Below are 72,089 nucleotides of genomic sequence, written 5' to 3'. Positions count from 1 at the left end.
CCTTCAGAATTTGAAAGAGAGTATTCCAGTCAACATTGTCAAAAGCTTTCTCTAAGTCTACAAATCCTAGAAACCTAGGTTTGCCTTTCCTTGATCTTTGTTCTGAGATAAGTTGTAGGGTCAGTATTGCCTCACGTGTTCCAATATTTCTATGGAATCCAAACTGATCTTCCCCATGGTCGGCTTCTATCAGTTTTTCCATTCGTCTGCAAAGAATTCGCGTTAGTATTTTGCAGCTGTGACTTATTAAACTGATAGTTCAGTAATTTTCACATCTGTCAACACCTGCTTTCTTTGGGATTCGAATTATTATATTCTTCTTGAAGTCTGAGGGTATTTCGCCTGTCTCATACATTTTGCTCACCAGCTGGTAGAGTTTTGTCAGGATTGGCTCTTCCAAGGGTGTCAGTAGCTCTAATGGAATGTTGTCTACTCCGGGGGCCTTGTTTCGACTCAGGTCTTTCAGTGCTCTGTCAAACTCTTTACGCAGTATCATATCTCCCATTTCATCTTCATCTACATCCTCTTCCATTTTCATAATATTGTCCTCAAGTACGTCGCCCTTGTATAGACTCTCTATATACTCCTTCCACCTTTCTGCTTTCCCTTCTTTGTTTAGAACTGGGTTTCCATCAAAGCTCTTGATATTCATGCAAGTGGTTCTCCTTTCTCCAAAGGTCTCTTTAATTTTCCTGTAAGCAGTATCTATTTTACCCCTAGTAAGATAAGCCTCTACATCCTTACATTTGTCCTCTAGCCATCCCTGCTTAGCCATTTTGCACTTTCTGTCAATCTCATTTTTGAGACGTTTGTATTCCTTTTGCCTGCTTCATTCACTGCATTTTTATATTTTCTCCTTGCAACAATTAAATTCAATATTTTTTCTGTTACCCAAGGGTTTCTACTATCCCTCGTCTTTTTACCTATTTGATCCACTGCTGCCTTCACTATTTCATCCCTCAAAGCTACCCATTCTTCTTCTACTGTATTTCTTTCCCCCATTCCTGTCAATTGTTCCCTTATGCTCTCCCTGAAACTCTGTACAACCTCTGGTTCTTTCAGTTTATCCAGGTCCCATCTCCTTAAATTTTGCCACCTTTTTGCAGTTTCTTCAGTTTTAATCTACAGTTCATAACCAACAGATTGTGGTCAGACTCCACATCTGCCACTGGAAATGTCTTACAATTTAAAACCTGGTTCCTAAATCTCTGTCTTACCATTATATAATCTATCTGATACCTTTTAGTATCTCCGGGGTTCTTCCTTGTATACAACCTTCTTTCATGATTCTTGAACCAAGTGTTAGCTATGATTAAGTTATGCTCTGCGCAAAATTCTACCAGACGGCTTCCTCTTTCATTTCTTAGCCCCAATCCATATTCACCTACTATGTTTCCTTCTCTCCCTTTTCCTACTGACGAATTCCAGTCACCCATGACTATTAAATTTTCGTCTCCCTTCGCTACCTGAATAATTTCTTTTATCTCATCATACATTTCATCAATTTCTTCATCATCTGCAGAGCTAGTTGGCATATAAACTTGTACTACTGTAGTAGGCCTGGGCTTTGTGTCTATCTTGGCCACAATTATGTGTTCACTATGCTGTTTGTAGTAGCTGACCCGTACTGCTATTTTTTTATTAATTATTAAACCTACACCTGCATTATCCCTATTTGATTTTGTAATTATAACCCTGTATTCACCTGACCAAAAGTCTTGTTCCTCCTGCCACCGAACTTCACTAATTCCCACTATATCTAACTTTAACCTATCCATTTCCCTTTTTAAATTTTCTAACCTACCTGCCCGATTAAGTGATCAGACATTCCACGCTCCGATCTGTAGAACGCCAGTTTTCTTTCTCCTGATAACGACGTCCTCTTGAGTAGTCCCCGCCCGGAGATCTGAATGGGGGACTATTTTACCTCCGGAAGATTTTACCCAAGAGGACACCATCATCATTTAATCATACAGTAAAGCTGCATGCCCTCGGGAAAACGTACGGCTGTAGTTTCCCCTTGCTTTCAGCCGTTCGCAGTACCAGAACAGCAAGGCCATTTTGGTTACTGTTACAAGGCCAGATCAGTCAATCATCCAGACTGTTGCCTCTGCAACTACTGAAAAGGCTGCTGCCGCTCTTCAGGAACCACACGTTTGTCTGGCCTCTCAACAGATACCCCTCCGTTGTGGTTGCACCTACGGTATGTCTGTCTGTATCGTTGAGGCTCGCAAGCCTCCCCACCAACGGAAAGGTCCATGGTTATTGAATTATATTACTTAGATGTTAAGCATGATTAGACTTCTGTAAATAAAGTCATCATTGAAATACGTCAAACTTGGTTATATCATGCACGTGTTACAGCAGATAAGAGAGACCATATTCACAGTGTCTGGCAGAAATAGAACAAACATGTCTGACATACATTTAGTAACTATACCATAAAATTATTATTATTATTAATAGATAACATGTGATGTCACCATTGTGTCTGTGTTTGTACTTCTCCTGGTGTGACTTATTTGATAATCTAGTTGTAATATTAGCCTCAGTATGACCTGAAGAGATCAATGCATGTATTATAGTTTCCATTCTCTTGCAGTCACTTCCCTTTACTATGACTTTACATCTTTTGCACATTTTTGTGGTTTGACTTGAGTTATTTTACTGTCTCTTTTCTGTATTAGCCATATTGTAATATGAATGCATTGCTGTACTTCCTAGAACTTTCACAAAATATTATCGATGGCTTATGTCATCACATGAACTAGATCTATATTATACTTTTCTCTGGTTTGATTTAAATTATTTTATTGCTTAGTTGTAATATTAGCAACAGTATGACCTGAAGAGATTGTTGTATTTACTATACCTTCCAATCTTTGGCAGTCACTTCCCTTCCCTGTGACTTTACATCTACTGCACATTCTCCTTGTTTGACTCGAGTTATTTTATTACATGATTTTAGTATCAGCCATAATATAACATGAGTAGATTGTTGTATTTATGAAATTTTTCAATCTGTTACACTCCTTTCCCTCCTTTTGTGAAATTCTAATACCACATTGTTCGCATGTTTCCCTGCCACTCCTCTCCTACCTTTTCCACTAGGGTCTTCCTGGTTTAACTTCAGTTATTTTATCACCTGACTTTAGTATTAGACATAGTATGATATAAATGGTTTGGTGTATTTATTAACCATTATCTTTCTTTTATGAAATTATAAAACTACATTGTTTGACGGTTGCAACAATGCATTCCTATAAGCATGCTTATTATAGCCTTGTATTTCTTCCTTTTTCCGTTTCTTGTTTATTTCTTCCTTTTCCCCTTTCTTGTTTAGTATCTTTTTTTCTATTTTTTTATGCACACACTCATTCCTTTTACATCTTAGTGACATCTTGTATATTCCCACTCAATTTTTTTTTTACATTGCCTATTGTTTCTCTACTCCCTATTCCCCAACCTTTCCTCTTCCACCCTTCCAACCCCTCCCCCTTCTCCCACCTTCTAATACTTTCCTATACCATCTTCCACCACCTCTATCCTCATATCTGTATATTCATTTACGTTACTCTATTTTGCTACATCTCCCTACTGCACCCCTATACATTTTTCCCCTTCTTTTGTCCCCTCCCCCACTCCACTCCCTTAAATTGGCACTCATATCTTATTACTCTCCCTTCCACCACTCCCTCCATCCTCTATACTATCTACCCACCCCTCACCCCCCCCCCCTTTCCTTACACTGCCCCACCCCTCTTCCCCAATCCACCAGTCCAACATTCTTTTCCATTTCTGCACAATATAGTGTTATGTTATGGTATACAATATTTTTAAGGCAAACATTTGTAGGTTCAAATGGCTCTGAGCACTATGGGACTCAACTGCTGAGGTTATTAGTCCCCTAGAACTTAGAACTAGTTAAACCTAACTAACCTAAGGACATCACAAACATCCATGCCCGAGGCAGGATTCGAACCTGCGACCGTAGCGGTCTTGCGGTTCCAGACTGCAGCGCCTTTAACAGCACGGCCACTTCGGCCGGCAAACATTTGTAGGCTCTTTCCTAGTATGGTTGTATATGATCCAGAGGTCTGCTTCATAGCACATTTCAACAGGTGGTTATTTTACATTGCTTTTACAACTGACCTACATTTCACTAATGCATAATTGTACACTCCTGGAAATTGAAATAAGAACACCGTGAATTCATTGTCCCAGGAAGGGGAAACATTATTGACACATTCCTGGGGTCAGATACATCACATGATCACACTGACAGAACCACAGGCACATAGACACAGGCAACTGAGCATGCACAATGTCGGCACTAGTACAGTGTATACCCACCTTTCGCAGCAATGCAGGCTGCTATTCTCCCATGGAGACGATCGTAGAGATGCTGGATGTAGTCCTGTGGAACGGCTTGCCATGCCATTTCCACCTGGCGCCTCAGTTGGACCAGCGTTCGTGCTGGACGTGCAGACCGCGTGAGACGATGCTTCATCCAGTCCCAAACATGCTCAATGGGGGACAGAGCCGGAGATCTTGCTGGCCAGGGTAGTTGACTTACACCTTCTAGAGCACGTTGGGTGGCACGGGATACATGCGGACGTGCATTGTCCTGTTGGAACAGCAAGTTCCCTTGCCGGTCTAGGAATGGTAGAACGATGGGTTCGATGACGGTTTGGATGTACCGTGCACTATTCAGTGTCCCCTCGACGATCACCAGTGGTGTACGGCCAGTGTAGGAGATCGCTCCCCACAGCATGATGCTGGGTGTTGGCCCTGTGTGCCTCGGTCGTATGCAGTCCTGATTGTGGCGCTCACCTGCACGGCGCCAAACACGCATACGACCATCATTGGCACCAAGGCAGAAGCGACTCACATCGCTGAAGACGACACATCTCCATTCATCCCTCCATTCACGCCTGTCGCGACACCACTGGAGGCGGGCTGCACGATGTTGGGGCGTGAGCGGAAGACGGCCTAACGGTGTGCGGGACCGTAGCCCAGCTTCATGGAGACGGTTGCGAATGGTCTTCGCCGATACCCCAGGAGCAACAGTGTCCCTAATTTGCTGGGAAGTGGCGGTGCGGTCCCCTATGGCACTGCGTAGGATCCTACAGTCTTGGCGTGCATCCGTGCGTCGCTGCGGTCCGGTCCCAGGTCGACGGGCACGTGCACCATCCGCCGACCACTGGCGACAACATCGATGTACTGTGGAGACCTCATGCCCCACGTGTTGAGCAATTCGGCGGTACGTCCACCCGGCCTCCCGCATGCCCACTATACGCCCTCGCTCAAAGTCCGTCAACTGCACATACGGTTCACGTCCACGCTGTCGCGGCATGCTACCAGTGTTAAAGACTGCAATGGAGCTCCGTATGCCACGGCAAACTGGCTGACACTGACGGCGGCGGTGCACAAATGCTGCGCAGCTAGCGCCATTCGACGGCCAACACCGCGGTTCCTGGTGTGTCCGCTGTGCCGTGCGTGTGATCATTGCTTGTACAGCCCTCTCGCAGTGTCCGGAGCAAGTATGGTGGGTCTGACACACCAGTGTCAATCTGTTCTTTTTTCCATTTCCAGGAGTGTATTTTATATTCAACATAGTACATGATGTATAATAGTTCTTTCCAACCATTGCTAAATTTCTTTGTATAAGTGCACGTATTTGCATTATGTATTCACAGCTTGGAATGGTCATCCAAAGATATATAAACCTCTTCAGTTTATCAAACATTGAAAAATCCAGGATGGAAAGTAACAATATTAGAAGAGGATAATTGCTGCTCACCATATAGTGGAGATTCTGAGTCACAGATAGGCACAACAAAAAGACTCACAAAATGAGCTTTCTACCAACAAGGCCTTTGTCGAAAATAGACAACACACACACACACACACACACAAAAGTGACTTACACACACATGGCCACAGTCTCTAGCAGCTGAAACCAGCCTGGCTTTTTGTTGTGTCTGTATGCAACTCAGCATCTCCTTTTCAGTTTAAGAAACTCTGATCTGTTGCCTACAACACTTCTCTGGATTTAACCATAAGCACACCACATAAACTGACAGCCTATAATGTTCAACTTTGGCTTGGATTACATTAGTAGATTCAACTGTGGCTTTAGATAATGGTGCCTGTATATGTAATGACTGTTTTTTTTGTGATCATTTTGTGGAACAGTTACTAGATTTATTTCTGACAGACACTTTGTAAATATGTTCTCATTTACATGGTGTGATGCCTGAATTATATAACAAAGTGTAATATATTTCATCAATGACTTTGTTTATAGAAGTCTGATTGTGTTTTAGATGTAAGTAACACAATTTCAATAATTTTTCAATTCCAATTTTTGTAATCCTAATTGTAGTGGCATAACATTACCTACTTTCTGGTCCATTGTATATTTCATGCATTCTAACAGAAACCCTAGATAATCTGAGCCAGTGTCATTATTTCACAACTATCAACCTACAAAGTGGGTACCATCAATTAGAGGTAGCACCTGGAGATCATCCAAAAACAACATTCTCAACCTCCTGTGGCCGTTACCAATATTGTCACATGCCTTTTGAGCTGAAAAATATGCCCACTAGTCTCCAGCGACTGTTAGATGATATATTGAGAGGACTAAAACCAAAGCAATGCATGGGTCATTGAGATGATATAATTTCGTACTCCATGATTACCCAGGAGTATGTAGTATGTTTACATGAAGTTTCAGTAATCTGCTTGCAGCACAGTTAACTTTTAGTCTGGAAAATTGCTATTTCATTTTACAAGCATTCTGTTACTTGGGTCATATCATTGCCAAATGATGTACTTGTCAATTTGCAACTTTTGATAGGATCAAAAATTTTCCAACATACATTACAGTCAGGGCCTTGCAGTCATAGTTTGCAAAGCCAATTTTTATTAAAAATTCATTCCCAAATTTTCTGAAGACCTGTCACACATTTGTTAAAAACAGGAGTAAAGTTTCAATGGCCTCCACATTGTGAACAGTGTTTGTAAAACTAAAGATTTATTTACCTCTAATCCAGTACTCACTTTTCCAGATTACCAAAAGCAATTTATACTGGTGTGCAATGTTAGCAGTTTTGCTGTGTTGCACAGAAAGGTGAGAAGTGGGTTGCTGTGTTGCACAGAAAGATGAGGTGTGGGTTGCATACCATAGTACCAGAAAAATAATTAAATGAGGTGATGAGGTAGGGCCATGATTCATTTCTAGCTGGACGCTATTCACAGATCAACAGAACACCATGTAGTCAAAGTTACTGGAGGATGACACACCAGACAAGACATTGATTGTTACTAGATGACACACCAGTCAAGATGTTTGATTCTTAACGTCAAGATTTGTGTCACATGCACAACGGGCAGAACTCAATTGCCAAAAGAGTATGTTGTAAAGATTACCAGAGGCAGACAAACCATTTCAAATGACTGACATTGATATACTCAGACCATTTGCTCAAATAACAGCAGGAAACTTTTATGTGGTAACAATAATCAAAATTTTTCATGTTTCATTTCCATGACGGCCATGCCTATCCAACAGGTAGTAACAGTGGTGCATGGTTAAGTTTGGAACATTGGAAACAATAATAACAGACCAAGCAACAAATTTTATGTCCAATTTAATAAAGCAGTTACATTTGTTACTGTACATTAGGAGCTGTAGGACCAGTGAATTACACCCACAGAAAAATGGCTAAACGGAGAGAAACCATCAAATGATTACAAAAATTTTAAGTTGCTAAGTTAACTTTCATCACAATAACTGGGACACCCTACTTCAGTGTGCCACAGGAGCATACAATTCACAAGTCGCACAGAGAACATGGTTATACTCTCAAGAGGTTGCTTTTGGCCAAAAGATGCCTTCCCTTTTCTAGCTTTTTAAGTCCTCCACCCAGGAGAGGACATACCATCAGTGAAAAAAAAAATCTCAAAAATATTGAAGACTATTTGGCACTAAGGGAAAAAGATGAACACCATAGCTCTGGAACAGCAGGAAAGGACTCATAATAAGAAAGCAGTATTACCAAAGGATTATGTAGGACAACGAGTTACGTTAACAAACCCTGTGTACCAAAAGGAGAGGAAAAAAAATTGTGCCACGTTATCAGGGACTATTTTGAGTGATTCCATCTTGCACCACAGTGGTTCATATAAGTCCTTGTTTTCAAGGAACTCCAGAGGCACTAGTGCCTGGGAAAAAGAAGGCCAAACTTTGGCAAGAAAAGCAGGACACTTCTATAGTTATTCTGAAACATTGGTACACACTTAGGACCAAGCAGGAGTAATAAACTAACTACAGGATTTCCTCTTAATTTAGGACACCACACAGTTCTACACCCAAACAGTAGGGAGCAGTTCCAGTGCTAGGCAACAGATGCAGGATGAAACAGAAAACCATCTCAAGAAGCCTCGTTGTAAAAAGTCTGCTGTGTTGTTGCAGGTGGCAGAAGCCCTCAAGGTATGTCTTCTATGTCAGACCATCAGTGGACCCCAGTGTATGGGTAGTGGAGAATAAAATTCAGTGGTAATAAGACACTTTTGACAAGTTACAACTCATGATGGAAAACCAGACAAGGTCCAGTGATATACAGGGAGTATATCAATTGCTACAGCCAGCTTTTACATGGTTACAGAGACAGCTATGGCAAACTACAGATTTAGTCCCACTAGTCCAATGTAAAAGGGGTTGACTAGACACCAGTGGTTGAATCTTAAGTCATTTTCAGTATCGCCAACACAGAGAACCAAGGAAAGATAAATAAGGCTTTACAATAAGTACAAGTGGATGGAGAAGACATCCAGGGAACAGTAGACCTATACATGCTGCAGCTCACCAGCCTAGAAAAGAATAGAAGTAAACAATACCAGACAGCTATGCTCCTTGTAAGCAACACCAACATCCCACTTTTGGGCATCGGTAACACAACTAATCATGACTTTGGCACACTTGGGAACCATTTGAATAATGTACATACACAACTAACAATTGCAGAACTACTCTGCACCTTCACTAGTAGTGTGACTGAAACACATACAGAGGACAGCAAACTACAAGAAGCCCTATTACACGCTGTTCATGGTCATTTAACATCAATACTGGTAGAACCAGTTCAATTCCTAGAATGGTTACGTAAGACCACACCATTAGAATTGCTAATAGCAGTAGTGGAAGAACTTTTATCGTTGTACTATCAAATGACCACCATCACATATAAAGACACCATTAACTTGCAGCGAATGCAGATTTGAGTGCTGTGTCATCCATACTTATCCAGTAGCCTGTGACACTTTGCAAAAATTTGTGCATCTGAAAGTGCACAAAATACTATCAGTGATACTACTAGTGACCCTGTGAAAACAGTCCCACACACTGCTGTTCGCACAGGAATTTACTGTGCTGTTGAACCAGGACGATCACCTCCAGCCTTACACTATAAGTACATGCCATATCCAGATTATGAGAGTTCACCTTGCTACACCCCCACAAATCTGTGACAGAATAACTTGAAGAGATAATACAGGAAAAACATAATTCTTCCAAAGAGTAGGTCCGCATCAGTTGTACTCCATGGAAAACTCAGTGGTTAATATTTCTACTAGTTATGAGTGAGGTCCTTACAGTGGCACCCAGTGCATAGAATTGCACAGTCAAAAGATTATTGATCAACAGCACCTGGTGCAATATTTCCAGGCCAACTTTTCAATTAACTGCCACCATCTCTGGAACCACTAACCGAAATATCATCCACATGTTAATTTGCCCACCTGACTGTCTCTAGAGATCCTATCTGCTGAAAACCCAATTTATCTGAATAACAGTTTAGACCCGACTGTGCTAGCCTCCCTGTGCAAAATGATAACATTGCAATGGAGCAACTTTTAGACCACATGAAAAGGTGTCGTACAGAACAGCAGTGCCAACTCATAACTATAGGAACCACAACCTCAACTGCCTGCATGATTTAAACCATAATAGTTACTGCTTACTATCACTACATTGCCCAAATTCCATCTCTGACAACTTCAACCTAAGGTTCAGACGAGTCAGAATAACACCAATGAGAAACAGTCTGACAAAGGACACAATTAATAACGAATGAAACCTCTGTGTGGAGACAACTGCTAGTGTAGTCAGAAAGAAAGTGTACGTGGTGTAAAAGACAAAGTGTCACCTTGAGTCAATTTAAAAATGTGAAGTGTAAATACTTGTAAATAAATTGGTGCCTATATTACAGTAAAACTTCCAATAGAAGTCCAAGGACAATTTCTTTTCTTAGAAGGGAGGAGTTGTAAAAGAATAAGACTATGGCAGAACTTGAAGCAGGGTAAGGGGCCTAGAGCTGTAATCAGGCCACAGCCACTGCCTTCCGGCATTGGTCACTAAACTGCATGATTAACAAAAGCAACTGCCTGTGTCATCACACCTCAGCATGCTGACATTAGGCCAGTCCCCCAGGAAGTCTCTACAGTCCAATATACTGTCAAGTATGACAGCTGGTTATTGCCTCTGTTCCAGAATGTTTGGCAGGACATACAAATGGAGCTGCACCGTGAAGTGAGCTGGCAGCTGTCGCATTTAAAGCCAACTGAAACAGCTTGTTATAGAACAGCTGGAGCAGGTACATTATGCCTAGACTGTGATGGACAGTGTCGTGTCAATGTCACAACTAAATTTACCACTGCCAGCCCACAAACCCCCACCTGTAACTTGGGAGTGCAACACACAGGCTCTGCCATCCATGCACCTGCTAAAGTACTAATGAGGGACTTACATGTCCTGCACAGCTGGATGTGGTGCATTCTGATGTGTTCATGACTTCACGACAGAGAAATTACACCTAGCAATCATGACACGGTCTGGAAAATGCAAATCTTCCCTTACACAGCAGCCACAGTGGAGGCACCTGCTCAGAGCTAAAGGGTGTCCCAAAAGTCTTTCCCTGATTACATAAACTGATAACTCAGGCTAAAAGTAAGATACAAATATGAAACTTGTGTCAAATTTTTACAACTATCAAAGATTTTTTTCTGTTTTATGTACGCAGTAAGTAAGTAGTGGATGAGGTGCAGTGCCCAAGAAGTCATGTTAACCATTCAGGAGAAGGCACAGTGTGTCCTGTAGTACCATGAGACACGATCACCAACCACAGTGCAGAGACACTTCCAGACAACATTTGGAAGGAATCCACCTGATGTCAGAAGAATTAAAAACCTGGTACGAGAGGCTCAAGAACACAGGATTGGTTGCTGACCTTCCGAGGTCTGGTCAACCAAGAACCTCAGCAGTGAGGGTGGAAGCTGTAAGGCAGTCTTTTCTGCGAAGTCCGGAGAAATCGGTGTGCAAGGCCTCACGTGAATTACAGATGCCAAAAAGCTCTCTCCATGACATTTTACACAAACGTTTATTGTTTCATGCATACAAAGTGCAAAATCATTCAGGCCTTGTTGCCCTAGGACAGGACAAGTCGATACGACTTTGTGGTCGAAATGCTATAATGTATTGAGGACGATGATGGTTATCTCAGACGAATTGCCTTTTCCGATGAAGCGACCTTTTCTGTCAGTGGAGTAGTGAATCGCCATAATGTGCGCATTTGGGGTTCACAACCCCCTGGCGAGGTCAAGGAGTGCACCATAGGCAGTCCAAAGGTGAATGTTTGGTGCGCACTATTGCACGATCGAATTATCGGGCCAGTCTCCTTTGCTGAGGCTACCATCACATCTGCAGTGCAGTGTATCTGGACATGTTGCAACTGTATGCTGTTCCTCAGCTGCTTCAGTATCACCCTGATGTCTTGTTTCAGTAAGTCGGTGCACCACCTCATTGGGGTTTGGATGTCCGTGCCTATCTCGATATGACCTTTCCTGGGCGATGGATTGGTCATGATGGGCCAATGGTTTCGCCTCCACGCTCTCCTGACATAACCCCATTAGACTTCTTTTTATGGGGTTATGTCAAGGATGAGGTCTACCGAACACGTATACCAGATCTTGAAACCCTGCGGCAACGGATAACCACAGTCATTGAATTGATTCCTCCAGTGATGTTGGCTAATGAGTGGACGGAAATTGAATATCACCTAGATGTGCTACGTGCTACCAATGGTGCTCATGTGGAAGTTTACTTATGTGTGAAAAAAACTTTGATAGTTTGTAAACAATTAGACACCAGTTTCATATTTGTATCTTACTTCTAGCCTGAGTTATCAGTTTATGTAATCAGGGAAAGACTTTTTGGACACCCTGTATTTCCTTTGCACCTTGCTGGAGGTCAGTGCATTGGGAGACAATACTGAACAATTTATTCAGTTTGCTCACCATCGAGGCCAGCTGTATCGGAGTCTAATGATTATAAACAAACTGCAATAGAGAAGTTCTTGTACCTACTTTCTGTCTTCTCATGCTGCGCTCGCATCCATTTTCAGCAGAGAACTGCTCTCCACACCCAATCATCCAGCCATCTCATTATAATATATACAAACAGGGTAAAAACATCTAAATTAAAAAAGCCAGTGCTCCTCCATTTACACTAATCAGCTGCTGCCTTTACCCAAAAATTAAAGTAAACCATTTATACATCTTCATACAGATCCCTATATACTTGTAAAATCAAAATCTGTTTAATGCAAATCACTTACTAGACAATCTTAAATGGAATTTAAACATCACATCCTTAAATTCTAAACTATCCAAAATGACCTCTGCAATAAGAATTAAATGGAACAACACACGTCCTGAAACAGAGTGATGTATTACGCTCCCATACATTCTCTGTTGAGGTACGGCAACATATTCTGGGAAAATTCCCCTCACAGTGTAACAATTTTCCACTGACAAAGCGAGATTGTGAGGATAATGAAAAATGTAAACAGTCAAAAATCATGTAAACCCATCTTTAAACAATTTAGAAGCCTACCGGCACCCCTACTATGTGTCATGTACATAAAAAAGGCATGCTAAAAAAGGAAAACGTATTTACTTAAAACTGTACATGAATACCATACGAGGTCAAATAGTGACACACACAGATATCATTGTTATACCATGCTGTGCAAGAAAAGCGTATATCACTCAGAATTACAGTTATTTAATAGGCTACAAAGTCATTAAAGGTTATTAGCAAAATATATATCTTTAAAAAATATGTAACTCTATATCTTCTGGAAAACTGTTTTTACTCAGTATCACAGTATCTTGCAAACCACTTTTTGCAAATATATTGCACAGCTGATGCCAAGATGCTCTCTCCTGGGAAATATGTATTACTAGTATTGTAAAAATGAGAGCGCGCATGTGCCAAATTGCATTAAGTGTATTGTATTGTAATATTATTAAGGGTATCCCACTTAACAGAAGAAAATTATGTAAAACGCCCATGTAAAGAATTTTCTCTCTTGTAAAGTATGCCCACAGAAACATAAAAATGACCCTAGCAAATAATATTCGATTTAACAATGTTTAAATTAATGAACTGTTATCCAACAACTAGGTTATGATATATGTACCTCAAATATTTCAGGACATAAACAAATAAAAAGGAGTTGTGCTGGATTTATACCGTGAGTCAAAATACATACTGTCACTATTTTCCATTCTGTGACACAATACTTAACTTCTATGTCATTGTGAGGATCCTATAGCCTCAGACAGAATATTATTTACTAACTTTTGGCAGTTTCTAAGCTTATCCTTTAGTTTGTCTGCACATTGCATGCTAACAGTCACGCAACTACACCTGGTTAAGCTATATCCAGCAGTTTTTAAAAAAAAAAAAAAAACTTTGCCTGCTGACAATAGTTTATGATTTTGTATTGTTTTGTGTTGCATGTGGTGGGCATTATATTTCAATGATCCTCAGTTAGTCGGTAGTGTTCTTGACATGCAGACATGTTTGGGCATGTATTTCACTCTGTGCTCGAGGTCACTAATGTGTGCTTGTGAGGTGGTGCTCAACGCGGCAATAAGCTGACTTGAATCCTGGTGGTGGAAAAAAAAAAAATTTCACTGCCAGTGTTTAGTTAGCAAGGAGGGAGAGGTGGTAGTGTAAAGTTTATTATCACCAGACTTTGTGCCAATGTCCTGATTTAAATATCAAACCTCTCCTGTGTCTCATGGAGTGAGGGCATGTGACATTGTTGATGGTATTCTGTCCTTTGGATGGGGATGTTAAGCTTGGTGGCCCCCTTGGTGCTGCTCGCATGGAGTAGGCTGTGTGGTGGCCCTGGGTTTCACCCTCTTGCTTCATTCATCATCATACAACATGCGACGAAGCAAATTGGGATATTTTTACTTCCCCTCTTGTTTTGCCACCTGCCTCCTTAAAATTCATTTTTTTCATCTCTGTCTAATTGCTATTAACACATGTGAGTGTAATCTGCATTTCCATAAAAGACAAAGGTTGACCCTCAGTTTTAAAGAATGTAACATCAGATATAATTTTGTGCTTAGTTTTACACAAGTAATTGATTTTCTAATTTATTTTGACTACTCCTAGTTAGTATCTTCTGTTATAGGGTGAAATCAGTAATCGTTTTCTAGCTCAAATTCTGTTGTTGACTTATAAACAAATATAAATTGTGTTCTAATTGTAAACAGAGGGGGGGGGGGGGGGCAACTAATAGTAGTCTTAAAGGATCTATTTGGCTCTATTTGAAAACATGCTAGCAAAGGCAGCTCTTAATTAATTCCAAAGTAATTTCCAGTTTTGTCAAAAGAATAGTTTGCATAACTATATTTGTTAATTTCTTGATTTAAACAAATAATATGGCTTAACCCTTGTAGTAGAGAAAACTGTTAAAAGACGCAATTTTTTGATGTATGCAGTTAATTGAAAGAGTTAAGTTTTAACTGTATTTTCTGTAAATTAAACATCAAACAATGTGTAGTTTCAGTGCCTATTATTGTGATGATATGTAACGGCCCAATTTTTGGTCCTGAGGCAGTCAGTCCATGGCTGAGTTTCAGACGAGGAACCTATATTGGTTAGATCAACAACAATCCATCCACTTAACTGTGAAATAAGTGTAATAGGCTATGTGCTAAAACAATGACAGTGTCTGTTCAATAATATCATGTGGCAGGAACTGTGTGGTTAGGTTTTTACTGCTCGTAGATACTCAACAGTAAACTATTGTAGCAGTTTGTTTATGTTTGCTTGCAATCTATTAAAGAGACTTATCGAATGTCAAACAGTAGTGCACTGGCCATATGACTGTGTATTATTGGGGGTGGGGGGTGGGGGAGGGGGGTTGTCAACAGTGAAAGTAAAGAACTGTGAAATGCAAATGTGCACCTCTCAGCAGCATCATTTAAAGTAGTCAGTGTTGAACTTCCACCCCCCATTTTTCAGCCAGTGTAGCAACGCAGTATGTCGACACCGAGAACAATCAAAAAGGAAATAAAGTAGGCGAACATCACAAACACAAACATTACGTTACACTACCTCCCCACCACCTCACAACACACACGCACGTGCAATACATACAATGTAGTATTACAAAAAGTTGTAATGGATCATGTGGCAAATAAATAAACAAACTGCAACCAGGATGAAAATTCGCCTATCTCAAGACTATGTTTAGTTTAATGATTCATGTTCCAGTTGCATTATACCTGAAGTTTCAGCATGAAGAAATTTGTTACAGTTGTGAGGTACAGAACTTATTCAAAACAAAGTGTATCTCAGATTTATTTTTGGAGAAGGAATAATTCCAATAATAAACAATACTTATTGTGGTCTGCCATTAATTGTTGTCAGTTAAACCTTTTATTGTTCAAACCATAATATGCTACCAAAGGTACACATATTAGCCTATTGGAGAAATGGATGTAGAAAGGTGTGATATAGCACTGTCACTAAAATCTATGTGGCAGTGTTATGGCACATAATTAACTGCTGAGATTGGTCAGTGGAAAAAAAAGGGTTATGAGATTTAAAACTGTAAAATACATGAGTTAACTGCTGTTTCAGAAAATGCTGAGCTTGATATACTTCCTCTTTTTCCTGTTATTGATTCAGACAAGAATAATAATTGTTAGTTATAAAATGATTATTTTGACTATAAGCTTGTCATCTTCATGATCAAATGTTGCTGTATAAAGAGCCTTGTGACATCTGAGGTGTATGCATTGTCATATGATGAAGTACTGCAGTTTATAATCAAAACTGATCAATGTATGACTACAATCTGATTGTCATCCCAACAAACAAAATGAAACAAATAGAAGTTCCTTAAGACAGTAAATATTCAATGGTAAAATTTGATATCCCATGCCTTTTTATGTGACTTTCTCATTTATTTCCAAGATGACTCTTTCACTTGAGAAATATTTGTTTTTATTCGAATGCATGTTTCTCTCAAATTTTATACCTAAAAACAAAGATGATGTGACTTACCAAACGAAAGCGCTGGCACGTCGATAGACACACAAACAAACACAAACATACACACAAAATCCAAGCTTTCGCAACAAACTGTTGCCTCATCAGGAAAGAGGGAAGGAGAGGGAAAGACGAAAGGATGTGGGTTTTAAGGGAGAGGGTAAGGAGTCATTCCAATCCCGGGAGCGGAAAGACTTACCTTAGGGGGAAAAAAGGACAGGTATACACTCGCACACACACTCATATCCATCCGCTCATACACAGACACAAGCAGACATTTGTAAAGGCAAAGAGTTTGGGCAGAGATGTCAGTCGAGGTGGAAGTGCAGAGGCAAAGATGTTGTTGAATGACAGGTGAGGTATGAGTGGCGGCAACTTGAAATTAGCGGAGATTGAGGCCTAGTGGATAACGGGAAGAGAGGATACATTGAAGAGCAAGTTCCCATCTCCGGAGTTCGGATAGGTTGGTGTTAGTGGGAAGTATCCAGATACCCCCGGACGGTGTAACACTGTGCCAAGATGTGCTGGCCGTGCACCAAGGCATGTTTAGCCACAGGGTGATCCTCATTACCAACAAACACTGTCTGCCTGTGTCCATTCATGCGAATGGACAGTTTGTTGCTGGTCATTCCCACATAGAATGAGTCACAGTGTAGGCAGGTCAGTTGGTAAATCACGTGGGTGCTTTCACACGTGGCTCTGCCTTTGATCGTGTACACCTTCCGAGTTACAGGACTGGAGTAGGTGGTGTTGGGAGGGTGCATGGGACTGGTTTTACACCGGGGGCGGTTACAAGGGTAGGAGCCAGAGGGTGGGGAAGGTGGTTTGGGGATTTCATAGGGATGAACTACGAGGTTACGAAGGTTAGGTGGACGGCGGAAACACACTCTTGGTGGAGTGGGGAGGATTTCATGAAGGATGGATCTCATTTCAGGGCAGGATTTGAGGAAGTCATGTCCCTGCTGGAGAGCCACATTCAGAGTCTGATCCAGTCCCGGAAAGTATCCTGTCACAAGTGGGGCACTTTTGTGTTTCTTCTGTGGGAGGTTCTGGGTTTGAGAGGATGAGGAAGTGGCTCTGGTTATTTGCTTCTGCACCAGGTCGGGAGGGTAGTTGCGGGATGCGAAAGCTGTTGTCAGGTTGTTGGTGTAATGGTTCAGGGATTCCGGACTGGAGCAGATTCGTTTGCCACGAAGACCTAGGCTGTAGGGAAGGGACCGTTTGATGTGGAATGGGTGGCAGCTTCCATAATGGGGGTACTGTTGCTTGTTGGTGGGTTTGATGTGGACGGATGTGTGAAGCTGGCCATTGGGCAGGTGGAGGTCAACATCAAGGAAAGTGGCATGGGATTTGGAGTAGGACCAGGTGAATCTGATGGAACCAAAGGAGTTGAGGTTGGAGAGGAAAATCTGGAGTTCTTCTTCACTGTGAGTCCAGATCATGAAGATGTCATCAATAAATCTGTACCAAACTTTGGGTTGGCAGGCTTGGGTAACCAAGAAGGCATCCTCTAAGCGACCCATGAATAGGTTGGCGTATGAGGGGGCCATCCTGGTACCCATGGCTGTTCCCTTTAATTGTTGGTATGTCTGGCCTTCAAAAGTGAAGAAGTTGTGGGTCAGGATGAAGCTGGCTAAGGTAATGAGGAAAGAGGTTTTAGATAGGTTGGCAGGTGATCGGCATGAAAGGAAGTGCTCCATCGCAGCGAGGCCCTGGACGTGCGGTATATTTGTGTATAAGGAAGTGGCATCAATGGTTACAAGGATGGTTTCCGGGGGTAACGGATTGGGTAAGGATTCCAGGCGTTCGAGAAAGTGGTTGGTGTCTTTGATGAAGGATGGGAGACTGCATGTAATGGGTTGAAGGGTTGATCTACGTAGGCAGAGATACATTCTGTGGGGTCTTGGTAACCAGCTACAATGGGGCGGCCGGGATGATTGGGTTTGTGAATTTTAGGAAGAAGGTAGGGGTGCGGGGTGTCAGTGGGGTCAGGAGGTTGATGGAGTCAGGTGAAAGGTTTTGTAGGGGGCCTAAGGTTCTGAGGATTCCTTGAAGCTCCGCCTGGACATCAGGAATCGGATTACCTTGGCAAACTTTATATGTGGTGTTGTCTGAAAGCTGACGCAGTCCCTCAGCCACATACTCCCGACGATCAAGTACCACGGTCGTGGAACCCTTGTCTGCTGGAAGGATGACGATGGACTGGTCAGCCTTCAGATCACGGATAGCCTGGGCTTCAGCAGTGGTGATGTTGGGAGTAGGATTAAGGTTTTTTAAGAAGGATTGAGAGGCAAGGCTGGAAGTCAGAAATTCCTGGAAGGTTTGGAGAGAGTGATTTTGAGGAAGAGGAGGTGGGTCCCGCTGTGACGGAGGACGGAACTGTTCTAGGCAAGGTTCAATTTGGATAGTGTCTTGGGGAGTTGGATCATTAGGAGTAGGATTAGGATCATTTTTCTTCGTGGCAAAGTGATACTTCCAGCAGAGAGTACGAGTGTAGGGCAGTAAATCTTTGACGAGGTCTGTTTGGTTGAATCTGGGAGTGGGGCTGAAGGTGAGGCCTTTGGATAGGACAGAGGTTTCGGATTGGGAGAGAGGTTTGGAGGAAAGGTTAACTACTGAATTAAGGTGTTGTGGTTCCAGATTGTGTTGATTGGAATTTTGAGGTTTTGGAGGGAGTGGAGCTGGAAGTGGGAGGTTGAGTAGATGGGAGAGACTGGGTTTGTGTGGAATGAGAGGAGGTTGAGGTTTGCTGGAAAGGTTGTGAAGGGTGAGTGAGTTGCCTTTCCGGAGGTGGGAAACCAGGAGATTGGATAGTTTTTTGAGGTGAAGGGTGGCATGCTATTCTAATTTGCGGTTGGCCTGTAGGAGGATGCTCTGAACAGCCGGTGTGGATGTGGGAGAGGAAAGATTGAGGACTTTTATTAAGGATAGGAGTTGACGGGTGTGTTCATTGGCTGAGTTAATGTGTAGGTGAAAGATTAGGTGGGTGAGGGCAATGGATTGTTCAGTTTGGAACTAGTATAGGGACTGATGGAAGGAAGGGTTGCAGCCAGAGATGGGAACTTTAAGTGTGAGGCCTTTGGGGGTAATGCCAAATGTCAGACAAGCCTGAGAAAATAAAATATGCGAGCGTAATCTGGCTAGGGTGAAGGCATGGTTGCGGAGGGAATGTAAATATAACTTAATGGGGTCGTTGTGGGGGTGTTGTGAGGGTGACATGGTATTAGAAGGTGGAAAGTGTAACATGAGGTTGAAATGGAAATGAAAATAACTGGAGAAAGTAACTGGAGATCTGTTGTGAAAAAAGGCGGAAAAGTGTTGGATAAAGCTGGTCTATGTTGATCCTGTGGTGAACTTGGGTTGGTAGACAACGATGTGCACAAAGGTTAGGTGGTTGTGTTGCCACCAAAACACGTTAAAGGATGGAGAGATTCGGGAAAATTTCGAAAAAATGGCGTGTAAATGTATTAAAAAGTTGCCGCCACTCATACCTCACCTGTCATTCAACAACATCTTTGCCTCTGCACTTCCACCTCGACTGACATCTCTGCCCAAACTCTTTGCCTTTACAAATGTCTGCTTGTGTCTGTGTATGTGCGGATGGATATGAGTGTGTGTGCGAGTGTATACCTGTCCTTTTTTCCCCCTAAGGTAAGTCTTTCCGCTCCCGGGATTGGAATGACTCCTTACCCTCTGCCTTAAAACCCACATCCTTTCGTCTTTCCCTCTCCTTCCCTCTTTCCTGATGAGGCAACAGTTTGTTGCGAAAGCTTGGATTTTGTGTGTATGTTTGTGTTTGTTTGTGTGTCTATCGATGTGCCAGCGCTTTCGTTTGGTAAGTCACATCATCTTTGTTTTTAGGTATATTTTTCCCATGTGGAATGTTTCCCTCTATTAATTTCTCTTAAATTTTATTATATATATATTTGTAAATGATATTTTGAAAGGTCTAGACAATTACAAAATCAAAATATTACGATTTCATGAAGGCCTACATAAGTAGTATGCAATTCCCAGTGAGAATATGTGGTGCGTACAAATATGCTTCTACTTATGTAAAAACTTTATTTTTTAAAAACATATCAGCAACATATCTAGTCTTTATACAACTGATGATACATCAAATAAAAGTAATTGTAAAAGTAACCTCCACTGGAAATATATATAACAGTGATACTGCACATTCTGTATACATATTATCTTTCTATATACATTAAACATTTTCTTATTCTTTGAAGAACTTAGTCTTTCTTAGTGTTTGAACAATAACTTCATAAGAAGAAACTCAGTTGTTATATCTAAAACCAGTACACACTTCTAGTACACACTAGTAAAAAAATTGCACATACTTCCATTATTTTCAGATTATTTTGCACATACAAAAACTGTAAAGTTAAAAAAACTGCACTATCTTAAGACAGCATATATCAGCAATATATTTCTTTTCTTCTCTACAGAACATAGGTGAGGAATAGTAGAAACAGCTCTTGTGGTAAGATGACTGAGTGTGTCTCTGTTTATTAACACCTGCACATATGGTTGACTGGTAATTATGCCAAAGTATCAGAAAGTGAGAACTGGCTGAGATGGCACATAACCAACCCTTAAATACAGAGTCATGCTGCTGGTTTCTTTGCTTTAAAAACTTCAACTTTCAGAGGATGGCAAATGCTGTCAGGTATTTCTCTGCCAACTGGGATCGATACATCTCCTAGAAGCAAAATTATTATGAAGCTTAGTACATAATGTGATATGTTTTGTACACATTCTAATTTACTTCATTCCACTTTGTTACTCACCATGTGGACATGCACTTAATGCTACAAGAAGATCCATATCTGCTATAAATTCAATGTAGTCACCTTTCTTCGCTGGGCTGGCCTTGGCAAAGTACTGATGTGTATCCTAAAAAAAGATCAGATACTTAATATTACAATTTGCTTTAGTTCAGCACTCCCACTGCATCTAGCATTTTGTAAATAATTCTAAAGAGCAATAAGTTAAAAGCATGGCTATTACCTATGATGGAACTTAATGTACATGAAATGTAATTCCCCACTGACATTTTGATTCGCCACTGACCCCCCCCCCCCCCCCCCCCCCCCCGCTCCCCGTACCTGATTGCATAAGCTAGTCCACATGTCACAGAATGCCAAGTGCATAAAACATCCAATAGGACTACACCTCTTAAATTGTTTCTAATTGATCACCAACCTTTCAATTGGTGATGGTTTTCATTTAGTAAGCAGCTGCCACAGATGATACAAATTCTGACTTATTGGATGAATTTTATTTCTTCATAGACTCTAAGTATAGTATATAGCAGCTTCATATTTAAAGAGTTTATCTGAGGTACACAATAAGCTTATGAATATAAAAAATGGAATACAGACTGCAATAGAGGCAAATAATGGCTTATACTCAACACACACCGAAACAATTGTAATCAGGGTGGAATTAAGAGTTATGAATCATGAAAAAGTTCTAAGGATTTTCCTTCTGAGAGCAATGTGAAGAATTTTTGATCTGACAGCAAATGATTATTTCTAGGTTAAAAAGTACATTTACATTTCAAGGCAGGGTTCTTTTTGGTCAATGCACATACCCCAACAATGTTTAAGTGATTTTATTCCATCAATGAAGTGCTTTTATGGAAAATCTGCAATATTTCCGTCTATGGCTGCCATTGGACTCAAAATGTTTTCCACCCATGAATTGCCTTTGATGTACAAAGACATAGAGGGTGTCAAATCTGGCGAAAATGGTGGATATTCCAACAACTTGTACCTCAAATCTCAGAGTTTTATGACTGTCAGCTCATTTTGATGGTCAAATGCACTTTGTCCTATGCTCTGTTTCTTTTGCCCTCCCCCCTTTCATTTCGTTTATGGTTTAAAATAAAATGGTTTTCTCCCATGTTTCTGACACACCCATTATGGAGAGATTGATGACCACAGTTTGGCCTCTTAAAACACCAAATCCATCCATCCACACATAGCTCTTTAGTTGCATATACTCCTTTTCTGTAATTAACATGGCACGCAATATCAGGTATAGCATCACTAGGATCCAAACTTATTGGTGACTTGTACATTATGTCTTTCCCATCAACATTCCTTCACATACTTTTCATCTTGTACTTTTTGTTCCGTGTGACATCATGCATTGCCTTCAAGTCAATACAATAATTCTCGTGCCCATTATGGTGTTTTTTCCAGTTTTCTCTTATCACCGACTAAATACAAAAACTAGTAATTCTAGTATCAATTCAAATTCTATTTTTTTTAAATTCCTGAATTTGAAGTTGTTAGTAATACACAAACTAAATACGTATATTACCTTAGTGAATCCTGTGCACATAAATATATTCCATACATCATGTACATCATCTTCCGTCAGGCCCTCTTTCTTTACAGCTTCTGTTAAGTACGCATGACACGAGTCATTTGTTTCTTTCCCAGTAATCAGCTTTGTTGTATACTGATCACACCTAGTTCCTGTGGTCACAAAAGACAAAAATATACCCTCACATACAATTTACCAACAAAATCAGAAAAAAAGTACTTCATAATTTTTTTTTCCATCTGAGACAGAATTATTTCTCAATTTCAAAACACAGGGCAGGTTTCACAAGTAAAATATCTAAAGCTAAATGCATGGATATTTACTTTTTTATACTACATGTATGTGTATAAATAACTTTAGATTTAGTTTTGAGACTTAATTAGACTTCACAAAATTCTTGTAAACAGCACATAAGTTATTTAATATTTGCATAATTTAACTGATCCAATTTTGTTTCCCACAGTTCATTTTTATGCCACTAAAAACACAAATGAAATCAAACACTGGGAAATCCAGGATGGAATAATGACAATATTATGAAAAGGGGGCTGGCCTGAGCAGCTAGGGACTGTGATCACATGTGTGCAAGTTGCATTTGCATGTGTGTGTCCATGTGTGTGTGTATGTGTGTGTGTGTGTGTGTGATTTATTTATTGAACTAATGATTGGTTTATTCATAGAGAGAGTAATATAAACATTACATGAGGCAGGGAACACCAAGACAAGATCATAACCCACAGAAAGCTCAAACAGATGTAAGAGAGAAACAACGATGACGAAGCATTCATGAATGATTGTGTTTGTGCTAACTTCTATAAATTTGAAGAGACATTTCTACATATATGTTTCACATTTTAAAATCTTGATTTCAAGCTGAAATTTTCCTTTTGATTCCATTGCTCACTAAACACGAGTATCCAACCATGAAACTTTAAATTCACACCAACTAACACATGAACAAAATTTAATTTGAACAAGTCATACATATAGTCCTTTACATTTAGCAAAAACTGTCAAGGGTCTGAAACTGTACTGATCAAAAATTTAATAAACTCAGAAATGGATAGTTCCTACATAGAAGGCAGGGAAGTACAAAAACTTTCACTACAAACAAAATGGTTAATGTGTGATGGTTCAACACTGCACTGAAAAGGGAGAACTAAGAACTATTCCATAACGTTAGCAGCAGTTCATCTGTGTGCTGCCTTCTTCACCCATAGCTAATTTCCTGCCACTCTCGATGTACACTGTAACCGAGACTGTTAAAAGCAAATATTACTTGAATCTAGGACTGCAAATCAATGAATATGTATTCCATAAATGTCAGTGTCAAACAGTCAAAGTGAAAGACTAATATCATTATGACTGTCACTGTAATGGTAGCTGGGCAGACATTGTGCTACAACTTCTTTTTCTTTTTTTTTTTTTTCAATGACCAGAACTTAAGAAAATGCTGATTTAGCTGAACTGAGAACTATGTTCACGTCAGTGACTAACTCTTTTATGGAAGATTTTAAGGAGTGGGCACAGACCTGAAACCCCTCTGCTTCTGGAGATATGTGGACAATACCATTATATTAAGGCCCTCAGATTTCACTTTCTCCTGCAACTTACTTGTTCTACATTTAATTTATTTTTACTTAGTGATTGTGATTCAGCCACTTTCAAGAACTTTCCAGACAACGATGACTGTGTACTAGCTGATCTCATAGGTCTAGAATTACTGGAGCAAGTGCAACAAGAACATTCTGTCAAGTAACTGCACTGTTTTAGAATGACAGTGGATGGAGCTCCTAAACAGAGTTGTACTGAAGTGCTCAGGGTCTCATGTGGAAGTGTGTTATGTTTGGTGGAACCATATTACATCACATAGTAAATTTTTACACTTGGGCTCCCCATTCTGAAAGACTTGACTTCTGTTAATCAGAGAGACTGAATGAGTAGTCAAAGTGAGATTTTTGATGCCAAAAATATAACTGTATAAAATCAAGCAGTAAAATAAAGCAGCTCAGCATTATTTTTCAGCAAGTTTTGCATCATTCCACTAGGCAAAACACAGAGTACTGGCTTCTCTTCACACAAATATTTATCTCACTAGACAGGTGAATAATATATGTCTTCATTTCCAAATTGTGCTAGTCAAGAGAACACATGATAGCTGATTGGAGAACAGCATCTATAAGAAACTGACATTCGACAATTTGTGTTTCAACACATGTCAACATGAATCTAAGCAGATGGGAGTTTTTGCACCTTGGTACAGAGTTCAAGTACAATTCTGAAGCAACATCATCTATCTTTGGAGATGGACTATCTTAAGGACATATCTTGTCTATTCAGGGTGGTCAGAAACAGTCTGAAAAGCTTATAAGAGTGCTGGAGGAGAGGTTATACTCAGAAATAACTGTTAAGAAAAAACTGATACACTGCACCATTTCAGAGTTATTTAGCACTGAAGTTAGCTAATCAGGTTGCTGTGTGCACAATTCAAGCAACTGAATGTGGTAAAATGCAGTAATGTACCGGGATATGTGAGTTACCACCTTCTGTGAATCAAACTTTTGTTTTGTTTGTAAATGTACCACATGCTGGTATGAAAACAGCACATCTAAGAGACAGGGCAGTGGGAAATGATATGATCACTGCAGCACTTGCTGCTACATGTGATTCTTCTGTGCCATGTAAATCCCACCTAGGAGATATGCTCCTACCCATTGAACCCTGAGGGAGTAGAAAACTTGCTTGTTGACATCTAACAAAGATAAGTCAGTCACTGGTTGACAGCCAGGACATACAAGAGACATTGTACCAGGCTAATGTTGTGCAACTTTGAGTGCAACCAACTGTGAAAAAACAATGTAGTCACATCAACAGATAATTAATACATGTATTTTGAAGAAGAAGAGTCTGAAATCATTCAGCAATAGCTGGCATCTTAAGCAACTTTCCAAGCTGACACAGGTATCACAACAGAGGTAAAGGAGTCTGGAGCCAAGATATCTGGGCCACGGTACTTCTGCAACTACCTCCAAGTTCAGGTAGGCAAAGTTTATAACATACGGCAACCATAAAATACACACAAACGGACCATTACACGTGCATGATACATTGCACACACAGAGAGGGTGTGTGTGTGTGTGTGTGTTAATATAGCAAATGGTCACTTTTAGTAGTTTTCTTACAATTTACTGATCTACACAATATTATATTCATCAATATTACCTATAACATCATGTACACCTGCGCCATCCTCATCTATACCATACTTAATGGAGTCAGCAACAACAGTTGCCATTGGACGTAGGTACGGTAAATTGCTCCACAATCTGTCATAAACAGTCAGATGTGCAGAATGTAGCTGACGTGTTTTTCCTGCAAAACAAAGTTTGTTTTGTTTTTCTCTGGATGCATCACTTCCAATAAGTACAGTTAACAAACCAAAAGAGTAACACACTGTCTTTAAGATTTTTGTATGTCAAAATAAACATTAAAAAAAATTTTTAAAGTCCTTCCGTTACTTCATATTTACTTACCAGAATAAAATCGTTCCTTTGTATTGTGAAGATTCCAGAAGTTTAAATCACCAACCTGAAAAAATCATGTATACATCAAATGAAAACTATAGAAAATGTACTAATGAAGTCATTCCAAACCTTATATTAATATTTTTACAAAACAGTTTTAAAATTACATCTCAGCATCTTAAAAACACAAAAAAAATTGTAATTTTGTAAAGAAGGAAACAATATAGGTATTTATCAGATAGTTTGTTAATACTTATAATTAGCTACCTGTGTAAGTCTTCCGCCACAAATGTCATAACAATAATCACTAAAAAATGTTTTATTAGTATTTTTTTAAACTTCTCGTATAATTCTAAATGACTTCCATTAGTAAAGTTTGATAAATAGTCTGAAAATAGGTGAATGAAACTATTATGCGCATATTTCCCTTACAGCATTTGTTTAGACAGTTATAAGGTATATCAATGAGTATCTACTTCTATTTTTTTTAATGAAGTTTTCATTTCTTTGTAGCAGATTATGACACAGGCTACCTCAGACTGATGATGTATTGTCTCTAACAAGAAACATTTTTTAGAAAACATATGGGCACTATGCTAAAAACTGTCAGACTGCAGGAGAGTCCTGCAATCCTGGCCTCCATTTAGTGTACCATATTACACCTTTCAATGAAATGAGGATTTTTGTTCTGTAATGATCTCCAGAGTTATAACATACCATCACCATCTGCATTGCACTGGTATTGCTGGCAGTTTATTACAGAATGGGGTACTGACAATTTCTTTGGACTAGGTATTATTTATCTCCAGTAAGTGGTGAATGTGTTTTCAGAATATCATCTATACATCATCATATTTCAGCACTTCTGCATGCTCATTTCACAACTAATTTCCTATCAGTTCAATGTTTCAGGTGCCAAATGGCGTGACAAAGAATTTCCCAGAACAAGTTTTTAGTAATATGTGGCACTCACAAATCTGTCTCAATATAACACACAGTATCCCTTTGAATCCACACTCAGTTACATTAGAATATGTTCTTGGGCACAATATTTGTTGCTGTTAATGTGCGGTTCAGGCAAAGAAAGTAATTCTAAGAGATGTCTTCTTCTCTTTAGTGCTTCTATTAGTCCCATTCCATTTATTCCAATTATACCAAGTGTTAAGTAGGTGCTCTGTACCTACATTAGAGTTTAGTATGTATACCACACTGTATAAACTGGTGAAACAGAGCTCAAATAATGATGTATCTTCTACTTTGAAAAATAAATCTTAAATGTTAGGCAGCATATTAAAAAAGTTAATATTAATGGATCGGAACAGATTTCTCAATAACCATTTTGTACACTAATCTTTAAATTGCAGAGACTACCAGGATGTGACTACAGTATTTATATGGAGTCTGATGTCAAGAGGAACCATACATTCCCTTTTGGATTCAGTGCTTTAATAGTCTGTAATTCAGACATAGCAAGTTCACACTGTCATGATCAGTCCAAATGCTCTACGTGTTCTGGCCAGCATTTATTCAGTCTGTGATCATCTTGTCAATCGACAGAAAATTCCCCAAACAACAATGTCTTGCTGCATTCAGGTGAGAGCGTGTTTATAAGGGTGTTGCTCCCCAGCCGTCTTGTGCATCAGACAAATCCTACACTCGCATGGTATAGACATCACCAACTGAAGGAACTGCACTACAGAATCCTCCGAGATGAGCATATCTTGTTGACACCAATCAAAGGGAGGGTCAGAAGAGCCACACCATTGACAAACACCAAATAATTAGTGTGCCATGGCCAAATGTGTACTAAAATTGAACATACACATGACAATGCAGTTTTCCTAACTTGCAACAATATCTTTGTGGCTATCAAGACCCAAGGCAACTGCTTTGTTCCAATGAACACAACTCCCACTTCTGTGCTTACTGTCAAGCTCCCAGCATAGATAGTAATACAAAGGACAATTCATATTCATCAGTAACATCATGCCTATAAGCCATATCTAGTATACCAGAAGGAACTGACATCTCAAGTAACAAAAATCCATCAAATCAAGAGCCTAGTTCAATTAATGAGAAATTTCTCAATATCATTAAAGGTTAACTGTCTAACAAAGGAAAGCAGGAGCACCAATCGACCTTTCAGGTAACTGGCATATTTTAAGAAACATAATGAATATTGTTGTTTATTGGAGTCATTCACAAATCACTTGAATGGTCATTCAAAATAGAGAAAATCTGAAAATAATGAATCATAGCTAGTACTTCTGTAAACATCTACAAGACTAATATTGTTCTCCAGCGGAATGCTCTGTTCTCTTGTAACTAATTGGAAAGCTATTCAGAGGGGACTCTCCCAGAACAGTTATTTTGCAGTTTCTTTGAGTGAAATGTGGCAAAACATAATGTCAGCATCTACTTCTGAGGTTACGACCTAGTACAACAGGAAGGTAAACATGGCATTGGTCTTTTAACAAGCTTTGCGATTTCTTTCCAGAAAGTCCCGACCTTCATTGGACTCCCAGGCAATACTGGTTAAGGTCAAGACTCCTACTACTGAATTCTGTGTTGCTTCAGTGTACAAGCTTCTCCATTATAGACTCTAAAGCAGTGCTTGGGGAGACTTATTTAAATAGCCTCCATCTCCATATACAGTCTATCAGGATTTTAATGTTCACCATCAAGCTTAGAGATGTATTGCCATGAATGTGAGCAATATAGATTTGTTGGAGGCCATAGATGACAAAAGCCTATTATTCTAAATTACAGATCTCCTACAATGATCTCAGCACCACATAAAAGCAGATCAGCTGTTGATATAAGACATTGTTCTGGTGACTTCAGTTTTTCCGACAAATGGTGCATCAAAATGGAGTCAATAGAGTCCAATTAATTCCAAATTGAGGTAAGAATCACAAGTAATCTAAAATGCACTTGCATACTTTGTCCCTCCACCACATGGACAGCCATTCTGGACACTTTATGCATTAATATTAGAAGAACCAGTCCAGCAGTTCAGCTGCTCATTACACACATACAGCCTACCTGATGCTCCTTGATACCACTAACAATGCAGAACATGCTTCCATTCATTAGAAGAAAGACTTTATCGTTGGCAGGAACTGTCAGGAACCCTTCTCCTGTTTGGGTATGCCTGTTCTCAGACAGTGGCACGACACTGTCTTGCATTAAGTGCTTATCACATTATAATGAACTTTCTGAACAACAAGAGAATAAACAAACAGTTAAGAAAGTCCTTAAGCATGAAAAGAAGCTAAGTTGGACAAACTTTTGCTCTGCATTAACTAAGGAAAGTAGTACTACAGAATTATGGCACAGAATCAATAAATTTAGGAACAAGTGATCCTGATTGAATCTCTCCTCTTTTGGTATGTCCTCAACCACTCACAGGTTCAATACGCCATGTCCACAGTGATGACTACCTTGTTTCTCCATTTATGTTAATAGAACTGAAGAAACCAAGACTGGAGAACACACACAATTGTCAGTCAACTTTGTACTGACCCACTGCACTTTGTTCTTGTATTGGATAAACACTGGAACATTTAGTTGCACAATGACTGTAGTGGTGTCTGGTATCGAACAACCTCTTGGCTTCTTCCTTGTTTGGATTTAAAAGGGGAAACGGCACAATCAACAATATCACTCACTTCTTAACGATATCTTGGCAGTCTTTTCAAAGAACAAAATATCACAGTTTTTTTCCCTTGATGTCAAGAGAGCATATGACAATGTAAAAGTAGATCACTTGCTCCACAAACTGAGGGTTCTAGGTGTCCTAGAAAGAAATGTTTACATACTAGAATGTATGATTTCAGAAAGAAAGGTTTTTATAAAGTTCAGGGTAAAATGATAGTTCCCCAGATAGTCTCAAATGTCCTCCCACAAAGGGCAGTTCTCAATCCTTTGCTACATGCTGTGTACATAATGGATCTTAAAACAGCTTTTCCCACACTGATCAAAGTACTTCATTATGCTGCTGATATTTGCTTGTATATTCATGCCATATCTTTTGTGGAATGTGAAGCTGCACTTTCCTCTGTTATGGTCCATGTGAAAAAACTGCATCTGAGCACACAGCTTGAAAACTTCGTCCGATTAGTGACCCCTCGTTGTATTTTTCAAGTGTTCCTATCGATGAATTTGTGACAGAATCATCCTACATTTTGATTGCTACACAGTCTCATCACAGACTTGATTCTTGGGCATTGTTCTTGATTCCTAGTTCTCAAAGGTCCCTCACACTAACCTTGTAATACGTGACTGTGAAAAAGCTTATGTAATATCAAATCAGTCTCCCAAATTTGGTGGGGCTCTCATCCCACACATTTATTGATGTTACAGAAAGCCCTATCTGATGAAGACTTGACTAAGCTCGTGTTGCGTCCATTACCAGGCAATGACATTTGGAGAAAAGTGTCAGTTTACATATGTTCAACAGTGCTAAGGTGCTATCGGCTTTACCACTAAGAATGCCTCCTTAATAGAAGCCCATGAAAAGCCATTGCGTGTCAGAAAGCAGCTGCTGGTGGACAAATCTGTACTTAATAGGGTGTGCTTTTCAAATCGTCCTTTCCATTCCAAACTGGAGGCCACTGACTTCATTTTTGAATGCTCTTCATAGCACCTCTGCACATGTACTGATAATTAGCCATAGAACATGGGCTCATCTCTCAACAATATCCTCAGTTTAAGTTTGCTCTATCTATGTGCATAATTACTGGATCCTCTCTCACAAAAGTGTGAACATTTAACTGGCACATCACTAACAGACAAGCCACTCATGTATCAGAATACAATGTGCCTAGTATACCAGAAATGGTCAGACCTCTTGTATTTCCATACCAATGGTACTCAATTAAGAGAGGGAGAAAATGTGGGATGTGCCTTTCTCTGTCAACAAATACAAGTATCATAAACGTTTCAACTGCTGAAGTAAACTTCATTTTCTTCTGCAGAAGCCGTAGTTATACTAATGAGTTAAAATATGTCAGTTCCTTCATGTTTCCAAGTCTGGTATTAGGCACTACAGAGGCTGAATGCCTGCTTGAGGAGATGGACCTTGATAACTGATATAGGGCACCACGGCCACGTTGCGCTCACATGGCAAGTGTGCCACCATTTTGCCACATGAGTGTGTCGGCCAATACCGTTACACATAGCCAGTATTCATGCAGCTGCACGGCACACAGCCAGTCAGATCAGTGCTCACCTAATCTTGAATTGGACAAAGATTAAAACATAATTTCATCATACTGTTTTCAAAGGAATCATTCAGGCATTCAGCTTAATCAATTTAATAAAACCATAGTAAACCTGAATCTGGATGGTCAGATGGGAATTTGAACACTGTTTCTGACTTTTGTCCAGTGAGTACTGCACAGGTTCAATTGGTTTCAGATTTAATACAGGGTATTTTAAGGAAGAATCTTACCTGTGAACCTTCACAGACAGTTATCCGACACAGTTCCCCTTGCATCACTTTCCACGTGCGAGCAGACTTCTTTGGCACAATGAGTTCAAGAACCCTGTCACCTGTGAGTGCCTCATAACGACGGTCATCATAGTATGAACGATTAACAGCAGCAGCAGCAGGCGAATCATAGCACACTTGCACAGGCCTGCGTGTAAACTTCCTTGGGCCCTCACCACGACCACACCATCCCACTACACAGCCATCTGTCATCCTATACACAAAGAATATACTGCAATCATTCAATATGTAGGAATAGAGGGCTGTTGCATGCTATGACATTACAGTCTAAGAAAAAAACATAATTCATATATATAGTCATTTACATATTTACAAGTCTAGTTTGACAATAATCAGATTGGTAGCCAGATACGGCTACCTGAAGGAACTTCGGAACCAACAAGAAACAAATCAGGTTGGCCAGAAAGAATGAAAGGCAAGAAACTACAGCTGAATTAGTCCCTCTCTTAACAATAAAATGTCATTAATCCATCAAAGAAAAACTATAACCACTGTCTGGAATAAAACATACGTCATTTCCATCTACGAGAGGGAAAGCAGAAGTCACAATCTTATAGTCCAATATTGTTGCATTTATATGTTGAAGAATAATAGAACATATTCTGAGCACAAACATAATGTTGCATTTCCAACACAATAACATCTCCTCTGTGCCATCTAGCAAGGATTCCAAAATAACTGGTCAAGTGAAATCCAACTCATGTTTTTGCATATGACATCCTGAAAGTTCGTTAGTTAGTTTCATGTTCCATGGATTATTTTGCATTTTGCATTTTACATTCACATCACAAATTAATTTTTACATAAAATAAAGATACACAGATGTGAGTTAGTTGGCCTACTAACAATCTTTTACACATTACAATAAAAGAAATTATTCTACAGGATAGAAGGAGATGTCAAGGAGAAACTGTCTCAACTTGTTTTCAAATTTTACTTTGCTGTCTGTCAGACATTTTATATCACTGGGCAAGTGATCAAAAATTTTTGCTGCAGCATTGTGCACACCTTTTTGTGCTAAAGATAACGTTAATGTGGAGTAATGAATGTCATTTTTCTTTCTGGTATTGTAATTATGTATATCATTGTTCCTTTTAAACAGTAGTGGATTGTTTACTACAAACTTCATGAGGCAATAAATATACTGTGAAGTAGCAGTCAGAATGCCCAACTTCTTAAACAGATGCCTACAAGATAGTTGTGGATAAGTACCACATATTCTTACAGCTCAACAGAGCAATGAAGAATTTCTTAAAGATGAGTTACCCCAGAACATTATTCCATATGGCATTATTGAGTGAAAATGTGCAAATTAGGCCAGCTATGGATCAAGACAATCTGGGTGAAGCAGTATTTCTTGATTTCCACAAAGCATTTGACTCAGTACCATATAAACACTTCTTAACAAAAGTACAATCCTATATGGGACATCAAATGAAATATGGAACAGGATTCACAATTTCTATGTAGGGAGTATTTCTTTGGATGGAGAAGTAACTTCAGAGTGCCCCAGGGAAGAGTTTTTGGAACCTTACTGTCTCACATGAATACTAATGAGATGGCAGATGATATTAACAGTGACCTTAGACTTCCTGCAGATGGCACAGTAATCTGTAATGAAGCGCTAGCTGAAGGCAACTGCACAAATATCCAGTCAGATCTTGATACAATTTAGAAGAAGCGCAAAGACTGCCAACTTGCCTGAAATATTCAGAAATGTAACATTATACATCTCATAAAACAAAAATGTTATGGTATCTAATCAGTGAGTCATAATAGCCACAACTGAAATAAAACTCACCGTAATCCCTGGATGTAATAATTTTTGGGGGATATAAAATGGAATGATCACATAGGCTTAAATGCTGGTATAGTAAGTAACTGTTGGTTCACTGCCAGAACATGGGAAGAACACAGTCCGTCACAAAGGAGGTTGGTTACAAAACACTCATGTGATCAATCTTAGGGTATCGCTCCAATATGTAGGGCCCATTTCAAATAGGACTAACGCAGGATATTGAAGATACACAAAGAAGAACAGCACAAATGGTCACAAGTTTAATAAAGTCTTCTTGGGCTTCCAGCCACATCAGGTGGTTAAAATCTCTTGAGCATTCAACTAAGCTCTCCTCAGCCATTGTCACGTATAAATGTCTGCTGTGTCACTGCGGCTTCGCCGTTACATAGTCACACTGCTGGCTGCGACATGACTGGTGCTATCTTCCTTGTCAACTGCGGCAGTTTTTTCGTCCTATATCTGCCGCGTCTGCTTCAACCTCGTGATGGCTGGGTACCAGTCTGTGTTGAGCTGCAAACCACCATCATTATTGATGGTGTTTTCAGATATTTTCATTTCTGCTGCTTCTTTTATGGTGCCATCCCAAAATCCCTTTGTCGTTGTAATGACAGACGTTTCTTCGAACGAAACTCGGTGTCAATTTTCTAAAGCACATTCTGCCATGGCTGATTTTTCAGGATAGCATAAACATAAGCACCTCTCATGTTCCATCTGGAATCGTTCCATAGTGCATACTGTTTGGCCAACACAGCAACCACACTGACAAGTATTTTGCACACTCCAGGTGTTCCAAGCCTAGGTCGTCCTTCACAGGCCTTATGAGATGTCATATTTTTGATGGAGGTCTGAACACTGATTAGATGTGATATCTCTTCAATTTTTCCTGATAGTGTGCCACAGAAAGTCAGAAATGCAAGTTTCTTGTTCTCTTCTTCAGAATTAGCCTGTGATATTTAGTGATGACTGTAGCTGTTTTCTTGGAAGACTTTTTGGAAGTTTCTTAGATCTAGTGGCAGATTTTCAGCATCTGAGACCATTTTAACTTGGTGAATGAGAGTGTTCGGAATGCCGTTATTTTTGTGCTGGACGGTGGTGGCTAAGAGCGTGCATATACTGAGCCACACATGTAGGTTTCCAGTATTCACTGTGGCTGAGGTGTCCAATGGTTTTCCGGTGAACAATGACATCAAGGAAGGGCAATGCACTATCTATCTCCACTTCCATCATAAACCTAATGTGGTTGTGAATGCCATCCAGGTGTTCTAAAAATTCTCATAGTTTTTCATCTCCGTGGGGCCAGATGACAAAAGTGTTATTGACATAACAATAAAAGCAACTTGGCCTATCTGGAGCCATGTCCAAAGCAACATCTTCAAATTTCTCATAAAAAGGTTGGCTATGGTTAGAGCTAATGGACTTCCAGTCGCTATGCCATCCAACTGGTTCCAATACGATGATGTTAACTTATGCCTAAGCACTCCCACAATCATACTATTGAGTAACTGGGAGAGAAGATCTATGCAGTCTTTGTCAGGAACATGTGTAAACAGGTAGACCACATCAAAACTGTCCGTTATATCACCTTCCTCAAGATGCAGATGTTTAGTTTGGTTCTTGATGTGTTGCACACAGACACCCACAAGTGGTGTAACAAGGCTGGCAGGATGTTTCGGCATTCTGTTATTCGGTGAACCACAGCGTTCACAATGGGGCAAAGAGGAGAACCTATTTTGTAGATCATTGGCAGCCTATAAAGCGTAGGTGGTCTCAGTTTCTGAGAGAGGAGAATCTTAATAACGGCTTCTTTCAATGATCACTGTTTTAGGAGTTCTGATGTCTTCCTCAGTGGCAGTTTCCAGTAGTATCCTCCTTGAGAATCAGCTGAATTTTAAGTGTCGTAGTCATCTTTATTCAGAATGATGGATGCATTGCTCGTCACCTGGTAGAACCACGATGAGGGGGTCACTGCAAAGTGTGTGAACCACCTGAATATCAATCATATAGTAATTACTTTAATCACAGAGACATTTAAACAGTCACTCTTCCCACACACCATATGTGAATGGAACAGGAAGAAATTTAATATATGGTGGCATAGTGCCCTCTTCGATGCACTTTACAGTGAATTTCAGGGTACAGATGAAGATGTAGTACTTAACAGCCTGTTAAACTTGTAGGTGTGGGAAGTAACTGTTGGTGTGGAAATGAGCTTTATCCAACATTCCACAAGAGTGAGGAAGCACTCCATAACTTTAAAAAGTCAAATACAGTATATAAAACAACAGATTTTATGTAAAGTGTGCCCAATATTTTATGCTTAGATTCTCTAGCCCCCTTGGATAACTAGAGGCAAACAAAGATATCTGCAGCTGCAAACCTTAGAACCAATGACATCTCTGCAGATGAGCAGCCTCAACACTATTGCTCAAATTTCTGTTTCTACACTCAGACTGTTGCTGAATTTGATATTTTTTATGAACCCATATATACTATAATCCACACTTGTCCTCAAAATTAAAGCAACTAACTGCTATTTGTCCGTTCTGTGCCTAATTCATGAAACAATCATACAAACTGTCAAAAAGTGTCTGTATGATTGTGTTCTGCATGAAAGATGGCATTCCAGTCAACAGACAACCATGCCGATGATGACGTCAGCGCACCTACCAATGGGGCAGTGTTTGCCTGTTAGTCCCACATCCACAATTTCTGAGTATAAATTCACAGACAGTGCAGTATGGTGCAGACAAGATGCCTACCAGACTCTTTGCAGTGGGGGGCCATAGGAAGAATGGAAGCTGGACAGTTGCAAACTGATGGCCTGAACTCTTAATAAGAATTGTTCCATTGTTTCTCAGATGTGGTGACAGTTTATAGAGACCAAAACAGTATCCCAAAGACCAGGGCAGGGCCAAACACATGTTACATCAGGAAGAGAAGATCGTTATTTGGCTGTAAGGGCATGACATTACCGCCTTATTACTGTATGGCAACTGGCATCGGACGTCTCAACATCTATTGGACATGTTGTATCAAGGCAAATGGTGTACAGAAGGCTTTGGCAGAGTCGCCTTTATTGTCAGAGATCTGGTGTATGCATACTTGTGTTGTGTCTTCATAGAAGGGAACGGATAAAGTGGAGTCGCCAACATGGCACCTGGATGGTCGAAGAGTTGGCCAATGTCCTTTTCATGAATGAGTACCGATTTAGTCTGGTGAGTGTTTCTCAATGGATCTGCATCTGGAGGAAACATGGTACATGATCTCCGAACCCAAACATTGTCGAAATGGACCGATATTGAGGGGTATCCCTAATGGTGTGGCCAGGGATTATGTTGACCACTCGAACGCCTCTTCACAAAATTGTACAAGTGAATAGGCAAGGTTTAACTGCTGTCAGGTATCGTAATGACATCTTGAGACATCATGAGCTACTGTGGCCCAGGTTTAATACTGATGGATGATAATGCTCAACCCCGCAGAGCATGGGTGGTTGATATTTTCTTGTAAACAGAAGATATTGCACGCATGGCGTGGCCTCCTCACTCTCACAATTTGAATCCTACAGACCATACCTGGGATGCCTAGGGAGACGGACTGCATCACATCAGCATCCACCAACCACTCTCCATGACTTGCGAGTAGCTCTGCGGGAGGAATGCGCGTTATTGCCTCAACATGAGATTGATGACATCATTCACAGCATGAACCATTGTTTTCAGGCCTGTCTTGCTGCCAGAGGTAGTCATATCCCATGCTGAGCACATTAACCAGCTGCCAGAATGTGCATGCAAATCTGTTACATAGGAAAAATGGAGTGCAATTTTTCCCACTGTTATGCATGTTTCAGTTGCTTACATTCTGTATTCTTTACACTGTTTCTACTTTACTGTCACCTGTTTATATTATTTTGTAGCAAAATAAATGCAACCTTACAAAATTTCTATTTGTTGCTTAATTTTTGACACCAGAGTAGGACTTGCATCTATTACTTTACAACCCAGTTTGAACTTTGACTATAAGAAATATGTCCGCATTCATGATGTCTTTTTGGTGTTCTTCTCATTGGTAACATCACACTCTACTATGGAAATGTTGTGTACTTTTCTGGACCACTCCTCTCACTCTGTAAGTGAAAGGCACATCTTCCTTACTCTGCTATCTGCATTCCCTCAAGAACTGGATAGCTAAAATTGCATGCACTTAGTTATGTCCCATCATAAAAAATATTAACAGATTTACCATTATTGTTAAAATATTCTGGGTCTGTTTGCTTTGTGAACAGATAGTATATGGCATTTGGAATTATAATGGCATTAGGAATGATAAGGTTACCCTCACTGAGTAAACATTATACGCTTAATGTCTAATAGAAGAACATAAATAAACAACCTCAATGCAAATGGAACGAGTTATGTTTTATGTGAGCACAACACTGGAAGAAGACACCAAGCTGACTCATTATTGATGACACCATAATGTGTAGCACTAGATGTAAGAGGAATTGCAAACAAGTGGTTAAACTCTTGTCTGAAAAACAGGGTACAAAAGGTAGAGATAGTTAAATGCATGATGTTGATAAATTTTTAGTAAAACAGTTGTTAAATAAGAAACATATGAACGTAGGTGTTTCTCAGGGTAGTGTATTGGGTCTATTTCTGTTATTAATATGCCATATATCAATGACATTCTAGACAGTAGACTTGGGAAAAAATTCTCTTTGATGGTGGCAGCAATATTATAATCACTGATAAAACACCAGACCTCCTACTAGAAAAAGCAAATGAAACTATCAGGGGCATCTACAACTGAGCAGTATAAATCAAGAAAATGAACAGCATACACTAAAACATAAAAAAGGAAAACATCTCTGTCACATTACGCATTCATGATAAACCACAGATTATGTAACAAACAAAGTTTTTAGGGATGAATATGGACTGTCACTAACATGCAATAAACACATAAAGATACTGACAATAAGAATGTCATTAGCATATTACTTTCATAGGTTTTATCATCGGATTGTAACAATGTCTTATAGAGACTTGTTATTCCTACATACACTCAGTTCTTAGCTATGGGATTCTTTTCTGGTGTTCAAAGATATAAAATGTGCACACAATTTTAATCTAAGAATGATAATCAAAAGTAGTGGTCAGGCTCACCGTAAAGAACTATTGAAATAAGTGGGCATCCTTACTGCACTGCATAAAGTGAGTACAGTCACCAGTCTGTGGTGCATGTTAAGGAAAACATTACTAAGCATTTCATTAGCAGTTCTACACATAATCACAGAAGAAGACCCACTCTAGACTTACATTCACCAAGGAAAACCAAACAAAATACTCAAAACAGTACTTTCGATCAGAAATAAAATTGTATAATAAATTGCCCAAGGTAAGGAGAAATATCGCTACAATACATCTGTTTAAAAAGGCAGCAAAATATTCTTCATAAGAAATACAGACGACACTATTAATGTTTACTTAGAGAACTCAGGTCAGATCAGAAGGAAGCATCATATTGCACTACAGTTCATGATCATGGTTTAAAGCTTTTACAAAAAATCATGCTTCAAGATCTAAAATGCACCATATAATGTCTTGTCGATCTCCTGAGTTCAGCATCTAACACATCATAGGGGATGCTGACTAAGTTTTTTAAGTATACGAAGGACGAACGTGATGATGTGCACAGAATGTAGTTGAAAGTTTATGGACCTGCAACCAGTTTCCCAAACAGACTGGAGTTAGTATGAGGGGCACAGCAGCATGTCCATAGTCCAGGAATCACCAGCAGGTGTCAGTGTGTCCAGTGATGAAGAGTAAAACTACACTTCATATTAAAAGTAAATTGTGTGTAAACCAAAGAATATTACAGAATGGTGAGCAACCAAAAGAGGTAGTGCAGCTGTTAAGACACTGACTCAGGTGTTCTGATTTAGTTATTCTTAAATCACTTCAGGAAAATGCCAAGACAGTTCTTCCATCAAGGCCACAGCAACCACCTGTCCCGACTACCTGTCCTGTCCTATCCTATGAATGCATACCATAAAATGGGGTGAATAGAAACAACGGGGCAATCAGAAACAAAATGTCCATAAATGTTCTATGCTACAATATCAGAAGACAAATGGGAATACCATTCGAAGTTTTGTTTGCCTAGGTTGTAGGGAATCAATGTAAAATACAGTTCATGCAACATTTTTAGTTTTTGTATTAAATAAAACTTTTTCTCAACCAGATGAATTTTGTTTCTTACTCTCCTAGATCCAAAGAAACAATTCTGACTTGTCTTTATTCACGCCAAAGACCAATAAATAGAAAAAATGATTAACACCCCTGTTTCTATTCCTCCTCTCTCTGGTGTGAACAGAAATACCAAGTTTTTATATTTTTATGTTATAAAAGTGTGAGGTAGGTCCCAGATTCAATTACACGTTTAAAGTTAGACCAATATGTAGAATCCCATAGAGGCCTACTGTAATTTAGTCCGCAGCTCGTGGTCATGCGGTAGCGTTCTCACTTCCCACGCCCGGGTTCAATTCCCGGTGGGGTCAGGGATTTTCTCTGCCTCGTGATGACTGGGTGTTGTGTGCTGTCCTTAGGTTAGTTAGGTTTAAGTAGTTCTAAGTTCTAGGGGACTGATGACCATAGATGTTAAGTCCCATAGTGCTCAGAGCCATCTGAGCCATTTGTAATTTAGTTTTTAGTGCTTATATTTCAAATCATCATTTTTTTTGAAAACTGTTTCTATTCATTCCATTCTATGGTACATATATATTCTGTGTCTATGTATATTTTGAGCTATTTGTTTTCATTGTATATTAGTATAACAGTGCCTATATCATTGTGAGATGAACCTTCAATGAAAAAAATATAAATAAATACCTTTATGCATTTAAGCAAATGTACCGAAGCTTTCACAGGAACCTGCCAGTTTAATCTACATGTAATACCAGAATATGGCATGTGACATATAACCAGAAGATTTATGGCAGCTGTGAAAAATAGATTTCAAAGTGTAAACAAACTGAGGAAACAAGTACAAAATCGCTTGAAAAAATCCAGGGAGCAAAGATTCTTGACGTAGTTCAAACAGTATTATATGGTATCTTCACTGAGCTTTTATAGTCTCTGCAATATTTCATAGACTTACGGTTCGGTACTCTTATTCTGTGTTTTTTAACTGATTGCTTGTTGTCCACAAAGAAATAATGATAGTGAGATATAAAGAGAAAGAATGAAGGTTCCACACTGTCAACTAAGTATGAAAAATTCTGTAGTGCAAAACAAAAAGGGGGAAAACTAGTGTTTTATAGTTTGCATTTTGCGTCTATCAGTCAGGTCAACAAAGAAAGGAAATATCTACGGCTTCTAGTTCACAGGAAACATCCTACGCATGTACAAAAAAAGCTTTAAACCACTTGCGTGTCAAAAATTACCAACAATGGTTCACAGGTTTTTAAATGACAACAGAAGCACCAACGCTTGAACACACTTGTCAAGCAGTCGACGCGAAAGTTAAGCCTGTTGTGGCCTACCTGAAATACAAGCTTCTCAGCTCCTCTCCGGCACGCGTTGTCGCCCGACTGATGTGACGCTAGGAAGTAGGCTGATATAAGTAGCAGCCGCTCACTCAGCAGTAATCGACGATATCCACAGTTACGCTGCTGTTTCAGTCGTGGCAAGGTCAGCGAGGCTGAACACGTGCGTCCCCCCACCCGTGAATCAGCAGCTTCAGTCACACAGCAGGCGCCCGCCCTACCACAAGGTGCTGCAAAATGCTTCAGTGACTCTGTACGCGATAGCACGCAACACATGCTCAGCAATGACGCTGCGAGTTAGCTTACAACTCTCCCTCTCTCTCTCTCTCTCTCTCTCTGGATGCTGCACATCACTGAGTAAACAAAGGCGTCTTCACGCACGCGGCAAGCCTATTTCCTCTAGTTGGGGAAGACATTATTCTCAGAACGTATTGTTACGCAGTTATTAACCCATGGGCTGTGCCTGCGGTTTTTTTTAATGTGATTTATGATTGTGGAGTTGGTCTTCCCGTCTGCTACGTGTCAGCTTGGTGCAGGGGCGTCATCGTGGACGTACACGAGGAGGTGGATTGATGAGGACAGACTTATTCACAGCAAAATTCTATTCCGTAATGGATTTCATGTTTTTGCGTTTTCTTAGACTTTATTATTTGTCTTTATTTTTTTTATACTCTGCGACTGTTCCATAACTAGTTTGATATTTTGCTATAGAGTGTTTTCTGCGAGAGAGGCGAGATATGTAAATGCGATAAATGAAGTACGTAGGTTTTACAGTACCTGGACTGAGTAAAAGGCTACACTTCATATAAATAACTTAAATTGATGCGAGAGTTTTCATTAATTAAGTTCTTTTTAACAGCGAAAAGATCAGCTCTCTTGAAGGAAAATATACGGTTATTTTTGACGTTATTTTGTACTTCGAAAGCAAAAAATAACAGTGGTTAAGTTAAACAGGCTCAATGCATTGTCTTACAAATATTGTTTGATTTCTTTGTATGTATGTATCTTCGCTAGCAAATAAATGTCGACAGTCTGAAATGTCCGGATGACTCTTTCTGCTTCACATTTCTGCAGTTAGTCATAGCTACAAATTTCATCAAGGACGTCCACAACGAAGTTTTCTTTGGCGTTTAAATACACTTTATCGTTGCTAGTTACCAGTCTCATAACCACATTTTCACCGTGTGGTTCAGGGCTGATGGAAGGGACATTGCATGTCTAGTGTGAAATCACCACTTATCGACGGTGACAGCGCCTGTCGTTCCGTTCCATTGACGTCTGCGGTATTAATCGAACTTCAGCATAACGTGGACCAACACAATGAGAAGTACTACAGCGTTAAGAGTCACTGAAGTTTATCACTCAGTTCGCGCGAAATAACGGCGTTTTCCTCGTCGCAGCTGCGTTTTTCCATTGGTCTAAGCAACACAGATGCAAAGCTTTGCAGAATCTGCAGAAAGAGTATATTCCGGATTAACAAGAACAATTTGAAACAGAAGATAGAAGAGCGAATAATTAATGCATGTGCACGCCCTAGAATATTTATAGTGCTCCCTAACTTGACTACAGACTGGTTAATTTTTTTGAAGGCCTATAAGAGGACTTGAAAGAATAATTTCGACAACAGATATTCCGTTTCATTACATAGTAAGTCATTTCAGCATTTACATTTAAATGATTACTATGCAATTCACAATAAAGTACCTGGCAGAGGGTTCACCAAACCACCTTACAGCTATTTCTCTACCGTTCCGCTGTCGAAAAGCGCGCGGGAAAAACGAACACTTAAATCTTTCCGTGCGAACTCTCATTTCTCTTTTTTTTATGATCATCATTTCGGCCTCCTACGTGCATGGGCGCGATCCTCACACTCTGAGGAGAAAGTTGATGATTGAAACTGCACGAAAAGATCGTGCTGCAACGAAAAATGCCTTTCTTTTAATGACTGCCAACCCAATTCGCGTATCATATCCACGGCACTCTCTCCCCCGAGCAGCCCTTCTTTGAACTTTTTTGATGTCCTCGGACAATCCTATCTCACGCGGATCCCACACCGCAAAGCAATACTCCAGAAGAGAACAAGTGTAGTGTAAGCAGTCTCTGTAGCAGACATATTGCATTTTTTAAGTGTTCTGCCAATAAATCGCAGTCTTCAGATTGCTTTCCTCACGGCATTATGTATGTGGTCGTTCCAAGTATTTAGTTGAATTTGCAGTCTTTAAATTTGTGTAATTTGCCGTGTAACGGAAATTTACTGGATTCTTTTTAGTACTCATGTGGATGACTTTATACTTCCCTTTATTTAGCGTCGATTGCCACTTTTCGCACCATATAGATATCTTGTCCAAGGCATTTGCAGTTGGTTTTGATCATCTGATGACTTTACAAAGCTATACATGACAGCATAATCTGCAAAAAATCTAAAAGGGCTGATCAGATTGTCTCCTAAATCGTTTTTGTGGATCAGGAACAGCAGAGGGCCTATAACACTTCCTTGGGGAACGCCAAATATTACTTCTGTTTTACTCGATGACTTCCTGTCAGTTACTACGAACCGTGGCCTTTCTGACAGGAAATAACGAATCCAGTCGCACTTCGTAGACACACAATCCGATTGGAAGTCGCTTGTGAGGGACAGTTTCATAAGCCTTCTGGAAATCTAAAAATATGTAATCAATTTAACATCCTCTGTCGATAGTTTCCGTTACGTCCTGAGAATAAATGTGTTTCACAAGAAAGATATTTTTTGAATCGGTGTTGACTGTTTATCAATAAGTCGCTTTCTTCGGGGTAATTCATAAAGTTAGAACACAGTATATGTTCCAAAATTCTCCTCCAAATCGACGGTAGCGAGATGGCTCTTTAATTCAGCGGCTTACTCCTATTTTCTTTCTTGGCTATTGGTGTGACTTGTGCAGCTTTCCAGTCTTTAGGTACAGATTTTGGATGGCAGTAGTGGTACTCGTGCTATGAAGATGATTAATGGTAACGGCTGCGTCGAATGAAATCGAATGCCTTGAATCGTTGTTGACTCCTTTCCCATCGCTACCTTAGACAGCAGGTGACACTGTTTTAAACAGGTCGAACACGCCAAGAAATACAAGATTCCAAATCAGTTACACATGACACATCTGCTATCGTCAATTCACCGTATTGCTTCTGCTCTCGTAGACGTACTATTAGCACAATATAATTGGTGGCTGTCAGATGACTTCGCACCGGTATGGATTTTGCCCAACCTTAGGTACGAAACACTAAGTGCGCCGTAGCAGCATAGCATTGCAGTAGGCATTATGAATGCAGTCTTGATTTCACTGTGCTCCTGCCTGAGAGGAGGAGGAGGGCTTGCTCCTCCACACCTTTCCTTCTCAGCAGCAGTGCTTTCGTTCCCAGCGTCCCCCCCAAAAGAGCCAAGTTTGTAACGCGCCGACTGGCGGTACCCAAGATCGAACTTACGACAATGGATCGTACTGTATCAACGTCGCCACGCCGTTAATCTATTGTTTCCTGCCGCGCAAAATACATGGGCAAACCAGTCGACCAGGCCGGCCGAAGTGGCCGTGCGGTTAAAGGCGCTGCAGTCTGGAACCGCAAGACCGCTACGGTCGCAGGTTCGCATCCTGCCTCGGGCATGGATGTTTGTGATGTCGTTAGGTTTAACTAGTTCTAAGTTCTAGGGGACTAATGACCTCAGCAGTTGAGTCCCATAGTGCTCAGAGCCATTTGAACCACTCGACCAGTACAGCTTTAATTAGGTGCAGTTTTAAATTTGACAGTCGATGTTATGACTGCGGATCGCTATCTGATTTTAGAAGATTCCAGTCGTAGTGGAGCGCCTAGAGACTACTCGAAGTCTGGCTCGTACCGTAATCGCACTCTCAAGGAACAAATTGAAGACAGATCACCCTTAGTATAATTACTACTGCGGCAACCTCAACCACTGACTATGCAATCGGCTCGAATATCGAATAATGAAAGACAGCACCCTTACTTCACACAACGTCGTGATCGAACAATGACACGATTACACTAATGACAATGATCACCAATATCAAGCAATAATTACGAGATAGGCAGATTTAAATAACAACTCTCGTTATCTAAGCTACTGGCCGAATCCAAGCATCAAATCTCTTTAAATACAGTGCCTGTTTATATTATGTCGAGATAAATGCCCCAACTAGATTGCAATTGTTCTCCCACACAACGAAATTCTCACAACGCAGTACATGATCTCTGGAAAAGACTAGTAACTTTTTAATTACTTACAAAATTCCTATTCCATATGCCGTCGTTTTATGGCCAGTTTGTATTAAGACGCTTCCACCAATATCGATAAGAATTGAAATAGTTTATGCTACCACTAAATCTCTTGGCACTTAGCCCAGTTTGTTATGTAAATAATACGACGTCACGTACTTCACAGATTTAATAATCTTTGTCCTTGGTGTAATCGTTGACCTTTCCGTAATGAATTACGAGAACTTCAATTCTACTTGCATTTGCTTAGACAATCTTTCCATCAATGCAATCGTTTTTAACTTTTTAGAATTTCAATCCTCTGTAGGTTTATCGTGGTTCCACTCCATCAATGAACTTTTGATTGGGCAAAATACCAGCGTATACTCGTGTCCTGCAACGCGGTATTAAAATCTCTGGATTCACCCTTTTCTTTTCTCGTAAAATATATATACACAACCAGATACTAATCAAAGACAGGAAATGTTTATATTAACCCAATAAAACTTGAATTTATTTTCTCTAGGTATTTCAATACAATCTCATTCACGAAAGTGAGCGAGTGCCATCAAAGACTACACTCCACAACACGGAAATGCAGTAATTAATAAAATTAAACAAAAACCCTAAGTGCCACCGCCACTTGAAATCTAACCTTAAGTGAGAATTTAAAACAATTCTGAACCTCTTCAGGCATTGACAATACGCGACCCGCTAAGTTCCCTACTTGAATTCAACCACTCGTCACTTTGGCTAATCAAGTTTTTGTTTAGCTGTGAGCTGCTTGTAAAATGGTTCCTTTATTTTCTCGTCGCTTATCCACTCAACTACTGGTGCACTCTATCACAATATAATGAAACAGTTCGTATTTATTCGAGCAAATTCTCGGTCCGCTGTAAGATAGTGGAATTTAAACAACTACGAACATGTGTTCGAGGCTTTCCTTTCTTCACACACACACACACACACACACACACACACACACACACACACACACACCAACCACTACCAAACCACTTCAACAAAACGGCTAACAACCCAGTTACCTCTGGGCGAGCTGCGACCACTAATCGTACAACACGGACAGGATATCTGTTCCACCGATTCCCAAAAACTCAGCATCTACAAATCTACTTCTCTCTCAAACCAGGCTCACGCTGGATTTACCGCAGCAAACTTTACGACCGGAACTGTCTACAAGACGACAATCAATTGATAGCTCGTGCACCTAAATTCGACAAAACCGGTGTATCACCAGCGACTATTCAGGAAATCCCACAGAATCTCTATATATTCCGTTGCTCAGCTTTGGGAGGCAACAACCGTCACAACCACGTATATGAGCAGGGGTCTAATAGACTAAATAGCCACGCTGCCTCCGCGAAGTGTATCCAAATTAAAATACTGGTACTACCAATCAAAACTCCTTACCCTCTCCCAAGCCTTAACCGCCAGCTGCGGTGCCTCACTACATCACGCAGTGGGTCGCTCAACTATCAGACCTAGACGCACACCGATATATCCACTTAGTCGGCGAGAGGTCTACATGAGAACTAACTAACTCTTTATGTCATACCATAGGAACCACTTAAAACGAACAAACACGCAGCGCCACGCCAACTTTCGACAATTAATTAATTATTCATTGCTGCTGTCGGTTCTCTACATCATATTTTTTTAATACATCAAAAAATGGCTCTGAGCACTATGGGACTCAACTGCTGTGGTCATAAGTCCCCTAGAACTTAGAACTACTTAAACCTAACTAACCTAAGGACAGCACACAACACCCAGCCATCACGAGGCAGAGAAAATCCCTGACCCCGCCGGGAATCGAACCCGGGAACCCGGGCGTGGGAAGCGAGAACGCTACCGCACGACCACGAGATGCGGGCTTTAATACATCGTACACGTGTATTTACAGTAACAATAACCAGGTGTTATTATTAAGTTATCGTGTATTATGCTCAGCACTAGTAAGGGCGAACGTAACCCGTGCGTTTTGACACAGCACAAGTTACCACAAACTGGAAATGGCTGAGTAATTATAGTTATTCGATTAATCATAATTTTTCTGGCAATCGAATTTATATATATATACACACACACATCAAAAAAAAGTTTTGCATCACCCCGGTTCCCGGAAATCCTTAAGACAGACGTTGACTATGGATATTATATCACAGACACAGTCCCTTTGACTGCTCACAGATTTCACTAAACCTCCCGAAAGATGTAAACAACCATGCCATGAGCAGCGCCTGTTCAAAGTAGGGGGTCCGACAGCCGATCAGTTCCAGTCATTCCACCAGGGAGGAGGTGCACGGCTCGTATTGTCTGTAGTTCAACCATGCCTACACGGTCAATACCGCGGTTCGATCGCGTCCGCGTTATTACTTTGTGAGATGCCGGCCGGAGTGGCCGTGCGGTTCTAGGCGGTACAGTCTGGAGCCGAGCGACCGCTACGGTCGCAGGTTCAAATCCTGCCTCGGGCATGGATGTGTGTGATGTCCTTAGGTTAGTTAGGTTTAATTAGTTCTAAGTTCTAGGCGACTGATGACCTCAGAAGTTAAGTCGCATAGTGCTCAGAGCCATTTTTTTGTTACTTTGTGCCAGGAAGAACTCTCAACAACGGAAGTGCCCAGGCGTCTCGGAGTGACCCAAAGCGATGTTGTTCGGACATGGAGGTGATACAGAGGGACAGAAACTGTCGATGACATGCCTCGCTCAGGCCGTCCAAGGGCTACTACTGGAGCGGACCACTACCTACAGATTATGGCTCGGAGGAACCCTGACAGCAACGCCACCCTGTTGAATAACGCTTTTCGTGCACCCACAGGACGTCGTGTTACGACTCAAACTGTGCGCAATAGGCTGCATGATGCGCAACTTCACTCCGGACGTCCATGGCGAGGTCCATCTTTGCAACCACGACACCTTGCAGTGCGGTACAGACGGGCCCAACAACATGCTGAATGGACCCCTCAGGCTTGGCATCACGTTCTCTTCGCCGATGAGCGTCGCCTTCAACCAGACACCAGACAATCGTCGAGGACGTGTATGGAGGCAACCCGGTCAGGCTGAACGCCTTAGACACACTGTCCAGCGAGTGCAGCAAGGTGCAGGTTCCCTGCTGTTTTGGGGTGGCATTATGTGGGCCTGACGTACGCCGCTGGTGGTCATAGAAGGCGCCGTAACGGCTGTACGAAACGTGAATGCAATTTTTGTGATCTCTCAAAGGCTTTTGATTGTGTAAATCACGGAATACTTCTAGATAAGCTCAAGTACTGTGGTTTGAATGGGACAGCGCTCAAACGGTTTAAATCATACCTAACTGGAAGACTGCAGAAAGCTGAAATACACAGTTCACATAATATGCAAAAAACTGGTGATTTCTCAGTCTGAGAAACAATCAAGAAAGGGGTGCCGCAAGGTTCGGTCTTGGGTCCTCTGCAGTTCTTAATATATATTAATGACTTTCCATTCTATATTCATGAAGATGCAAAGCCGATACTTTTCACCGATGACACAAGTATAGCTATCACACCCAACAGACAAGAATTAACTGATGAAATTGTAAACGATGTTTTTCAGAAAATCATTAAGTGATTCTCTCTGCAAATGGGCACTCATTAAACTTTGACAAAACACGGTATACAGGGTGTTACACAAAGGTACGGCCAAACTTTCAGGAAACGTTCCTCACACACAAATAAAGAAAAGATGTTATGTGGACATGTGTCCGGAAACGCTTAATTTCCATGTTAGAGCTCATTTTAGTTTCGTCAGTATGTACTGTACTTCCTCGATTCACCGCCAGTTGGCCCAATTGAAGGAAGATGATGTTGACTTCGGTGCTTGTGTTGACATGCGACTCATTGCTCTACAGTACTAGCATCAAGCACATCAGAACGTAGCATCAACAGGTTAGTGTTCATTATGAACGTGGTTTTGTAGTCAGTGCAATGTTTACAAATGCGGATTTGGCAGATGCCCATTTGATGTATGGATTAGCACGGGGCAATAGCCGTGGCGCGGTACGTTTGTATCGAGACAGATTTCCAGAACGAAGGTGTCCCGACAGGAAGACGTTCGAAGCAATTGATCGGCGCCTTAGGGAGCACGAAACATTCCAGCCTATGACTCGCGACTGGGGAAGACCTAGAACGACGAGGACACCTGCAATGGACGAGGCAATTCTTCATGCACTTGACGATAACGCTAATGTAGCGTCAGAGAAGTTGCTGCTGTACAAGGTAACGTTGACCATGTCACTGTATGGAGAGCGCTACGGGAGAATCAGTTGTTTCCGTACCATGTACAGCGTGTGCAGGTACTATCAGCAGCTGATTGGCCTCCACGGGTACACTTCTGCGAATGGTTCATCCAACAATGTGTCAATCCTCATTTCAGTGCAAATGTTCTCTTTGCGGATGAGGCTTCATTCCAACGTGATCAAATTGTAAATTTTCACAATCAACATGTGTGGGCTGACGAGAATCCGCACGCAATTGTGCAATCACGTCATCAACACAGATTTTCTGTGAACGTTTGGGCAGCCATTGTTGGTGATTTCTTGATTGGGCCCCATGTTCTTCCACCTACTCTCAATGGAGCACGTTATCATGATTTCATACGGAATACTCTACCTGTGCTGCTAGAACATGTGCCTTTACAAGTACGACGCAACATGTGGTTCATGCACGATGGAGCTCCTGCACATTTCAGTCGAAGTGTTCGTACGCTTCTCAACAACAGATTTGGTGACTTATGGATTGGTAGAGGCGGACCAATTCCATGGCCTCCACGCTCTCCTGACCTCAACCCTCTTGACTTTCATTTATGGGGGCATTTGAAAGCTCTTGTCTACGCAACCCCAGTACCAAATGTAGAGACTCTTCGTGCTCGTATTGTGGACGACTGTGATACAATACGCCATTCTCCAGGGCTGCATCAGCGCATCAGGGATTCCATGCGATGGAGGGTGGATGCATGTATCCTCAACAACGGACGACATTTTGAACATTTTCTGTAACAAAGTGTTTGAAGTCACGCTGGTACGTTCTGTTGCTGTGTGTTTCCATTCCATGATTAATGTGATTTGAAGAGAAGTAATAAAATGAGCTCTAACATGGAAAGTAAGCGTTTCCGGACACATGTCCACATAACATATTTTCTTTCTTTGTGTGTGAGGAATGTTTCCTGAAAGTTTGGCCGTACCTTTTTGTAACACCCTGTATACAGTTCCAGACAGTAAATGGAATGACACCATTAATAAATATAGACTTCGATCAGAAATCGGTAGCTAAGGTAGAATATTCAAAATTTCTAGGTGTATGCACTGATGATGGGTTGAACTGAAAAAAAAAAAACCACACTGAAGATATGTTGAAACGTTTGAGTTCAGCTACTTATGCTATTAGAGTCATTGCAAATTTTGGCGACATACATCTCAGTACATTAGCTTACCACGCCTATTTTCATTTTCTGCTTTCGTATGGCATCATATTCTGGGGTAACTCATCATTGAGTAAAAGAGCGTTCATTGCACAAAAGCTTGTGAGCCACAGATCTTCACTGTAGCCTCACAATATATATATTCACTTATGAAGTTTGTTATTAACAATCCGAACGAATTCAAAAGTAATAGAAGTGTACATGGCTACAAAACTAGGAGGAAGGATGATCTTCACTACTTAAGGTTAAATCTAGCTTTGGCTCAGAAAAGTCTTTGGTCACTTATCTAATACCATCAAAAGTCTGACAGATTGCCATATAGCATTTAAAAGGAAATTAAAAGAATTTCTGAATGGCAACTCCTTCTACTCATTAGATGAATTTTTGGATATAGTAAGTGGGTAATATCCCCACCCCCCACCAAAACAAATTATTAAGTGTCATGTAAATATTAAGTGTCATGTAACATTTTGTGTAATATAATATCTTGTATAGACACCTTCTATTAACCTGACACATTCCACATCATTACGAAGTGTCGTATTCATGATCTAGTACTAATCTAATCTGATCTAATTGTAAAATTAAAAAAGAAAACATTAAGAGAAAAAATTCTGGTATTTTTAAGCATATTCACCATAGTATCAGTGTTAAAAACACTGACATTAATTAGCTTTATTGCAAATGTTAAATAGATACATATTTCTGATACAAACACACTGATGAAAAAAATCGTAACACCAAAGAATAATTGACGTAGGGTAATGAAATGTCGGGAATATATTTGTCTATGTAACATATTTAAGTGATTAACATTGCAAGATCACAGGTTAATGTGAGCGCGAGATAGCCATTGCAGATGTGAAATGCTGGTATATTAATAACCGCTGTTAACTGCCAGAATATTGAATGAGGCATACAAACGTGCATACATTGTGTTGTACACGTACGGGATGTCAGTTTGTGGGTCGGAGTTCCATGCCTGTTGCATTTGGTCGCTCAATACAGGGGCTTCTTGATGCTTGTTGTGGATGACGGTAGTGTTGTCGTCGATGATGAGCTGTGTGTGCTGGATTGGAGACAGAGCTGCTGATCGATAAGGCCAGCGCAACACGTCGACGGTCTGTAGAGCGTGTTCGATTGCAACAGCGGTATGTGGGCGAGCGTTATCCAGTTGGAAAACACACCCTGGAATGCTGTTCATAAACGGCAGCACAACATGTCGAATCACCAGATTGACGTACAAATTTGCTGTCAGAGTGCGTGGTATAACCAGGTGTAGGTCCAGAGTGTCTAGCACGCAGATAGATTTGTCGCAAATGCTCATCTGGCCTCCTTCTAACCAACACACTACCATCACTGGCACCGAGACACAGCCAGCTTTCATCAGAAGACACAACAGACCTCCACCTTGCCTTCCAACGAGCTCTCGCTTGACACCACTAAACACGCAAATAAAGGTGGTTCGGGCTCAGTGGAATGCACTTCTGGCTCGGAGCTGTCCTCGAAGTAAGCGATTTGTAACAGTTCCTTGAGTCACTGTGGTGCCAATTGCGGGTCAGATTGCTGCGGCAGATGTAGGAGGATCCGCCAGAGCCATACACCGAACATGATGGTCTTATCAATAGTGCTTAGTAATGCCACGTGGCTGTCTGGAATCCCGTCCCGTTACCACATCTCCCAGCAATCATATACAGCGGCGAATTTAAAATTTTTTGCGCCTCTAGACACGCCGTAGTATATGCCCCCCCCCCCCCCGAAAAATGTTTTAAACAACTATATAGTTTTTAAATCAATGAATTTGCTTGAAGCTGCTAGTAAAAATCACACCATAACCTGAAATTTTTAAAACTAGTATAAGGAAATAAACAAACCTCACCAGTCAGCAACTTGCGTCTGGCTCTGATGGCAGCAACTCGTTAATTATATCGTCATAGTTGAGACGGTCATTAGTTAGGACAGCTTCGATGTGAAGAATGGACCAGACATTCAAGCTCTCCTCAGAAGAGGTAGAACGCACGTATCAGTCACCTGGTAAACTAATAATATTTCAAAGCTTGTATTGTCGATTGCCGTTGTTACGCCTTCTTTTAACTACCAAGCTATTTCACAATATTAATTACTGATGGAATCAAAATTAGTTAAATGTTAATAGTTTTTTACGTTTGTCAGTGCAGTCATTTTAAAACGTAAAATGTTAAAATAAATATAGGGCAAAAAATGCCGCTCTCTGAATCTGCCGCCCCTAGGCCTATGCCTAGTGGGTGTGTATGTATACCCGCCTCTGTGGCTACATTCCTGCCAAGTCTTCCTGCAATATCGCGGTAGGAACACCCACATTCTCGTAGCCCTATTACGCGACCTCGTTCAAACTCAGTGAGGTGTTGATAATGGCGTCTTTGGCACATGAAAGGCATTCTTGACTAACACCAACTCACCACATCCAGTCTCAAAGGTAACTAACGCTCACGACTGTTGCAGTGTGTATTTAAAGCAAATCTGATTTGCGTCCTCGTAGTGGCGCTACGAGCGTCACTGTTACGTGACTGGCGGTAAATCTGAAGAGACGTTATGTTTCAGATGCAGAAACAGGCCTACCAACTTTCGTTTATGTCGCACAACTCCTTGGCGTTGCATTTTTTTCTGTCAATGTTTAAAATGGCAATTAGGCCTATGTAATTCATTAAACTGAGCAACTATTGTTAGTTACAAAAAGAGAAATTTATATGTCATACTGTAACCTCCCCACGGAAAATTACCCTCTACCACGCAATAATTAATAATTATCAATCAAATCATCCACATTTATTTCACTTTTGGAAAGTATCTGATCGGATTTTCTAGTAATATATGCGCCGACAGCTCGTCGACGCCAAGGTATTTTTCTAGTACGTTTATTCTTTGGAAGAACAGAGATACATATATGTATTCTCCATGGTTATTATAGAGGGATAACTAGGACAGCTTCGGAAGTATCTGTTGGAAGATTGTCGGGTTGCTAAAAGAGACATATTTGCTCTTCTTCTCGCTAAAGCGAGCTATTAACGTTTGTGCCACTAGCGGGTTATTTGAAGAGAGAGAAAAACTGTAAACGCAAATTAAGTAAGACTGGGTTCAACAGAAAACGGAACATGTAATGGAGATGGATTGAATATACAATTTTCCTCAGAAATAAGGTTTGTGACCCTTTTATTCCAGAGTGAATGACGAATGAGTTCTCTGTCTGAATCACTGATGATTGTCTTGGCCCTGTAATTAGTGGGGAAGTTTCAGTTGTGACGAAGAGAGCCTGCAACCACTGAGATTTTATAAAATCGTCCAAAAAGGCTTCGGACACATCTGAAATTCTAAATCTGTCGTAAAATGAACGAATTGTTCAAACGATCGAGTTTCCCAACTGAATGCAGCGCTTAACAATAATAATAGATATAAAGATCTTTTACAGCAAGCCAGCCGCTGAATATTAAGACGAAGGGCTCCACCAGAGATTCTATTGGGCTGAGTTCGCGTAATGAAATATTATATTTAAAACTGTATATAGATAAAGGACAGAGAGAGAGAGAGAGCGAATGAAATTAGAGAAAATACGCAGAATCCTCCATTAGTATAATTGTTTGCCTGTCTTATCACGGATCAACCTAAAGATAAAACAGGAGGCCCTTACTTTACTGTACAGGTTTATGTGTGAGAGACATTACACCAAGTTAGCGGCAAGCTGCATTCACATACTTTCATCATTTACAGTATAATCCATTATAATACCAACACTTTTTTTTATAGAACAAACCTTTTTATCATAAAAATGATGCTTTACAGACTCAGAAATAAAAGATGTAACATAACAATTTATCGAATAATCTATCATTAGGAAACAATTAATACATATGATTAATCGGTTTATTTAAATAACAGGAAAGGCCATTTCATCTGTTCAAACTCATGATCACCCGTTCCTACCACAAACCAAGTCGACGCTCAGTGTGGGGGCACTGTCTCTCCCACCAGCCACCGCGCCGCTAGTCAACTTAGTTTGCGCGGACGGTGTATTGCGTACAGTTGATACATAAAGCAGTGTTGTCTGCTAGGTCACGATAGCAGCACTCAGAAATCAGTTAACTCCGGTAGGTGTCATTTGATTTCCATCGATTCAAGTAGCCCCCATCAGCCACCCCTCCGATAATGTGTATATAATAAGTGCACATCAAATAGCTCACACTTTATAAAAGATATTGATTGGAGGCAGGGTGGAGGGGGGTAGGCAGTTCGTCAAAGAAACTATGAGTGGTCTCTCTCCGTGATGTCAGGAGGCGGACAGCCGCTGTCCGCATTAATTTCATGAATTCGTCATGGTGTGTTTCGGTGTCTGCAGCAGTTATACAGATACTCTGTGGCATGCACCGCACGGTGGTTTGCAGTGTGTAAGATGTAGATGTACTGATTCTCTCATCAGCAACTGCTGCGGTGCTTTTTAACGGTGCGTACTCTGCGTTTCCTATGACAACAAGAGGTCCAATTCTGTGCTTGGCCTCCACTGCCGTATGTTATTATAGGAAGAAACTAGACCTCGAATTCTCGAAAAATATTTTCCCTAGACAGTCTTGATTTAGTCGGTTAGAATATACCTTCCTTCGTCTTTTTTATTTCTTGAAACAGACTTGGATGGATGATAAACCACTTTTGAAACGACAACAGACCCTTTTTGTTTTCAAAGTGCATATCACGGCAAATATCTCGAACCCTTCTTGACGTGTTGTCTTGATGTGGAAGATTCAGACAGAATCCACTATGTTGAGGCGTGCCATGGCCAAAGGGAACTCTAATTTCGAAACGTCATACTCTTCATTGACTAATTCAATGAAAATACTTTAACGTTTCTTTCCTAGAATATACAACAGGACTTTAGCCGTGTAGTGTGAAAATAAACGGCAGCCATCCTAACATTATGTCGCGTTCTACCTGTGACAATGATGTGAGCTTCTAATAAGCACTGTGTTATAGCCAGATCACCTTTGTGACTGTCTAAAAGGCTCTCAATAAACTACTTCGTTATTGAAGTTCCATTAGGCAGAAGTACTACTTCACCTAAAAAGTAATTTCTAAGGAGCTTCTGTAAGTGAGGCACATCGTAGAAAACTCAAGTCTTCCTTTCCGCCGGCCGTAGTGGCTGAGCGGTTCTAGGCACTTCAGTCCGGGACCGCGTGACTGCTACGGTCGCAGGTTCGAATCCTGCCTCGGGCATGGATGTGTGTGATGTCCTTAGGTTAGTTACGTTTAAGTAGTTCTAAGTTCTAGGGGACTGATGACCTCAGATGTTGAGTCCCATAGTGCTCAGAGCCATTTGAACCATTTCTTCCTTTCCTTGTCCACTAGATTTGTGAATTATGTTTTGGATGTGTTGACGCAAAGCTCATGCAACACTCCAGAATTTTCTTCTTTTTCCACACGTTATGGGCACAATATATAATCCTGAACGTTCAGCTTTCAGTATTATATCTTGGAACAGATTACGAACCATAGTCAGTTCAAATTCATAACAAACTGGTTCCTTCCAAGATTTACACAAACCACGAATCATCACAAGTAGTACATTGCTTTAAGGTCCTAAGACCTTTTCTTCCATCACATCGTAGCAAATTCGCCCGTCAATGTGCATTTCGTCAAAACAGAACACGATTTTCTTTTCTAGCACAGTCTTTGCTTTCAAAATGGTCAAAAATTTTTCCGAGATTCTTGGATTGCACTTAAAATTCTCGTCCAATTTTGAAGCGTTGCACAACAGAACAAAGGAAAGTTGTGCTTTCTCAAATAACCATAACATTTTCGAGCAAAGGCCTTTAAAGTTAATGCATTGGCGACATTATGGGAACTCCACTAACCCTTCAGTTGCCTTGTAACAAGTGTGGATCTGTCCCTGAGTGATACATTTAGACAATACATTCTCTATCTTGTTCCTTACAACACTTTCTTTCCCTACAGTACTTCGTTTTCTCTTTCTGAACAAACGCCTGACAGCTTTGATCCATTTCAGGGCTGCATCACGTTCTTTTAGGATCATTTCTTACACTCCATTTTTCTTCTACAAAACTTCTATTTATGTATTCATCCTTTTGATTTGTTCGTCCTTAAATCTTAAATCAGGGAGTTCACAGATGGGTACGGTATTTGTTTCTTCGTCCAGTTTCCTCTTCTCTGAGCATACAGACTCAGAGGCTTCAACTGCTCTCTCTTATACGTCCCTCATTTCGTGGTGTACAGCCCATCCGCGTGTAGCCTACAGGAATAACAATGAAGGTGGTTAAATGTTTGGTTAGGTTGTCTGTTTTATCAATAATACGCGGGAAATAATAATTATGTACCTACACATAAAATGAATACTATTTGAGAATATTTAAACCAGTGAAATCAACGCATAATTTAGTTTATCAGTTCAACGACATAAAAACTAAAACTCCGCCCCAACAACCTTGAGGGCCCAGCCGTACCGACCGGCCACCGGGTCATCCTCAGACCACACGCGTCACAGGACGCGGACGTAGAGGGGCATGTGGTCAGCAACCGCTCTCCCGGCCGTATGTCAGTTGACGAGACCGGAGCCGCTACTTATCAATCAAGCAGCTCCTCAGAGTGTCTCACTAGGACTGAGTGCACCTCGCTTGCCAACAGCGCTCGGTTACCCAGCCAAGAGCCAGTCCAACCCGACAGCGCTTATCTTCGATGATCCAGCGGGAACCGGTGTTACCTCTGCGGCAAGGCCGTTGGCTGTTCGGCAAGATACGGCAACATATTAAGCTTGCTTATCTCACCGGCAGCTTCACTGTTGTATTCAGCTGTATGTGCACATCCATGCTAGTTTGCTGAATATTGTGATGGAAATGCGTTTGCTTTCACTTTCATTTTTATTGCAAACCAAGGAGCTCATTCTTTAAATCACTCTCGTGATCCTCTGGAAGAGAATGAATTGAGCGAATATGTGCTCTTTTAACGTTCATTTTATCTGTTCGCTTGCAACGAGTGACCCATTCCCTTTGTACTGCATTTTTAGGGAATCGATTATGTATTACACCACTATTTTTACGGTCATAATTGTTACAGTTTGCAACTTCACAATTACTTGTATATTAACTTATCTCTCTCGCTATTCTGATACAATAATTATTAAGCCTCGCATTGCGCCTAGATCTTCACACGAGCCACTTCCACACTGTCAGGTGCCGGCTGTCTGGCTGATGACGTCACAGTGCGAAAAGTACTGTGGGATAACTGGCTGCAGACCCGCCCGGAATGCAGTGTCTTGCAGTGTCTAGTGTTGCAGAGCCTATACAGCGTGCTGTATCATTATTTAGCGATATAAAGTATAGGGAATTTGATTACCCCAACAGTCGGAACACAAAGAACGCCATCATGGAAGTCGACATGACGCAAAAATAGGGAAGGGAGGGTGATACACCAAGGAACGACACCCGTGCATTGGTTTACCGTTTCTCATTACTGTCTTAACAGAAAAGGTATGCTACACGTCAATTAAATTAGTTTTTCGCACATCCACACTAAAAAAAATCTAGTAAGTGCCTCGGGATTTGAAACTCTCACTCCCCCTCACCCGTCATCTATCTTGAGTACGAATTTGGCTTCTGTATACATAGCGCCAACAGAAAAAAGAAGCCTTGTACGGAAGTACAGTACAAATAAAAATCGTGGATAGCCATCAGTTCTTTGGTACATAAAGGTTTTTGTGTTGCCAATAAAATTTAGTATGCATTACTTGAAATATATCCAAAATCATCGATTAAGTTTTGTGAAAATTTTCAGTTTTAGAGTCTTTCGCTCCCACACCCTTTGCTTGAGTAAATTTCCGCTGCCGCAGATCTAGGCCGCTACTTCCCGTTCAAACAGATCACATTTCAGTGGTGTGCGTAAGAGCCTTAGGGGGGGGGGGGGGTCTACTAAGGTCGACATGTATTTTGTTTGGGGGAGAGGAACAAACTGAATTTAGCGATTTGTTTAAAAATATGTTCTTATGTTTATTTGGCCACGGAAACTGATTAACCCTGCTGTTCTGCTCGATTAAACCTGTCATTGTGTTCTGGTCTATATGTCCCGAAAATGTTTCTCATATTTTAATATCAAATTTGCAATGGACCACTGAAGGATGTTGCGTGACTGAAGTTTGCCACCATTAAAACGCATGTTAGATATTTTCCGTCTTGCTATAGAATTTCGAAATACGTTCTAACACTTTAATAAGGTTTTGAATTGAGGGAAAAATTAGTCTCCCCAGCTAAAATGTAGCATCTACGTATAACACCCGTTCTTCTGGCGGGATATCATCTGTATATCTCTGTTCACATACCCTTTTTGCGTTCTGTTCTAATGTGGTAAATTATCCACTTCTCATTTGGCTGGTCGCTGTAAACCTTGAATGTAATAGGCATATTAAGACAGGTCACTCTTGCAATCGAATATGGCCCAGACATAGTAAACACCATACACGCTGAGTTTATCCGGCTCCTTGGGTTTCATAGTATCAATCTCCAGCTATTCTAAATTGTCTAACCGCTTACTGTCTAGTAGATGATATCCTGTCTGCACGCAGGAATGCCTTACTACGCTGACGATACAAAACACATAACAGTACGTAGTGCAGTGCTCACTAGGGTATTGGCATTAAACCGTCCTAGAATGCCTACGAATACCCACCTGGACAGATCTAAATTAGTATTGTTTATTGCTTCCATTACACGTTTTGGGGAAATGATCCCACTGACGAAGGACGTAAATATATGTGACATATTGTGCGTGAACCACGGCCGTTGCCGTTGCTCGGGAGGCTTGCGTACCTCAACGATACAGATGGCCGTACCGTAATTGCAACCACAACGGAGGGGTATCTGTTGAGAGGCCAGACAAACGTGTGGTTCCTGGTGAGGGGCAGCAGTCTTTTCAGTAGATGCTGGCAGCAGTCTGGGTGATTGACTGATCTGCTTCAAATGGCTCTGAGCACTATGGGACCTAACTTTTGAGGTCATCAGTCCCCTAGAACTTAGAACTACTTAAACCTAACTAACCTAAGGACATCACACACATCCATGCCCGGGTCAGGATTTGAGCCTGCGACCGTAGCAGTCGCGCGGTTCCAGACTGTAGCGCCTAGAACCGCTCGGCCACCTCGGGCGGCTTGACTGATCTGTAACATCAACCAAAACGGTCTTGCAGTGCTTGTACTGCAAACAGCTGAAAGCAAGGGAAAGCTACAGCCGTAATTTTTCCCGAGGGCACGCAACTTAACTGCGTGGTTAAATGATGATGGCGTCCTCTTGGGTAAAGTATTCCGGAGGTAAAATAGTTACTCACTCGGATCTCCGGGCGGGGACTACTCAGGAGGGCGCCGTTATCAGGAGAAACAAAACTGGCATTCTACGGATCGGAACGTGGAATGTCAGATCCCTTAACCGGGCAGGTAGGTTAGAAAATTTAAAAAGGGAAATAGATAGGTTAAAGTTTGGAAGGTAGGAGACGAGGTACTGGCAGAAGTAAAGCTGTGAGTACCGGGCGTGAGTCGTGCTTCGGTAGCTCAGTTGGTAGAGCACTTGCCCGCGAAAGGCAAAGGTCCCGAGTTCGAGTCTCGGTCCGGCACACAGTTTTAATCTGCCAGGAAGTTTCAGATAGGTTAAAGTTAGATATAGCGAGGAATAGTGAAATTCGGTGGCAGGAGGAACAAGACTTCTAGTCAGGTGAACACAGAGTTATAAGTACAAAATCAAATATAGGTAATGAAGGAGTAGGTATAATAATGAATAAAAAACAGGAACGCGGATAAGCTACTACGAACAGCGTAGTGAACGCATTATTGCAGATAGACACGAAGCACACGCCTACTACAGTAGTACAAGTTTATGTGCCAACTAGCTCCGCAGATGATGATGAGATTGAAGTAATGTATGATGCGATAAAAGAAATTACTCTAGTAGTTAAGGGAGACGAGAATTTAATAGTCATAGGGAAGTGGAACTCGAGAGCAGAAAAGGAAGAGAAGGAAAAGTAGTAGGTGAATATGGACTGGGTGGGGGGGGGGGGGGGGTAAGGAAGGAAAGAGGAAGCCGCCTGGTAGAAATTTGCACAGAGCATAACTTAATCATAGCTAACAATTGGTTTAATAATGATGGAAAAAGGTTGTGTACGTGGAAGAGACCAGGAGACACTGGAAGGTTTCAGGTAGATCATACAATGGTAAGACAGATATTTAGAAAACAGGTTTTAAATTGTACGATAAGACATTTCCAGGAGCCGATGTGGACTCTGACTATAATCAATTGGTTATGAACTCTAGATTAAAACTGAAGAAACAGCAAAAAGGTAGGAATTTAAGAAGATGGGACCTGGATAGACTGAAAGAACCAGAGGGTGTAGAGAGTTTCAGAGAGAGCATAAGGGAATGACTGACAAGAACAGGGGAAAGAAATACAGTAGAAGAGGAATGGGTAGCTTTGAGAGATGAAATAGTGAAGGTAGCAGAGGATCAAGTAGATAAAAAAAAAATCCTTGGGTAACCGAAGAGATACTGAATTTAATTGATGATAGGAGAAAATATAAAAATTCAGTAAATGAATCAGGTGGAAAGTAATACAAACATCTCAAAAATGAACTCGACGGAAGTTCAAAATGGCTAAGCAGGAATGGCTACAGGACAAATTTAAGGATGTAGAAGCATATATCACTAGGTTCAAAATGGCTCTGAGCACTACGGGACTTAACTTCTGAAGGTCATCAGTCCCCTAGAACTTAGAACTACTTAAACTTAACTAATCTAAGGACATCACACACATCCATGCCCGAGGCAGGATTCGAACCTGCGACCGTAGCGGTCCCGCGGTTCCAGACTGTAGTGCCTAGAACCGCTCGGCCAGCCCGGCCGGCTATATCACTAGGGATAAGGCAGGTACTGCCTACAGGAAAATTAAAGAGCCTTTGGAGAAAAGAGAACCACCTGTATGAATATCAAGAGCTCGGATGGAAAACCAGTCCTAAGCAAAGAAGGGAAAGCAGAAAAGTGGGCCGGCCGCTGTGGCCGAGCGGTTCTAGGCGCTTCAGTCCGGACCCGCGCTGCTGCTACAGTCGCAGGTTCGAATCCTGCCTCAGGCATGGTTATGTGTGATGTCCTTAGGTTAGTTATGGTTCAAATGGCTCTGAGCACTATGGGACTTAACATCTGTGGTCATCAGTCCCCTAGAACTTAGAACTACTTAAACCTAACTAACCTAAAGACATTACACACATCCATGCTCGAGGCAGGATTCGAACCTGCGACCGTAGCGGTCACGCGGTTCCAGACTGAAGCGCCTAGAACCGCACGGCCACACCAGCCGGCTAGGTTAGTTAGGTTTAAGTAGTTCTCAGTCTAGGGGGCTGATGACCTCAGATGTTAAGTCCCATAGTGCTTAGAGCCATTTAAACCAGAAAGGTGGAAGGAGTATATAGAGGGTCTATACAAGGGCGATATACTTGAGGACAATATTATGGAAATGGGGGAGGACGTATATGATGAAATGGGAGATTTGATACTACGTTGAGAATTTGACAGAGCAATGAAAGACCTAAGTCGAAACAAGGCCCCAAGAGTAGACAACATCCTGTTAGAACTACTGGTAGCCTTAGGGGAGCCAGCCATGACAAAAGTCTTCCATCTGGTGAGAAAGATGCACGAGACGGCGAAAAACCCTCGGATTTCGAGAAGAATACAGCAGAACCCCGTTAATCCGAACTAATTGGGACCGGACCTTGTCACGATTACCGATTTGTTCGGATTAGCCGAAATTACGGTGACGAGTTTCTAGAATGAAGTATACCAAGCAGATAAGTAGGTACACCATGGTAACGAACGAGAACAAGTCTGAGAACGATGGCTCACCCTCACTCCCTGCCCTTGCTGTTATGCATTGTTGAGACCTTTGTAGTGTCTGTGATCAGTGCACTGCCAGTTGGCACGCATAAGTGCTTGTTTATGTTAGTTATCTATCGCTGGCACGCGTAACAGTTGTATTGTATTCGTTCAGGTGCAGTGGTGTACGTATTTTCGTCATTACTAAACGGAAACATGCAACGTTAGCTCTCAAAGAAAAACTGAATGGTTTGAATCGGATAGACAATGGTGAGAATGTATCTAAACTGGCAACGGAACTGGGTGTTGGTAAAGCAACCATTTTTGATTAGAAGAAGATCTGAGTATAACTTGATAAGTTCTGTGCAACGTCTTCGGGAAAAACACTCGAAATTCGGCAGACATTGAAACAGTCCCAGTACGATAAAATGGAGGAAGCTCTTTTCCTTTGGTTTACGCTGGAAAGAGAAAGGGGAACTCCTTTGAGTGGAGCACTGGTTCGGGAGAAGGTTGTTTCCCTGAACAAGTTAATGAATGGTGATGAGTCTTCTAGTGCGAGTACAGGTTGGTTGGACAGATTCAGAAAACGCCATGGAATCCGTCAGCTAACAATTACTGGAGAGAAGCTTTTTTCTGACCGTGATGCAGCGAAGGAATACTTGGGTGAGTTTGAAAAAAGGATAAGAGAGGGAAAGTATTCTCCCCAACAAATTTATAACGCTGACGAGACTGGCCTTAATTTTAGGACATTGCCAACAAAAAGCCCGGCATCAAAAGCAGAAGACCATGGTCCTGGTTTTAAAATGTGCAAAGATCGTGTGACTTTATTAGCGTGCAGTAACGCTGCTGGTAATCACAGGCTGCCTTTAATGGTGATAGGCAAATCTGCTAGGCCCAGAGCTTTTAAAGAATGCAACATGAAGTCCCGGCCCGTATGTTATGGCAACCAGAAAATAGCATGGATGGACAGTAAGCTGTTCAAAGAATGGTTTCACGTCCAGTTTGTTCTCTCAGTTCGATGGTTTTCTAAGGAAAATCATTTGTCTCCTCGTACCATCGTTTTTACTGATAACGCGCCATCTCACCCCAGCACTGAGGACTTACGTGATGGAGAAATTGTGGCGAAATTTTTGCCGCCGAATGTTACACCACTTCTATAGCTGATGGACTAGGTCATATTGCAAACACCAAACATGATTTACAGAAAACAATTTTTAAGAATGCTGATCCAAGATAATAGCATTCCTTTAGTGAACAAAATAAAAAAGACCAAGACCAATGTGAAGCATAACGTTTATTGGGCTGCTGAGGCATGGCAGAATATTTCAGAAAATACTCCGAGAAAATCGTGGAGAAAACTGTCGACATCTCGTCAATTTCAGGGCAACCTAGTTGAAAATGGAGAGGAAAATCTACTACAAATGATACAGACAATCCCTGGATGTGAAGTACGAGGGTTATTCCAAAAGTAAGGTCCGATTGATAGCCAAATTGAAACCACAGTGAACATCAGAAATGTTTTACTTGTAACAATTAGCTACACCTTTCAGCTACTTCTCTACGTAGTCGCCGTTCTGACTTAGACTTTTGTCATAGCGTTGTACCAACTTTTCAATAGCCTCATCATAGAAGGCAGCCGCCAGTGCTTTCCGCCAATTCTCCACGCTGGCCTACACCTCGTTGTCTGTGTCAAAATGTTGTCTTCAAAGACAGCGGTTCATGTGACCAGAGATGAAACTCAGGGGGAGACAATTGCGGACTGTATTGTGGGTAATCTAACATTTCCATTTGAAAACGATGCAGGAGCATCTTCATTGCCCCTGCAGAATGCGGCTGAGAATTGTCGTGAAGACGAAACAGCACGACAGTTATGTAATGTTGGCTGCATAGCTTCAGGCGAAATTTCTCACCAGGCCCTCGTACTTGGCGGCAGACACTATTTTCTAGACATCTTTACGCACTCACTGCGAGCTCAGAAATGAGAAGAGCGACGTGATGCTAACTGGGGTTATACTAGAGACACTACCCAACACATCTGTGCAAAGCTTTATCGGATTTTCATAGTCGTTTCCATTTCGCGACCGATCGGACCTTACTTTTGGAATAACCCTCGTAGCTAGTGAAGGAGACGTAGATGAGTGGATGGCAGCGGATGGGGCATGTGTGGAGAACCTTACTGACGCTGATTTAGTTGCTACTGTGACTCGAAGACCATGAAGAAGTGGACCGCTGTGACGGAAGTGACAATGAGACTGAAAGCAACAAAGGAGAGCTGGTGCCACACAGTGACGCAGCAGAGGCCCTTGACTGAGTAACAGAGTTTTCATTAAGCAAAAAAAGCATGTTTGACAACTTTTCTTTCATTGTTATGCATTGTTTAAACATAATGTTTTCTTGCCAATTTTCTAATAAATGTTTACTGTACTGTGTAAATAAAAATAGTGTGTATGTACAGCAGTTTACCGCTCAGTTTTCCATACTTAGACTAACATTTTTCATGTTCGTATTAAACGAACGTTCGGATTACCGGGGTTGGGATTAGCGGGACTCTGCTGTATAATAATTCCAATTCCAAAGAAAACAGATGCTGGCATGTGCTAAACTTACAGAACTATCAGTTTAATAAATCACGGTTGCAAAATACTAACACGAATTCTTTACAGACGAATGGAAAAACTGGTAGAAGACGGCCTCGGGAAGATCAATTTGAATTCGGTAGAAATGTGGGAACACGCGAGGCAATACTGACCCTACGACTCATCTTAAAAGATAAGTTAAGGAAAGGTAAACCTACGTTTCTAGTATTTGTAGACTTAGAGAAAGCTTTTGACAGTGTTGACTGGAATATTCTCTTTCAAATTCTGAAGGTGGTAGGGGTAAAATACTGGGAGCGAAAGGCTATTTACAATTTGTGCAGAAACCAGATGGCAGTTATAAGAGTCGAGAACATGAAAGGGAAGCAGTGGTTGGGAAGGGAGTGAGACTGGGTTGTAGCCTCTTCCTGATGTTATTCAATCTGTATTTTGGGCAAGCAGTAAAGGAAACACAAGAAGAATTCGGAGTAGGAATTAAAATCCGCGGAGAAGAAATAAAAACTTTGAGGTTCGCCGATGACATTGTAATTCTGTCAGAGACAGCAAAGAACTTGGAAGAGCAGTTGAACGGAACGGATAGTGTCTTTAAGGGAGGATATAAGATGAACATCAACATAACCACAACGAGGATAATGGAATGTAGTCGAATTAAGTCGGATGATGCTGAGGGAATAATATTCGGAAATGAGACACTTAAAGTAGTAAAGGAGTTTTGCTATTGGGGGAGCAAAATAACTGATGATGGTCGAAGAAGAGAGGATATAAAATGTAGACTGGCAATGGCAAGGAAAGCGTTTCTGAAGAGGAAAAAATTGTTAACTTCGAGTTTAGATTTAAGTGTCAGGAAGTCGTTTCTGAAAGTATTTGTACGGAGTGTAGCCATGTATGGAAGTGAAACATGGACGATAAATAGTTTGGACAAGAAGAGAATAGAAACTTTCGAAATGTGGTACTACAGAAGAGTGCTGAAGATTAGATGGGTAGATCAAGTAACTAATGAGGAGGTATTGAATAGAATTGGGGAGAAGAGGAGTTTGTGGCACAACTTGACAAGAAGAAGGGATCGGTTGGTAGGACATGTTCTGAGGCATCAAGGGATCACAAATTTAGCATTGGAGGCCAGGGTGTAGGGTAAAAATCGTAGAGAGAGACCAAGAGATGAATACACTAAACAGATTCAGAAGGATGTAGGTTGTAGTAGTTACTCGGCGATGAAGAGGCTTGCACATGATAGAGTAACATGTTGAGCTGCATCAAACCAGTCTCTGGGCTGAAGATCACAACAACAACAACAACAGCAACAACAATGTGCAATATCAAGACGGTTTACGTGCAAAGGAAATTACTGGTTCAATCTTTTACATTTTTGTTCCACTTATTGTGCAGATCAGTCAGATTCCTTTATACGGAAGAACCTCACTAGCGACAGTATGTCAGCATGATACTGACAACTGATATTGTTGCGTAACAGTCCTCACAGCGCTACTGGCATAAAGCGCCATAGACTACCTATGAATACCTGTGCAGACGAGCCCAAACTAGCATTACTTATCACTTACATGTCACGTTACAGGAAATAATTCCGAGTTTCGGCGAGGTTGGCAAAGGATGTAAATGTATATCACATACTGTGCAGTGTCAAAACAGTTTCTTTATAAGGGAAATTACAGTGGTCATTTCTTACCTTTCTGTGCGACTTATTGCACAGATCAATCAGATATCATTATCTGGAAGAACCTCAGGAGGGACAATACACTGCGATGCCAAAAGTCGTGGGGTACATGTTGTGTCTAGACAAGACAGCCTAGACACAATGAGAGGAAGCCGAAAGGCACGCGCTAAGCTAAAGCAGGATGGCGTGAGGTCTGAAACAGGATACGTAATGAATGCTATAAAGAAAAGAACGTAGCTTCTGGAATACTTAACTTTAATCCATCCTTTTGGTACATCTGGAGATTGTGGCGATACAAGTGAGACTCTTTAGATACATGCAATGTTACTAATGGCGCCTTGCTAGGTCGTAGCCATTGACTTGGCTGAAGGCTATTCTAACTATTGGCTCGGCTAATGAGCAATGTTTCGTCCATGTAGTCGCTAGCAAAGTCGTCCGTACAACTGGGGCGAGTGCTAGTCCGTATCTCGAGACCTGCCTTGTGGTGGCGCTCGGTCTGCGATCACACAGTGGCGACACTCGGGTCCGACATGTACTAATGGACCGCGGCCGATTTAAAGCTACCACCTAGCAAGTGTGGTGTCTGGCGGTGACACCACAGTACATCTTAATATCGTGTCGGACCTCTTGACCGACATAGTGCAGCAACTCGACGTGGCATGGACGCAACAAGTCGTTGGAAGTCTCCTGCAGGAATATTGCGCCATACTGCCTCTATAGCCGTGCAATATTGCGAAAATGTTACCACTGCAGGATTTTGTGCACGAACTGGCCTCTCGATTACGTCCCATAAATGTTCAATGGGTGGCCAAATCATTCGCTCAAATTGTCCAGAATGTTCTTCGAACCAGCCGCGAACAATTGTGGCCCAGTGATATGGCGCATTGTGATCCATAAGAATTACATTGTTGTTTGGGAACATGAAGTCCGCGAATGGCTGCAGAAGGTCTCCAAGTAGCCGAATATACCGATTTCCAGTAAATGATCGGGTCAGTTGGACCAAAGGACCCAGTCCATTCTATGTAAACACAGCCCACAATATTACGCAGCCACCACCAGCTTGCACAGTGCCTTGTTGACAACTTAGGTCCATAGCTTCGTGGGATCTGCGCAACACTTGAAACCTACCATCAGCTCCTACCAACTGAAATCGGGACTCATCTGTCTGGACCACGGTTTTCCAGTCGTGTAGGGTCCAACCGATGTGGTCACGAACCAGGGAGAGACGCTGCAGGCTATGTCGTGCTGTCAGCAAAGGCACTCGCATCGGTTGCATGCTGCCATAGCCTTTTAACGTCACATTTCGCCGCACTGTCTTAAGGGATACGTTCGTCGAACGTCCCATATTGATTTCTGCTGTTATTTCACACAGTGATGCTTGTCTGTTAGCACTCACAACTCTACTCAAACGCCTCTGCTCTCGGTCTTCAAGTGAAGGGCGTCGGCCACTGTATTGCCCGTGGTGAGACGTAATGCCTAAAATTTGGTATTGTTGCCAATTTTTTGACACTGTGGATCTCGAGTGTTGAATTCCCTTAACGATGGAATGTTCCACGCGGATAGCTCTCAAATACCATTCCGTGTTCAGAGCATGTTAATTCCCGTCTTGCGACTATAATCACGTCGGAAAACTCTTCACATGAATCACCTAAATACAAAAGACAGCTCCGCCAGTGCAATGCCCTTTTATACCCCACGTACGCGATAGCACCACCGTCTGTGTGTGTGTGCATATCGCTATCCCATGACTTTTTTAACCTCAGTGTGCGTCAGGATGATGGCTTGTTAATAACAATGTATCATTCCTAACTGGCTATCTTTCGCCTCATGTGCACTGGTATCCTTATTTGGAGCCCATTGTGGTGTGAGACGTTTGTTCCTACTTACAAGGGAACCGCCCCATCGCACCCCCCTCAGATTTACTTATAAGTTGGCATAGAGGATAGGCCTTGAAAAACTGAACACAGATCAATCGAGAAAACAGGAAGAAGTTGTGTGGAACTATGAAAAAAATAAGCAAAATATACAAACTGAGTAGTCCATTGACAACATAGGCAACATCAAGGACAAATTGACGTCAGGAGTGCCGTGGTCCCGTGGTTAGCGCGAGCAGCTGCCGAACAAGAGGACCTAGGTTCAAATCTTCCCTTGAGTGAAAATTTTTTTTCTTTATTTTCGCAAAGTTATTATCTGTCCGTTTGTTCATTGACGTCTCTGTTCACTGTAATAAGTTTAGTGTCTGTGTTTTGAGACCGCACCGCAAAACCGTGCGATTAGTAGAAGAAAGGACTTGCCTCTGTTCACTGTAATAAGTTTAGTGTCTGTGTTTTGCGACCACACCGCAAAACCGTGCGATTAGTAGACGAAAGGACGTGCCTCTCCAATGGGAACCGAAAACATTTGATCACAAGGTCATAGGTCAACCGATTCCTCAACAAGAAAACACGTCTGATACATTCTATACGACACTGGCGACGCCATGTGCGTCACGTGACAGTAATACGTTGTCGACCCACCTAACTTGTACACTTGGAGAATGGGTAAAAAGATTCTTCTACCTTGCCCGATACTACGGCGCAGTTTACCTCGCATCGTACGGACGGACGGACAGATAATAATTGTCTGAAAATAAAAAATTAAACTTTTCACTTGAAGGAAGACTAGAGCCAAGACCCCTCATCCCACAGCTGCTCACGCTAACCACGGGACCACGGCGCTCCTGAGCTCGTACTCTCCTTGATGTTACCTATGATAACGCATGGACTACTCAGTTTCTATATTTTGCTTATTTTTTTCGTAGTTCCACACAACTTCTTCCTGTTTTCTCGATTGATCTGTGTTCAGTTTTTCAAGGCCTATCCACTGTGCCAACTTATAACTAAAACTGAGGGGGGTGCGATGGGGAGGTTTCCTTGTTAGGAATCCGACGGCGAGAGCGTTACCGGCTGCTTTGCGGCATTCGTATCCAGCACAGTGCTCTGGAAGCGTACTGATATTTTTGATTAGATGCTGTATACAAAAAGCAGATCACGCTGCCAGTAACTAGGCGGAAAACAAGTTAACACATACGCATTGCACACTGAAAACCTGGGAAAAACAAACAATGCGCTTATTACAGATTGATGGCCTTCAAACACCTGGAAAGCCGTCTGTGTATATTAAGCTGTGGTAAGCAGTGGCTAAAGTATTTTCGCTTTCCTGATTATTGAAAAAAAAAACGAAGTTACCTTATTGTCATCAGTTATTTCTGTAACTGTTACATTGCAATTTTGCCAGTCGTTCGACAGTGTGGAGGCTACTTGGTATAGATTTTCTACCGATAATATTATTACGGGGATATGGTCAGAGAGAGTAGTTCATATACTCTCTCTAAGCTTCTATCTTGTTCACAGAATGAGATTTTCACTCTGCAGCGGAGTGTGCGCTGATATGAAAGTTCCTGGCAGATTAAAACTGTGTGTCGGACCGAGACTCGAACTCGGGACCTTTGCCTTTCGCGGGCAAGTGCTCTACCAACTGAGCTGCCCAAGCACGACTCACGCCCCCCTCCTAACAACTTTACTTCTGCCAGTCCTCGTCTCCTACCTTCCAAACTTTATAGAAGCTCTCCTGCGAAACTTGCAGAACTAGCACTCCTGAAAGAAAGGATATTGCGGAGACATGGGTTAGCCACAGCCTGGGGGATGTTTCCAGAATGAGATTTTCACTCTGCAGCGGAGTGTGCGCTGATATGAAACTTCCTGGCAGATTAAAACTGTGTGTCGGACCGAGACTCGAACTCGGGACCTTTGCCTTACGCGGGCAAGTGTTCTACCAACTGAGCTACCCAAGCACGACTCACGCCCCGTCCTCACAACTTTACTTCTGCCAGTACCTCGTCTCCTACCTTCCAAACTTTACAGAAGCTCTCCTGCGAAACTTGGAGAATGGCGCAAATGGCTCTGAGCACTATGGGACTTAACTGCTGAGGTCATCAGTCCCCTAGAACTTAGAACTACTTAAACCTAACTAACCTCAGGACATCACACACATCCATGCCCGAGGCAGGATTCGAACCTGCGACTGTAGCGGTCGCGCGGTTCCAGACTGTAGCGCCTAGAACCGCTCGGCCACCCCGGCCGGCAAAACTTGCAGAACTAGCACTCCTGAAAGAATGGATATTCCAGAGACATGGCTTAGCCACAGCCTGGGGGATGTTTCCAGAATGAGGTTTTCACTCTGCAGCGGAGTGTGTGCTGATATGAAACTTCCTGGCAGATTAAAACTGTGTGCCGGACCGAGACTCGAACTCGGGACCTTTGCCTTTCGCGGGCAAGTAGAGCACTTGCCCCTGTAAGGCAAAGGTCCCGAGTTCGAGTCTCGGTCCGGCACATAGTTTTCTATCTTGTTATTTGTTTTAATAAAATGTGGCTATTTGTCGAATAGAGTTGGGAATACCATTATTAAGGAAATTATTTTGAGCTTACTGCAGCAGACGGTAGAGATATGTCCTTCTCTTCCCGAATCTGATGTCAGAATCACCTTCTCTCGAATAGCAGTGGGAAAATATTAACAACGTGGCATATTTTTACTATCACGCTATTCTGAGTGTATTATTGTTGAACGAATCAAGAAAACGTAAAAATCTTGGGGAACTGGCTGAAGATACCTCCTTTCGGGTATAAAGCATCTATGTATATAGAACTACTCTTGTTCTGTTGTAATAAAAACACACGCAAGTTGGTTGGTACTGCAGTACACTTCCAAAGGTGTTTTGTAGCTCACTTTTTTCGTGGATGACGAAGTACGAGTACATTCCTGCAAATGACACTGAAGCGAGAATATACATTAGCACAGTCTAGATGCCTACTCCTAAGTAATTTACAGTGGTTAATACTTCCAACCATAATGTGGAACATCAGTACTGGATATTTAGCGTCATTTTATGACTTGAATAACTCCATTGCTTCCTCTCAAAGTCAGGAATCTGATATAGATTGACAAGGCTGTAATCCTAAAAGGGGGCAGGGAGGAAGGTGGGGAGGCTTCATGCTTATTGGCGCAGGAGGGACGGGATGGTGTTTCCCACCATTTTAGGTCGTTGTCCTCGGGGCGGCCG

General features: G+C 41.2%; 1 protein-coding gene across 1 annotated transcript; it reads right to left on the bottom strand.

Moving 5' to 3' along the window:
* Positions 1–20,496: 20,496 nt before the first annotated feature.
* Positions 20,497–41,367, bottom strand: LOC126480884 (uncharacterized). The gene is made up of 7 exons (XM_050104275.1): positions 41,152–41,367; positions 31,748–32,000; positions 26,302–26,356; positions 25,991–26,140; positions 22,763–22,920; positions 21,223–21,328; positions 20,497–21,134 (listed from the first exon to the last, which is right to left on the bottom strand). Exons 2-7 carry the CDS (start codon positions 31,997–31,999, stop codon positions 21,040–21,042), a joined length of 816 nt encoding a protein of 271 aa, XP_049960232.1. The 5' UTR covers position 32,000; positions 41,152–41,367; the 3' UTR covers positions 20,497–21,039.
* Positions 41,368–72,089: the final 30,722 nt, after the last annotated feature.

This window comes from Schistocerca serialis, chromosome 5 (assembly GCF_023864345.2).
Source record: "Schistocerca serialis cubense isolate TAMUIC-IGC-003099 chromosome 5, iqSchSeri2.2, whole genome shotgun sequence".
NCBI lineage: Eukaryota > Metazoa > Arthropoda > Insecta > Orthoptera > Acrididae > Schistocerca > Schistocerca serialis.
This window is presented reverse-complemented; position numbering and strand designations above follow the sequence as displayed.

Bases quoted from the DNA above. Each gene is read 5' to 3' on its own strand.
- LOC126480884 (XM_050104275.1), bottom strand. From the start codon at position 31,999: ATGACAGATGGCTGTGTAGTGGGATGGTGTGGTCGTGGTGAGGGCCCA. The intron at 26,357-31,747 runs GTAAGATTCTTC...TGATTTTTTCAG, and splicing joins CTGTCTGTGAAGGTTCACAG to GTTGGTGATTTAAACTTCTG. The intron at 21,135-21,222 runs GTGAGTAACAAA...TTTTGCTTCTAG, and splicing joins ATTAAGTGCATGTCCACATG to GAGATGTATCGATCCCAGTT.